The sequence below is a fragment of the Pyrus communis genome, chromosome 15 (genome assembly GCF_963583255.1).
Source record: "Pyrus communis chromosome 15, drPyrComm1.1, whole genome shotgun sequence".
Classification (NCBI taxonomy): Eukaryota; Viridiplantae; Streptophyta; class Magnoliopsida; order Rosales; family Rosaceae; genus Pyrus; species Pyrus communis.
In genome coordinates, this window is record NC_084817.1 from 14,553,183 (window position 1) to 14,625,271 (window position 72,089).

The window sequence follows — 72,089 nt, forward strand, 5'->3', positions numbered from 1 at the left end:
GACAACTTTGAGCCATCAAGTTCATCCATTAGCCGTGAGGAAGAGGAAGGAAATTCACCAAGTTCAACAAGTAAAGAATCTGAGCAATTTAATTGGGAATGAGAAGAAGAGATGGCGGGCAACGAAGATGAACTTCGAGCTTTGGAGGACTTTGCTAATCCCTTGGATTGTTTTAATTTCGTTTGTTTGTATTTTTACAGATTCTTAATTTCATTTTGTTTCTTGTTTTAGGTACTAGTTCATGACTCGGAGTTCTCATCCGATTCGTGAACATATCCTGGAGTGATTGGGTTCTTCGTCCGGCTGCAAGACGTAAAAGAAAGCGCTACTTGGGAGCAACCCAATGCACAAAAAAAAAAAAAAAAAAAAAAAAAAAAAAATTTCATTTATTAAATAAAATACTAAACATGGAGAAAGGTGGTGCTTCACAAAGGTTGTTTACGTGAAGCCCCACTACGAGGCGTCGGAGCGGAAGGCTTCGAAGCAGAAGGCATCGAAGCAGAAGGCATCGAAGCAGAAGGCATCGGAGCGGAAGGCATCGGAGCGGAAGGCATCGGAGTGGAAGGCATCGGAGCGGAAGGCATCGGAGTGGGAGGCATCGGAGCTTGAGCATTCCAGGCCTCAATACTTGGCCAAGCGCTGGATGAGCCAGGAAAAAGGTGCCTCTGGAGGAAAGACGAAAACCTTTGACGGTCACTGTGAATCCGACCTTCAGACTCTTGCAGCTCATCAAGCTTCCTCTTCATGCCCGACGAATAGTTATTTGCAAGCACATGCAAACTTCTATTCTCGTACTTAAGCTGCTGGTTCTCTTGCTTAAGACTTTCCACCTCTGCCATCAATGATTCCACCTGACGGGAGCGGGCTAGCAGGCGTTGGCCCATGTTGGACACAGAACTCGCACACTGAACACTAAGTGCGAGGGACTCTTGAACGACCAACTCATCAGACCGTCCTGACAGCAGCCTACTATCTTTTGGAGTGAGGAGGTTCCTAGCTACTATTGTAGCTGTTGTGGCGTCCTGCATCACGGAGTCTTCACCTGTTAGAAGACCGTTAGAAGATAAGAAAGAAGGGCGCCATACGTTACCTTGACGGGGCGCAACCGGATCGCTGCTGAGACTCAAATCTAAGCTAAGGTTCGATGAGTTTGCCATTTCTTTCAAAAGTGTTCAAAGAGAAGAGGTGGATGGAGTTAATTTTCAAAGAGTCGGAGTCGATTTTCAAGAATGGGAATTCTTCAGAGTGTGTTTGTTGTGATGATAGATAGCTCTATAAAATGCCAAGGCGACGCGTCCACCCATTCAGAAAGCCGGATTTTCCTCCGCAAATTTCGACGACGCGTTCGCGGCTTTTCAGAAAACGCGTTCAACTTTGTCAAAAGATATCTGACAAAGTCGAAGACACGTGGAGGCCATCATCACAACTTCACGTCTTTAGCCGACAAGCGCAAATATCGGCGACGCTTTCTCTGCTTTTCGGAAACCGCGTGCAGCTTTGTCAAAAGGAGCCGCACCCGTGACTACTTTTACCGTTCAGAAATCGAAGAGGCGTTCAAAGATCGAAGAGGCGCCACTATTTCAAAAAGCCGGAGTTGCGGGATCAAAACGTTTGTCGACAAGGGTAAAAGAAGAGTACCACCACTTGATATTATCTCTATATATGTCGACCTTCGTCTTTTATGGCAAGGAAAACCTGAAGAAAATGCCCAACTCTCCCTCACCTCTGAGGGCGCACTCCCAGCAAAGCCTCTTGAAATACTCAATTCTTTCTTCTTCCCCAAAGATGATACCAGATGCCTGGAGTACATATGACCCAGGAGGAAACGGCGGATTGAAGCTTGCGCTGATTCATTCACCGCTTCTTCAAAAGCAAAGGTATCTCATATCATTAAGGTCAAAAGCAAAAATATCTCATATCATGCTCTTTCCCTGTCCTTTTCTTTGTCCTTGTTATTACTCGCATGGCAAAGTGAAAGAAGCAATCAGCCGGCACTTGGAGTCAGTCTTCCAATCTGGTGCCAACTGCCTGGAATCTATTCCTGATTGCTTACCTAGCGTTGCTCTCGAGTAGTCATCTTCAACGGTTGATACACTTCCAGAGAAGGGACCACTACTGCAAAGATTGAACAAAGAAACAGATCAGGGGGGGAAGCTCAGACCTTCGGGGGAGACCAAAAGAACCATCCTGCTGCCCAGTTCAAGAAGTAGCACAAAGGAAAATCAACGATGGGCAGAAACCAGTTCAAGAGTAAACCTGTGGAGTCACTATGATCAAAGCCTCAATGCAATTACCAAGGAGAAGAGGGAATTTACACTCCATAACCAGATTTGCGTCCCTAAACTCTTCTCTTTGTTAATTACATTTTGCCATGTTTAATATGTTTAAGTGCTTTTTGTGTGTTTACTTATGTTTTGTGTGAATCTATGCTTAAAACATTGAGGACAATGGTTGATTTAAGTGTGGGGGGGTAACTAAGATTTTAATGCAAATTCGTGGGATTTTATCACCCATAACTTCAAATGTTGTTCCTTGCTGTTTTAAGGAGTTTCTAAATTGTTTTAGAGTGTTTTAGTGTGTTTTGTTTTATAACTCCGAAAATCACATAAAAATTTGAAAAACTTGTTTTAAAAAAGCCTAAAAAGAGTGTTTTGAGTCGTTTTTGTGTGTTTGTGTTTGTTTGAAGTGTTAGTTTTGGTTAAGAGTGTTTGTTTTTGCATGCTAATACCAATGTATATGAGGACTATGTTTGAAAACAAACGATTGGGTTGCTATGGAAAAGAGTTGCATCTTGTTGTCATTTATAAAGCTATAACTCTTGAAATTATGATGATAGAGGTACCATACTCAAATTCTGGAAGAAGATTTGTGGAGACTACCCTAGTGAGTTATTTTGAGCCTAATTGCTTCTTTGAGAGGGTTTAAAGTGTTTCTACTCCTATCTCTTTCTTTCAATTTCACTTTAAATGATCTCATTACTTCTATTTTGATTGGATACTAAGAATTACTCTCTTTGCAGATACCATGTGTTTAGTATCATTCGTGAATGAACTCAATGAGATGATGTTAGGCTATGCATGTTTAACTACTAAAAGGCTTAAATCCTACCCATTTGTGTGCTCCATTCACCCTTGTTGTAGCCAAACACTTTAGCCTAATTCTTTCATCACCTACACCATAATCTACCCATTCTAGCCCATTACAAGCCATACCTTATAGTTTGGGGAATACCAATGTGACGAAGACTAAGGGCAGATTGGGTTATAAAGCAAGATTGTGGCGTGTACCGAAGGCACCTATGTTGAAAATGTTTCTAAAAAAAAAAAAAAGAGAAAAGAAAAAAAAAAAAGAGTATCAAAGTGGATACAAATTCCAAATCGCCTAATTATAAAGCATAGGGCCTGGGCGCCAAAAACAAAAGAAGACAAATGCCAATGAAGAGCCTCAAAGACACTTTGGTATGCCCCAAACTCTAGCATTTCATATCAAGTCTTTCATAACCTATACCCTAAGCCTTGCATTACAACCTTGAGAAAGACCTAGCTGATCATTGAGGATGTATTCATGGGTGATGGTAAGTTTGTGTGTTATCTATATTCTTAGCATTTGATTCATTTCATGAGATCTACTCAGAAACTGTGCTTCCATTTCAGATTTCATATGTGAGAATTTTGATTTCATTGACATAATTTCACTCATATATGTTGTTGAGAGACTAAACCTTAAGATCTGAGTGAAAACTTGAGTGGATTCTGTGAGGAGTAGAGTTGAGGCGAATTCTATCTTAAGCATTTGGGTATGGTGACCTTGAAGTTGTAAGACATGGAGAAATATCTTTATACGTTACAATTGATACGATTCTTTGAAGTGACAATCTTTTGAGTTGAATGAATGACAAAATCTTCATTGGTTCTTATTAGTTTGTTTAAAGCATGTTTTAACCAAGTTATTTGCAGAATTGGTGAATGTTTGTGGGTGTCATCACTGTAAACCCTCAGGAGACACAACTCCTCCAACTAGGGACACCTAGGGGTTCAAAGGCTTGTTGCACATGCTCAGTGCAATCGTTTGGCCAGCGAAAGTGGTTTAGTTAGATGTTTGTGTTTTGTGTGTTTTAGTTTTAAGTTTGCTCGAGGACTAGCAAAAACCAGGTTTGGGGGTATTTGATAAGTCACATTTTGCATGCATTTATATCTTCCTTATTTGGTGTCTTTGTGATTGTTTTGGATTAAACTAGTGGCGTTTTACATTGTTTTGTGTTAGTGTGCAGCCAAGAGTGTACTAAGATCAAAGGGAAAGCAAATGAAGTAAAAACATTCCAGAAATGATGTGAAGTGTTAAATGGTGCAATTCGGCCATATTGAGTGATTCTAAACAAAGCAAGCATTGAAATCAGATTATGTGGTTTCAACACCAAAACATGCATTCACATGCATGATCACAACCTAACCATGCGTTTCCATGTGATCCCAAGTCAAATTATGCAATTCTAATACCAAAACATGCATTCACATGCATGATTCAGAATCTGCCCGTGCATTCCATCACCTTTCTCCATTCCACATTTCAGAAATCCACATGCTTTTGGATTAAACAAACCACACCTTTGCAGATTATGTCCATTCCTTGCATCTTTTATTCCAGAAATGCACTTCAATTAAACATTCCATACCATTCCATCTCCTTAATGCCCATGCCGTGAGCTTTTTCCCATGCCCAGATTATTATAACCAAGTCAGATTGTCCACTCACTTGTGGCAGCAAGAGCATGTGTTTCTTTGAATACATTAACATTTCCTTGGACATTACACATGCCGTGAGTCTTCCATCTCAGAAACACAATCATTTCCATCACTTAAGCTCTGCCATCTGAGTTAAACAAAGCCAAGATCCAATCTGATTGTCTCCCCATCTTTAGACTCATTCAGAAATTCACCAAGGGCACTCACTCATTCCCTCTCTCGGATCCATTTTTCCATTACAGACCATATTTTGCTCCAGTTTCTGTCGGCAAGTTACTTCTTCATTTTCAGTCCCTTAGACACTCTAAAAACCTCTCCCATTACACACTCCATTTTCACTCCATTTTTCCGTGAACCATTCACTCTAATTCTCCCTCTCCATTCCATTTTCATTCGACACTCTCCCTTACACAGAAACTGTCCACATTCCTTTCCCATCCGCAAGTTTTCTTCTTGAACCATAGCATTACACACGGCTCATTGGGGCTCCATTCTCTGTCCATTTCTGTCCTAAGGGCAGAAACCATCCAAACAAAACCAATCTACTTCATCCGCACCACATTTGGAGAAGTAACACCAAGGAACTCTTCAAGGACTTCAACATCAGTTTTGCTTCAAGGGTTCCTTCTACTTAATTCTATGTTCATTCATGTTGTGTATCTTTATGTTAAACATTCTGTAAACATGAATTGTAACTAATCTTTCTATAAGGATTCGATGTAGCCTTGCAAAGTTTGCCATGTAATCAAGTTAGAATGCTCATTTTGTCAATCTATTTCTTGTTTCATTCTCCGATTTAATTGTGACTTTGTGAGTTGATTTTAATGTTTGATCACCATTTGAATTAACCACAGGTTGTTTAGCCAAGATTAGAGCACACATCATGCATAATCTTGGTGGATATGTGAATGAATGAAGGGAATGTTTTGCAAACATCCTGCCGAGTTATTCCCTTTGGTTTTATGAAAGTTTCTTGTACATTACATAATCTTGATTATGAACCAAAGTTGCACATCACAATTAGGTTCATGATTAGAGACATTTGATCAAATCCACACATCATATGGTTGATCATATCCAAGTGAAACAAACTCAAGAAATAGGTAGATGGATGAGTATAAACTAACTTGACAAACATGGACTTAGTTGAGCAATGGTGAAATCGAATCCCTAGTTTCATTTCCATTGATACTATCCCATTACATTAGTTGTTGATTCATTTATTTGTGTTTATTTCATACTCTTATGCTTTCAAGTTAAAACAACAAATCTGCATAGTTTGATTAGTTTGATTCAAATCTGCCTATTTAGACTAGTTTGATTCATTTCTTAGATTTCTTGCAAACAAGTAGTTACATAGGTCAAATTAGTCCCTGTGGATTCGACACCCTTACTTGTGCCATTATACTAAATATATTCTAGCATTAGGAAGGAAATATACATCAACACCTTGGTGGACAAGACCCCCACGGCTGCAAAGTCCTTGATTGCTAATCGAGCATTGAACGCTCAACAATACGAAGGCGTTGGACAGAGGAGTACCCCACGGCAACACCAAGTCAATGAGGTAAGTGCCATAACCGAACTTCAAAATCAAATGGCTAACCTTACTACGTTGCTTTCTCAGGTGGTGGAAGGTCCAAAAGTCAAAACCGTAGCTTCTTGTGGCGTATGCTCCATGCAAGAACACCCTACAGATAAGTGCCCACAATTAATCGAGAATGGAGGGTGGGAGACACTCAATGCCGTGGGATATGGCAACCAATACCAATCACGTGGTGATCCGTTCTCTAATACTTACAATCCCGATTGGCGTGATCATCCGAATTTCAAATGGCGAGACCCCCAACAAGGTCAACAACAAAGCGGATTTAGGCAACAACCCCCGGGTTTTGTATCAAAAGCCGTTGGCACCACCACAAGCCCAAGCACAACCTACCCAAAGCAATGTAGGTAATTCAAGTGATAGTGATAAGATTTTTCAATTACTTGCTACTTTGACGCAGGAAGTCCAAACTCAAAACAAAGAGAGGCAAATCCAAGACAAGAGGGTGGACAACTTGGAGAAGCAAGTGGGACAAATTGCCGAGTTCATGGGGCAATTTCGTGAGCAAGGAAGGTTGCCTAGCTCAACGGTGGTCAATCCGAAAGGTGGATTCGAATCTGCAAAAGCTATGCATTTGCGAAGTGGAAAGCAAGTCGGATCTGACCTCAAACCATCCAAATCAAGTTCCAATGAGGAGAACGAGTTGAGAATTGAAGAGGAGGAGCAAAGGCCACTCACGGCCAAGGTGGAACCAAATGTGCCGCAAGTTCCAAGTGATCCCAAGTCGTCCAATTCATCCAATAAAGGTAAAAACGTGTCAAGTTCGGTTCCTACTAATGATTTTCCTGCAAATGTTCCTTTTCCTAGTAGGTTTAAGCAAACAAAGAAAGAAGAAGCGGAAAAGGACATTTTGGAGACGTTTCGGAAAGTTCAAGTCAATATCCCGCTCCTAGATGCCATAAAGCAAGTGCCCAAATACGCTAAGTTCTTGAAGGAATTGTGCACTACAAGGAAGAGGGCGTCACATAAAGAGGTAGTACGGGTAAGTGAAAACGTTTCCGCTGTTTTACAAAGGAAGTTACCACCAAAATGCAAAGATCCAGGTAGCTTTACAATTCCTTGTATTATTGGTCAAACTAAGTTTGAAAATGCTATGTTAGACTTAGGGGCTTCAATTAACGTCATGCCCTACTCTATTTATGCTTCAATGAACCTTGGTGAATTGAAAAATGATGGTGTGATTATTCAATTGGCCGATAGATCTAATGCCTATCCAAAGGGAGTTTTGGAAGATGTTTTAGTGCAGGTGAATAACTTGATATTCCCGGCGGATTTTTGATGCGAAAATAGTTAAGCACACAAATTAAACCCTCCTTTCGTCAAATTGTAGTATATGTATAAGTAGGGATCGTTCTAGACCGGGGATTAGGAGGGATTGTTAACCACTTGGATTTGACTTAAAAACGTAAAATAACAATATGAAACACTATACTAGACTCAAAGAATGCAAAACTAAACTTTAAAACACTAAGACAAACCAAAAGACTCAAAACAACACAAACACACTCAAATCTGCCTAAAAACCACTTTCTGGGCAGATTTGAGCACAAACACAAATTTGGACGAAATTAAGTAATAACTTGACTCAAGAACGTAAAAACACAATATAAAACACTAAACTAACTCAAAGAATGTAAAACTAAACACTTAAAACATTAAAACAAACCAAAAGACTCAAACATCACCCAAAACACTCAAAACTGCCTTAAAATCACTTTCTGGGCAGTTTTGAGCACTTTGGTGAATTTGGACGAAATTGGGAAATAAAATTGAATCAAAACACTTTAAAACATAAACTAAACAAATTCTAAACACTAAAGAACAAGAAAGTAAAGGGGGGTTTTAAATTGACGAGAATTGAAATAACAAAACAAGTTAATAAACTAAACAGATTGTAAAACGAATTTGATGGAATGGAATGAATGGATGATAGAATGGCTAAGGGGTTCATCTCCATACATGTTATACTTGCATAATAAAATGATTTTCAATTGCATTTCAATAAACCATGAAACTCAACACCCCGGGTTAACCGTGATGCACTAATTAACCTTCAAATCTTCCTAACGTTATTGAATTGGATGGGTTAGCGCATACAACAATTCAAAACATTCCCCACAAGTCCTCAACATGAATGCATAGAAGAGATACAAGCAAGAATCATTACGCTCTATGAAAATTATAAGTGTTGACGAGGCATTCGTTACTATGGATTGCATGAAACTTATGCCAAGAATTCATTTAACGCGATTGTTTATAAGCAACCTCCACTACTTGTGAATATAAGTTCATAACGATTAGGTGAAACTCACTTATATTCTAGCGTCATATTCATGCATGAAAATTAAGTGTGCACTCTCAATGAACATACATAAATAAGTTATCAATCAAACAGTTAAACGAATTGAATCCACAACTTATGAAACGCAATTAGAAGTATTCAAATCAAAATGCAAGCATAAACATATATTCGAATCACCCCCTAACCAAAGGGGGGTTTAGTTCCTCATGGTACAAAACAAAGAGAATCAAAGAAACACCTAAACATTCCAACAACTCAAACTTGAATTGTATGAACGTTTAGGCACTCTTCTCTTCCATTCCTCATTCGTACAAAACAAAGAGTATTGAATTTAAACATTGAAATCAAATTGAAGGATGGTGTTTGGATTGTAAGGGAGTGGTGCCTCAAGGCCACGGCACCAAGGGCAGTTTGTGATGGTCTACATTCTGAAAATGGAAGGGTTTGTGTTGTGGTATGTACAATGGATGAATTTCTGAAATGGAGGAGTGAATGAGAATGAATGCAATGGATACTTATTTATAGGTGAAATGGGGGGAACATGACAGCTAGGAGGGAATGTGGCTGCATGTTTGAATGATTAAAGGATGCATGTGGGTTGGAATTGCATGTGCAATGAATATGTGGCTGCATGTGCAAGGGGACAATCTGAAAATGCATGTGAAAGCATGTGTTGGCTGCAATGATGAAATGGATGGGAGTGCATGTGGCTTAATTAATTAAAGGGAGTGCATGTGCAATGTTTTAAAGGATGGAATGCATGTGAATATGATGGAAATCTGATATGGTGATGGGAGATGCATGTGGCTGATTTATGCATGTGATTAAAGGGAGTGCATGTTTGAATGATTAAAGGGGGAAGTGCATGTGGGTTGGAAATATAAAAGGGGAATGCATGTGGCTGCAATGGATTAGGAATCCTTCAATTTCGTCCATCCTCTTGGCTCCAAGCATATGATATCCATTCCAATCTCTAATTTGCTCCAAAATGCTCCAAAATGCATCTTTTTGCTTCCTTAGCCATATGAACCTAAAAACACACGAAAATGGCTTAAACTACTAAAACAACTATGAATTAACAATATAAATGCACGAAAACAAGCTAAGTAAGTCGCCTAAATATGCTCCTATCAATTTTTATGTGCTTGAAATGGACGATTCGGTTCATTCTCCACCCTTGCCACTCCTACTTGGAAGACCGTTCATGAAAACAGCCCAAACAAAGATTGATGTTGAGAAGGAGCACTAACAATGGAGTTTGGTGGTGATATAATTAAATTCAATGTTTATGACTCTATTAAGAATCCTAATGATAGTCATTCTTGTTTTGTCATACATGTGCATAAGGATATAGGGCCGAAAGGATCCACACTTATCAAGAAGGATGTATCAAGAACCACCATTGGAGAAGAACTTGGAGTGATTGCCCTACAACCACCCAACATGGCCGAAAGTAGCCATGGTGACATTGTTGATAGGGCTGCCGATTTTGAGCCTTCACCACAATATGTTTGTAAGTCATCAATCCCAATTTCAATTCCCATTTCAACTAATAGGTTGTTACCTTCTTTGGTGCAGGTGACCAATCGATTTAAAGGTGGTGGGAGCGTCTACATGAACTATAGGAACCAAAATACCACCATTAGGAAGGATCACTATCCCCTCCCATTCATAGAGCCATATTACGAAAGTGTTGAAGGGCAAGTCGTGGATGACATACCCTTGGAAGCCGTGGGCCCTAGTAAGGAGTGAATGAGGTATTCGTCCGGCTGTACGACGTTAAAGCAAGCGCTTCTTGGGAGGCAACCCATGCATTCAACAAAGGAAGACCGAGAAAGCACCCCAATTCCAGATTTGCGTTCCTAAACTCTTCTCTTTGTTGTTGATTTTGTTTCTGCCATGTTAGGTTGTTAGATGTTGTTTTGTTTGTTTGTTTGTTATTTGTGTGAGTCTATGCTTGAAACATTGAGGACAATGTTTGATTTAAGTGTGGGGGGGGGGGGGGGGGGGGGGGTAACCAAAGTGTTTTGATGCAAATTCGTAGGGTTTTGTCACCCATAATTTCAAATGTTGTTTCTTGCTGTTTTTAAGTGTTTTTAAGCCGTTTTAGAGTGTTTTAGTATTTGTGTTCTAAAAATCCGAAAATCCTAGAAAACATTGAAAAAAAATGTTTTGAAAACCCTAAAAGAGTTGTTTTTAAGTTGTTTTTGTGTGTTTGTTTGTGTCTTAGGGTACCTTCCAACACAATGATGAGGATTCGGTTTGTAATTGCATGACTGTTAAAGAGAATGAGTAACATGGATGAAAGTTTGATTTACTCTTTGTTTATGCTTGGTTGTGGTTATAACTTATGACTTCACATGTAATCAAAAAGAAAAAAAAAAAAAAAATCAGTTTTTGTAACATGCTTGAAGGAAGGAACTCAAACTAATGCTACAACCTTGTGAGACTTGAGCCTAAACGTTTATTTGGAGAGTTAATAATCTGTGCATTGTTGTTTTCTAAAAGTCGTTGCATGATCTCATTATTCTTTGCTTGGTTACTACTTAGAAGGCGTTTCATCATTTAGTTCCAAATACTAGAACTCATGCCAATTTCATTCAAAACATGTTATTGAATTGCATAACACATATTCAAGATGAAGTTAGTAGTAACCACCATAGCCAAATTGCCATATTTCCCTATTTCATTTGTTTGTAGGATTTAACCCAGTTGAGCCTTGTGTAGCCTACTTTCTTTGTTAACCCACAATTATCCTCACCTAGCCTAGAGTAGGACCACCCATACCTTTGTTCTTGAAGCATAGTCAAAGCATAACTCAAAGATGAATTCCTTTTGATCATTGCATTGCAGAAAACAAGTGTGGGGGAAGGATTCTTGATATATGGGTGTGCCAAAGTCTTGAATGAGGCACGGCAAAGAAAAGAAAAAAAAAAGAGAGAAAGAAAAGAAAAAAAGAAAATTCGTGGAAAATAAGAAGAAAAAAAAGAAAAAGTTGTGAAAAGTATGAAAAGGAGTTGAAAGAGCATAAAATGAGCTCTAAGTTGTTGGTTATTGAAGGAAGGGTCCAAAACGTTGCATTTGACCCTAAGTATGCACGTGTATTCCCCTTTGTGTTTAAAGTTATTTTCTGCACTCTAAAGTGAATTCTAAGTATCAAGTTCATTGCTTTGCTTACTATTGTTTAAAGAACGTTTGTTTTATCCTTTACCTTTCTTTGTTAGCCAATACCCCTAGCCCTGTTACAACTCTTGACTTTAATCTTGAGTGTTATGTGTCTCAATTTGTGGAGTCTAAAATTGGTACGAGCATATGGTGTCACTGGTTCTCGCATCTAAGTAGTAGCGTTCCATTCATGAGATCATATCTAAACATGTTATTAACTCCGGAAAGTGCTTCTTTGTCATACATATATGTGAGCATTCGTTTTCATATTTACATCTATCTTCTCACATATAACTAGTATAGGGTGTGTAGTCAGAAAATCTGTGTGAAAATTGAGTGCATATCTAGTAAGGAATTGAGGAAATTCTCTAAGGCATGTTACTACATTCAAAATCATGTTGTAATTGGTTATTTGTGAACTAATGAGTAGTGACCATGATTAAGTAAATGCTTAAGCGTAAAGATGGCTAAAATCTGTGGGAATGATGATTTTTAACATGTCATGTTGATAGGAGCATATTCATGCGACTTAAATGGCTTGTTCTCGTACATTTACGTTATGTTTCTTTAGTTATTTTAGTTCTTTATGCTTCTTTTGTGTGTTTTCAGGTTCTAAGGGCTTAGGGAGCAAGAAAGTGCATTTTGAGGCCATTTGGAGCATTTTTGGGCATGGATTGGATAGCTTATCCATGGAGCCAAAGTTTGGACGAATTTGAAGGCCTTATTTTCACTTTGGACATAAAACAAAGGGCCTAGCCCATTCTCTCTTATTCTATCCCTTATAGCCATGCAAAGAACCATCCATTCCATCAAAAACAATCCATCAATTCACATGCAAAACCACCATTAACATACATGCACCCAAACAAAGCCAACCTAGCTAACCCTACATGCATTATTTATTAGCATCTTTACAAGACATTATCATTGCATAACATTCCACTTCCACCTCTTTCCAACCTAATTCACATGCATATCAACCCTACATACATTAATTAGTCATTCTTTTCATATTACACTCAAATGCATTCACATGCATTTCAAGAAGCAAAACAACATTGTGCCGTGAGCTTCCCTTGCATTTTCAGCTTTCCTCCTTGCATTCACATGCATAACCAACCTAGTGTCACTCCCATTCATTCCCTTTAATTATTTAGCCATTATCATACATTTATTCTCCCATAAACAACCCAACAATGCCGTGAGTTCCCACTCCCATTTCCAGCTTTCCATAACTTTTCCTAGTTGTTTTATTACATACATTCCCCCTTCATTATTCCAAACACATGCACCCATAATCATTCATCCCCTCCTAGCTGCAATATTCCCTCTTTTGTTCCCCCATTTCACCTATAAATAAGCATCCAACACTCCTCAAAATTCATTCACTCTTCCATACACATTTTCAGTTACAAACACTTCCATTTTCTGTGCAGTTTTTCTCCTTCATTGCAGCCACTATCCAACCACTTCCCATCCCTCCAAAACACTTCACATAATCCCCAAAGCTCACCTTAGACCTTGTGCTACAACAACGAGGAAGAAAAGAGTGCTTAAACGTTCATACAATTCAAGTTTGAGTTGTTGGAATGTTTAAGTGTTTCTTTGATTTCAAAGTTTAAATTTAATTCTCTTTGTTTTGTACGTATGAGAAGGGAAGAGAAGAGTGCCTAAACGTTCATACAATTCACGTTTGAGTTGTTGGAATGTTTAGGTGTTTCTTTGATTTCAAAGTTATGAGGAACTAAACCCCCCTTTAGCTAGGGGGTGATTCGAAACTATGTTTATATTTGCATTTTGAATTGATTACGTTTGGTTGGAATTTCATAAGTTGTGGATTCAATTCGTTTAACTGTTTGATTGATAACTTATTTATGTATGTTCATTGAGATTGCAAGCTTAATTTTCATGCATAAATATGACGCTAGAATATAAGTGAATTTCACCTAATCGTTATGAACTTATATTCACAAGTAGTAGAGGTTGCTTGTAAACAATCTCGTTAAACGAATTCTTGGCATAAGTTTCATGCGTATTCCATAGTAACGAATGCCTCGTCGATGTTTATGATTTCCGTTGAACTTAATGATCTTGGTTAAATGTCTCTATCATGCGTATTCCATAGTTAGGGACTTTGATTAAGAATAATTTGGTTGTAATGCGTATTCCATTCAATCCAACGAATTTAGGGAAATCTGAAAGTTAATCTAAGCGGATCTAATTAACTTGGAGCATTGAGTTTCACAACTTATCGAAAGACCAACTGAGAATCAATTTTGTTTGCAAGTGTAACATGTGTGGAGAAGAACCCCTTGGCTATTCCATCATCCATATTTTCATCACATTCATATTTACATTTTGCCTTTAATTATATTCTGTCTTTTTAATTTAATATCGTCCAAACACAATTCCCCCCCTCTATTTTGTTAAGTTTTAATCATTCGTATGTGTTTTAGTTTTGTATCTTTAAGCTTTTGGAGTCATAAACAATTGCAAATTCGTCTAAATCAAGTTCTAGCTTCTATTTGAGTCAATTTGATTGTTTTAGACAATTTGAGTTTTTCAAAGCCTTTCTGAGTCATAGTAGTCTTGTTAAGAGTATTTTAATTTAGTTTTTATGTTTTTAAGTCAATTTAGAAGGTTTTAGCAAGCCCTCCTAATCCCCGGTCTAGAACGATCCCTCACTTATCCATTCTACTACAATTGTCAAACGAGGGTTTAATTTGAGTGTCAAGTAAATCTCGCATCAAATTTTGGCGCCGTTGCCGGGGATTAGCAACTTTGCTAATCCTTTGTCTTTATTTTTATATTTTTTTTGTTTTTCGTGCATTCTTATTTTAGATTCTTAGTTTGTTTGTTTCCTTGTTTTTTAGGTACTGTGTATGACTCGTCGCTCTCGGCCTATTATAGAGAACATCTCCGACTTTGACGGTGATTTTGAACGCACTTTGAGGAGAACGAGGAGTCAACAAGAGCCACCACAACCTCCACCACAACCTGGGCTTGAAGAAGACGAAGTAGGTGTAGAAGAAAAGCCCACGGATCAGATTTTTGAAGAAGAACAAGCCATGGCAGCAGATAATAGAACCATCAAGGAGCTTTCGGCCTCAGGTTTGGATAATGCATTGCCTCTTTGTATCCAATACCCCACGGCTGCAGAGGGGAAGACTGAGGAATTTGAACTCAAATCCAGTTTGTTACACCATATTCCGAAGTTCCATGGCTTGTCTATGGAAGACCCCAACAAACACTTGAAGGAGTTCGAGGTGGTTTGTTCGAGCATGACCCCCGTCAATGTGGATGGGAGTATATTGAAGATGAAGGCCTTTCCATTTTCACTTATGGACAAGGCCAAAGATTGGCTCTACGAACTAGCCCCGGGAACTGTGACTTCGTGGGAGAGTATGAAGCGTGCTTTCTTGGAGAAATTCTTCCCTACTTCGAGAGTGATTCTCCTACGGAAGAAAATTAGTGGTATTCAACAGAATCATGGTGAGACATTCCCGTCTTATTATGAGCGCTTCAAGGGCCTTGTAGCTTCATGTCCTCAACATCAAATGAAGGAGGAACTTCTCCTTCAATATTTCTATGAGGGCCTCCTTCCTATCGAACGTCAAATGGTTGATGCGTCAGCGGGAGGAGCATTGGTGGACAAAACACCAAGGGATGCCAAGATTCTCATAGCCAACCGAGCGCTCAACGCTCAACAATATGAAGGAGTGGGCCAAAGGGAAGCCCCACGGCAACAAAGTGTAAATGAGGTGAGTGCTATTTCTGAAATTCAATCACAACTTGCTAATCTTACTTCTCTTGTTTCTCAGGTTGTGATTGGTCCAAAAGCACAAGAACACCAAGTTTGTGGCGTATGCTCAATTCAAGGGCATCCATCCGACAAGTGCCCTCAACTAATCGAGAATGGTGGGTGGGAATCTGCCAATGCAATTGGTTTCCAAGGACAAAATCAAAACAACCCATACTCGAACACTTACAATGCCGGATGGAGGGACCATCCAAACTTCAAATGGAGGGAGCCACAACAAGCTGCCCAACAAGGAGGATTTAGGCCAAACCCCCCTGGTTTTTATTCCAAGCCGTATGCACCCCAACAATCCCAACAACCTTTGGCATCATCTCATTCAGGTACGTCTTTGGAAAGTAATCAAGCTATGCAATTACTAACCTCTATTTCGCAGGGGTTGCAAAATCAAAACAACCGAATAGAAAATAACGAGAAGGAGATGATGGATATGAAGAAACAAATAGGGCAGATTTCTGAGTTCCTTGGACAGATTAGAGAGCAAGGAAAGCTTCCTAGCTCAACCACAGTCAATCCAAAGGGAGGATTCGAATCCGCCAAGGCCATCACCCTAAGGGGTGGAAAAGAAGTTGGGACCGAGCCAAACAATCCCAAATCTGCCCAGAAAGTAGATGAAGAGACGACACAACCTGAGGCAGATCACCCTAACTCGGCCAAATCAGGTAATTTAAGTTCAAATTCATGTACTTCACGTCCTAATCTGCCCAATGTACCTTTTCCTCGCAGGTTCATGCAAGAAAAAAAGGAAGAAAGCGAGAAGGACATTCTTGAAACGTTCCGGAAGGTGCAAGTGAACATACCACTTCTCGATGCAATCAAACAGGTTCCAAAGTATGCTAAATTCCTCAAGGACCTATGCAATACAAAGAGAAGAAGGGCAAACAAAGAGGTAGTGAAGGTAAGCGAGAATGTGTCCGCTGTTTTGCAACGTAAACTGCCTACCAAGTGCAAAGACCCCGGTAGTTTCACGATTCCTTGTGTGATTGGACATAATCGTTTTGAACATGCCATGCTTGATTTAGGTGCATCCATAAATGTCATGCCTTATTCTATTTATGCATCTATGAATTTGGGTGAATTAAAACAAGATGGTGTAATTATACAATTGGCTGATCGTTCTAACGCGTATCCAAAAGGAGTTTTGGAGGATGTGCTTGTGCAGGTGAACCATTTAATTTTTCCGGCTGATTTCTACGTCCTAGACATGGAGGATTCAGCCCATTCTACATCTTTGCCGATTCTCCTTGGTAGGCCATTCATGAAGACGGCCCGAACGAAGATTGATGTATACAAAGGCACCTTGACAATGGAATTCGATGGGGAAGTGATTGATTTTAATATTTCTGAAACTATGAGATATCCCGTTGATGACCATTCTTGTTTTTCCATTGATGTTATCGATTCTTTGGCGCAGGTATACCTTGAAGAATTGAACGAGGACGCCCTGGAAACAACCATCACTAAGGCCATAGAGCGCAAAAATGAAGGATTTGGGCCAATGCAAGGCCACGGCAAGGAGGAGGAATTCTTTGCAATGGGTTCTAGTGAAGAAATAATTGAGGTTGTGGCAGACCTTGAGTCATTGCCACAACAATATGGTAAGGTTCCACTCTCACTTTCAAATTCAGTTTCCACTAAGATGCTACCTTCTGTTGTTCAGGCACCATCGCTTGAACTTAAGCCGTTGCCGGACCATTTGAAGTATGTGTTTTTGGGAGAAGGCGAAACATTGCCCGTCATCATTTCATCAAGTCTCACAGCAATGGAGGAGGAGAAGCTTGTGAGGGTGCTGCGAGAGCACAAAATGGCCATAGGGTGGACTTTGGCCGACATTAAAGGAATAAGCCCTACCACATGCATGCACCGTATACTTCTTGAGGAGGGGGCTAAACCAACTCGAGAGGCTCAACGCCGTCTCAACCCTCCAATGATGGAAGTGGTGAAGAAGGAAATAATCAAGCTTTTGGATTGCGGAGTGATCTACCCTATCTCCGATAGCCGTTGGGTCTCTCCAGTTCAAGTCGTTCCCAAGAAGTCCGGAGTAACTGTTATCAAGAATGATGAGAATGAGCTCGTGCCTACACGCATTCAGACTGGATGGCGAGTATGTATCGATTACCGGAAGCTAAATGCCATGACTAGGAAAGATCACTTTCCTTTGCCATTCATCGACCAGATGCTCGAAAGGTTAGCCGGTCATGCTTTTTACTGTTTTCTTGATGGATACTCTGGATATAACCAAATTGTGATAGCCCCGGATGATCAAGAGAAGACCACATTCACATGTCCCTTTGGAACATTTGCCTATCGTCGCATGCCATTTGGCTTATGCAACGCACCGGCCACTTTCCAAAGGTGTATGGTAAGTATATTTTCCGATTTTGTTGAAAAGATCATTGAGGTTTTCATGGATGATTTCAGTGTATTTGGGAGTTCATTTGATAATTGCTTGGATAATTTGACCTTAATTTTGAAACGATGTGTTGAAACTAACCTTGTCTTGAATTGGGAGAAATGTCACTTTATGGTGAAACAAGGTATAGTTTTAGGACATATTGTTTCAGAAAAAGGAATTGAAGTAGATAAATCGAAAATAGACCTTGTACGTCACTTACCCTCTCCTACTTCGGTTAGAGAGGTACGTTCGTTTCTTGGCCATGCAGGGTTCTATAGGCGTTTTATCAAGGACTTCTCCAAGATGTCCAACCCTCTTTGCCGATTGCTTCAAAAAGATGTGCCATTCAAGTTTGATGAAGAGTGTAATTCGGCATTTAACCAACTCAAGGAGAAGCTAGTCTCGGCCCCCATTATTGTACCTCCAGATTGGAGCCTTCCGTTCGAGCTCATGTGCGATGCATCCGACTATGCATTAGGAGCTGTTCTAGGACAAAGAAGAGACAAGCGGCCGCATGTCATATACTATGCCTCTCGGACTCTCAATGATGCCCAATTGAACTACTCCACGACGGAAAAAGAACTTCTAGCTGTGGTTTTTGCTTTAGATAAATTTCGTTCATATTTAATTGGTACTAAAGTAATCGTTTATTCTGATCATGCAGCTTTGAGGTACTTGCTCACGAAAAAGGAAGCAAAGCCGAGGCTTATCCGTTGGATTCTTCTTCTTCAAGAATTTGATATTGAAATCCGGGATAAGAAAGGAAGCGAGAATGTAGTGGCTGACCATTTAAGCCGAATGATCCACGAGGAGCATGAACATGCCGTACCTATCCCTGAAACTTTTCCCGATGAGCAGCTGCTATCCATTGAGGTAAGTGAACCATGGTATGCAGATTTAGTGAATTACTTGGTGACTAAACAAATTCCAAATGAACTAAACAAGCACCAACGTGATAAGCTTAAAAATGATGCACGTTTCTATGTTTGGGATGACCCTTATTTGTGGAAGTATTGCTCAGATCAAATTGTACGTAGATGTGTGCATGATTCTGAATTTCACTCAATTCTAAGCTTTTGTCACACATATGCATGTGGTGGTCATTTTGGCACACAACGCACTGCCCTCAAGGTTCTAGAGTGTGGTTTTTATTGGCCGACTATATTTAGGGATGCTAGAACCTTTTGTATGTCTTGTGATCGTTGCCAACGAATGGGTAACATAGGTACCAAGGACCAAATGCCGCAAACCCCTGTCTTTAATGTTGAAATTTTTGATGTTTGGGGCATTGATTTCATGGGCCCTTTTCCTCCATCTTATGGTTTCACTTATATCTTGCTAGCCGTTGATTATGTTTCTAAATGGGTGGAAGCAAAAGCCACCCGTACTAACGATTCTAAGGTGGTTGCAGATTTTGTGAAAACTAACATTTTTGCTAGGTTTGGAATGCCGAGAGTAATCATAAGTGATGGAGGGTCTCACTTTTGCAATCGGACCATTGAGGCGTTGCTAAGAAAGTACCATGTCAACCATAAGGTCTCCACACCTTACCATCCTCAAACAAATGGCCAAGCCGAGGTGTCTAACCGAGAAATCAAACAAATTTTGGAGAAGACCGTTGGACCAACAAGGAGGGATTGGAGCTTACGTTTAGATGATGCACTGTGGGCATATCGTACGGCATACAAAACACCCATTGGGATGTCACCTTTTCGGCTCGTCTATGGTAAGCCATGTCATTTGCCCGTAGAGTTAGAGCACAAGGCACATTGGGCCGTGAAGATTTTCAACATGGACATAGATGCAGCGGGAGTTCATAGGAAGCTCCAATTGAATGAACTTGAGGAGATTCGGAATGAAGCCTATGAGAATGCCCGGATGTACAAAGCCAAGACCAAAGCATTCCATGATAAAATGATTCGAACCAAGACCTTCACAGTTGGGCAGAAAGTGTTACTTTTCAACTCTCGCCTACGTTTGTTTCCTGGTAAGTTGCGTTCTAAATGGATTGGCCCGTTTGTTGTTACTAATGTTTTCCCTCATGGTGCAGTGCAAATCAAAAGTTTAAGGACGCAGCAAGAATTCAAAGTGAATGGGCATCGATTGAAGCCCTATTACGAGATGTTTGAGGAGCATGTCGTGGAGGAGGTACCCCTCCATGCCGTGGAACCTAGTCAAGCTTAAACGGAGGTACCGTCCGGCTGCAAGACGTAAAAGAAAGCGCTTCGTGGGAGGCAACCCATGCATCCGAATAGAGAAGAACTTGGAAACCCCTTTAAGAGACTTATTTTTATTCCTTTCTTTTTCTTTACTGCCTTTACTTTGCTTTCTTTCTCGTATTTGTTTATTTGCTTGCTCTGTTGTGACTTTCTGCTTAAAACATTGAGGACAAAGTTTGATTTAAGTGTGGGGGGGTAAACAATTTGTATTTGCATGAATTTCGTGGGATTTATTCACCTATCACTTAGAATGTTGTTTCTTGCTGTTTTAAGCGTTTTTAGAGTGTTTTATAGTGTCTTGGTATAAAACTTCGAAAATTTGATAAAAAAAAAAAAAAAAAAAAAAAAAAAAAAAAACTCTTCTCTTTGTTGCTATTTCGTTTCTGCCTTGTTAGGTTGTTTAGTTGTTATTGTTTGTTTGTTTATTAATTGTGTGAGTCTATGATTGTAACATTGAGAAAATGTTTGATTTATTGATAGGCACTGCTAAACAAAGAAAGATGGTGCTTCACAAAGGTTGTTTGCTTGAGGCCCCACTACGTGGCTTTACTCTTGAAGCGGAAGGCGTAGGAACAGAAGGCATCGGAGCGGAAGGCGTAGGAACAGAAGGCATCGGAGCGGAAGGCGTAGGAGCAGAAGGCATCGGAGCAGAAGGCATCGAAGATAGAGCATTCCAGGCCTCAATACTTGGCCAAGCGCTGGATGAGCCAGGAAAAAGGTGCCTCTGGAGGAAAGACGAGAACCTTTGACGGTCACTGTGAATCCGACCTTCAGACTCTTGTAGCTCATCAAGCTTCCTCTTCATGCCCGTCGAATAGTTGTTTGCAAGCACGTGCAAACTTCTATTCTCATACTTCAGCTGCTGGATCTCCTGCTTGAGACTTTCCACCTCTGCCATCAATGATTCCACCTGACGGGAGCGGGCAAGCAGGCGTTGGCCCATGTTGGACACAGAACTCGCACACTGAACACTAAGTGCGAGGGACTCTTGAACGGCCAACTCATCGGACCGTCCTGACAGCAGCCTACTATCTTTCGGAGTGAGGAGGTTCCTAGCTACTATTGTAGCTGTTGTGGCGTCCTGCATCACGGAGTCTTCACCTGTGAGAGGACCGTTAGAAGAAAAGAAAGAAGGGCGCCATACGTTACCTTGACGCGGCACGCCCGTATCACTGCTAAGGCTCAATTCCAAGCTAAGGTTCGATGAGTTTGCCATTTTTCAAAAGTGTTCAGAAAGAAGGGGTGGATGGAGTTAATTCTCAAAGGGCCGGAGTCGATTTTTCAAGAATGGGATTTCTTCAGAGTGTATTTGTTGAGGTGATCGATAGCTCCATAAAAAGCCATGGCGACGCGTCCACCGATTCAGAGATCCGGATTTTCCTCCGCAAATTTCGACGACGCATTCGCGGCTTTTCAGAAAACGCGTTCAGCTTTGTCAAAAGATATCTGACAAAGCTGATAGCACGTGGAGGCCATCATCTCATTTACACGTCTTTAGCCGACAAGCGCAAAGTTCGGCGACGCTTTCTCTGCTTTTCAGAAAACGCGTGCAGCTTTGTCAAAAGAGCCGCACCCGTGACTACTTTTGCCATGCAGAAATCGAAGAGCCGTTCGTTCAGAAATCGAAGAGACGTCTGTCGACAAAGGGTAAAAGAGCAGTACCACCACTTTCTATTCAGAAAATCCCTATATTTGTCGACCTTCATCTCTTATGGCAAGGCAGACTTGAAGAAAATGCCCACCAACTCTCTCTCACCTCTGAGGGCGCACTCCCAGCAAAGCCTTTTGAATTACTCAAAATTTTCTTCTTCCCCAAAGATGATACCAGATACTTGGAGTACATATGACCCAGGAGGAAATACATGCGCTGATTCCTTCACCGCTTCTTCAAAAGCAAAGGTATCTCATATCATCAAGGTCAAAAGCAAATGTATCTCATATCATGCTCTTTCCCTGTCCTTTTCTTTGTCCTTGTTTTTACTCGCATGGCAAAGTGAAATAAGCAATCAGCCGGCACTTGGAGTCAGTCTTCCGATCTGGAGCCAACTGCCTGGACTCTATTCCTGATTGCTTACCTAGCGTTGCTCTCGAGTAGTCATCTTCAACGGTTGATACACTTCCAGAGAAGGGACCACTCCTGCACAGATTGAACAAAGAAACAGATAAAAGGGATAAGCTCAGACCTTTGGGGAAGACCAAAAGAATCCTCCAGCCCAGTAGCACAAAGGAAAATCAATGATGGGCGGAAACCAGTTCGAGAGTAAGCCTGTGGATTCATCAAGATCAAGCCTCAATGCAATCAACAAAGAGAAGAGGGAATTTACACTCCATAACCAGATTTGCGTCCCTAAACTCTTCTCTTTGTTAATTACATTCTGCCATGTTTAGTATGTTTAGTTGTTGTTTGTGTGTGTACTTATGTTTTGTGTGAATCTATGCTTAAAACATTGAGGACAATGTTTGATTTAAGTGTGGGGGGGTAACTAATGTTGTTAATGCAAATTCGTGGGATTTTATCACCCATAACTTCAAATGTTGTTCCTTGCTGTTTTAAGGTGTTTTTAAGTTGTTTTAGAGTGTTTTAGTATGTTTTGTTTTATAACTCCGAAAATCACATAAAAATTTGAAGAAAATGTTTTGAAAAGCCTAAAAAGAGTGTTTTGAGTCGTTTTTGTGTGTTTGTGTCTTAGGGTACCTTCCAACGTTATGACGAGGATTTGGTTTGTAATTGCATGACTGTTAAAAAGAATTATAAACATAGAGAAAAGTTTGATTTACTCTTGGTTTATGCTTAGTTATGGTTATAATGTATGACTTCACATGCAATCATAAAAGAAAAATTCGTTTTTGTAACATGCCTGAAGGAAGGAACTCAAACAAATGCTACAACCCTGAGAGACTTGAGCCTATAACGTTCTTTGGAGAGTATTTTCTGTGATTCTTTGTTTTCTAAAGTTGTTGCATGATCTCATTATTCCTTGCTTGGTTACTACTTAGAATGCAATTGTATCATGATACAACTAAATGCTAGAACTTATATCCGTTTCATTCAAAGCATGACATTGAATTGCATAACATATATCAAGATGAAGTTGTGTAGTTGCCACCATAACCAAATAGCCTTACTTCCCATATTTCGTATTTATTGTAAGTTTTAACCCCGTTGAGCCTCGTTTAGCCTTTATTCTTTGTTAACCCACATCAACCCTTACCTAGCCTAGAGTAGGACTTTCCTATACCTTTGTTCTTAAAGGATAGTGAGCATGACTTAATTGAATTCCTTTTTATTAATATGTTGCAGAAAATAAGTGTGGGGGAAGGGATTTTTGTGTGTATGTATGTGCCTAAGTCTTAAAGGAGGCACGGAAAAAAAAAAAAAAAAAAAAAAAAAAAAAAAAAAAAGAAAAGAAAGAAAAAGAGTGAAAATAAGTGAGAATGAACTCACAAGTGTGATTGTTGATGAAAGGGCCCAAAAAGTTTGAATATGGCCCTAAGTTTTGTGACTTCCCCTTGGGTGTTCAAAGTTAACTTCTGCGTTCTAAAGGGAATTCTAAGTGCCTAATTCAATACTTTGCTCACTATTGCTTTAAGAACGTTTGTGTACTCTACCTTTCTTTGTTAAACCATTACCCTTAGCCCCGTTACATCCCTCAACTTCTATCTTGAGTGTTATGTGTTTCAATTTGCGGAGTTTGAAATTGATATGAGCTTATGGAATCACTGGTTCTCATTCTAAGTAGTAGCATTCCATTCATGAGATCATACCTAAACATGCTTATTAACTCCAGAAATTGCTCTCTTTATGATACATATATGTGAGTGTTCGTTTTCATGTTTACATCAATCTTCTCACATATGACTAGATTAGGGTGTGTAGTTAGAAATTCTGAGTGAAAATCGAGTGCATATCTTGTAAGGAATTGAGCAAATTCTCTAAGGCATGTTACTACATTCAAAACATGGTTTTAAATGCTTAATTGTGAACTAGTATATGGTGACTATGATTAAGAATGTACTTAAGTGTGAAGATGACTAAAAATCTGTGAGAATGATGATTTTTATCATGTCATGTGCATTGGAAATCCCTAAGACGGTTGTTGGAAGGTTTAGGTTGTGTTTTACGTGTTTAGTGTCGTTTTGTTTATTTGTTTTTATTCTGTTTTGCTCGAGGACTAGCAAAAGCTAAGTGTGGGGGTATTTGATAGGAGCATATTCATGCGACTTAAATGGCTTGTTCTCGTACATTTACGTTATGTTTCTTTAGTTATTTTAGTTCTTTATGCTTCTTTTGTGTGTTTTCAGGTTCTAAGGGCTTAGGGAGCAAGAAAGTGCATTTTGAGGCCATTTGGAGCATTTTTGGGCATGGATTGGATAGCTTATCCATGGAGCCAAAGTTTGGACGAATTTGAAGGCCTTATTTTCACTTTGGACATAAAACAAAGGGCCTAGCCCATTCTCTCTTATTCTATCCCTTATAGCCATGCAAAGAACCATCCATTCCATCAAAAACAATCCATCAATTCACATGCAAAACCACCATTAACATACATGCACCCAAACAAAGCCAACCTAGCTAACCCTACATGCATTATTTATTAGCATCTTTACAAGACATTATCATTGCATAACATTCCACTTCCACCTCTTTCCAACCTAATTCACATGCATATCAACCCTACATACATTAATTAGTCATTCTTTTCATATTACACTCAAATGCATTCACATGCATTTCAAGAAGCAAAACAACATTGTGCCGTGAGCTTCCCTTGCATTTTCAGCTTTCCTCCTTGCATTCACATGCATAACCAACCTAGTGTCACTCCCATTCATTCCCTTTAATTATTTAGCCATTATCATACATTTATTCTCCCATAAACAACCCAACAATGCCGTGAGTTCCCACTCCCATTTCCAGCTTTCCATAACTTTTCCTAGTTGTTTTATTACATACATTCCCCCTTCATTATTCCAAACACATGCACCCATAATCATTCATCCCCTCCTAGCTGCAATATTCCCTCTTTTGTTCCCCCATTTCACCTATAAATAAGCATCCAACACTCCTCAAAATTCATTCACTCTTCCATACACATTTTCAGTTACAAACACTTCCATTTTCTGTGCAGTTTTTCTCCTTCATTGCAGCCACTATCCAACCACTTCCCATCCCTCCAAAACACTTCACATAATCCCCAAAGCTCACCTTAGACCTTGTGCTACAACAACGAGGAAGAAAAGAGTGCTTAAACGTTCATACAATTCAAGTTTGAGTTGTTGGAATGTTTAAGTGTTTCTTTGATTTCAAAGTTTAAATTTAATTCTCTTTGTTTTGTACGTATGAGAAGGGAAGAGAAGAGTGCCTAAACGTTCATACAATTCACGTTTGAGTTGTTGGAATGTTTAGGTGTTTCTTTGATTTCAAAGTTATGAGGAACTAAACCCCCCTTTAGCTAGGGGGTGATTCGAAACTATGTTTATATTTGCATTTTGAATTGATTACGTTTGGTTGGAATTTCATAAGTTGTGGATTCAATTCGTTTAACTGTTTGATTGATAACTTATTTATGTATGTTCATTGAGATTGCAAGCTTAATTTTCATGCATAAATATGACGCTAGAATATAAGTGAATTTCACCTAATCGTTATGAACTTATATTCACAAGTAGTAGAGGTTGCTTGTAAACAATCTCGTTAAACGAATTCTTGGCATAAGTTTCATGCGTATTCCATAGTAACGAATGCCTCGTCGATGTTTATGATTTCCGTTGAACTTAATGATCTTGGTTAAATGTCTCTATCATGCGTATTCCATAGTTAGGGACTTTGATTAAGAATAATTTGGTTGTAATGCGTATTCCATTCAATCCAACGAATTTAGGGAAATCTGAAAGTTAATCTAAGCGGATCTAATTAACTTGGAGCATTGAGTTTCACAACTTATCGAAAGACCAACTGAGAATCAATTTTGTTTGCAAGTGTAACATGTGTGGAGAAGAACCCCTTGGCTATTCCATCATCCATATTTTCATCACATTCATATTTACATTTTGCCTTTAATTATATTCTGTCTTTTTAATTTAATATCGTCCAAACACAATTCCCCCCCTCTATTTTGTTAAGTTTTAATCATTCGTATGTGTTTTAGTTTTGTATCTTTAAGCTTTTGGAGTCATAAACAATTGCAAATTCGTCTAAATCAAGTTCTAGCTTCTATTTGAGTCAATTTGATTGTTTTAGACAATTTGAGTTTTTCAAAGCCTTTCTGAGTCATAGTAGTCTTGTTAAGAGTATTTTAATTTAGTTTTTATGTTTTTAAGTCAATTTAGAAGGTTTTAGCAAGCCCTCCTAATCCCCGGTCTAGAACGATCCCTCACTTATCCATTCTACTACAATTGTCAAACGAGGGTTTAATTTGAGTGTCAAGTAAATCTCGCATCAAATTTTGGCGCCGTTGCCGGGGATTAGCAACTTTGCTAATCCTTTGTCTTTATTTTTATATTTTTTTTGTTTTTCGTGCATTCTTATTTTAGATTCTTAGTTTGTTTGTTTCCTTGTTTTTTAGGTACTGTGTATGACTCGTCGCTCTCGGCCTATTATAGAGAACATCTCCGACTTTGACGGTGATTTTGAACGCACTTTGAGGAGAACGAGGAGTCAACAAGAGCCACCACAACCTCCACCACAACCTGGGCTTGAAGAAGACGAAGTAGGTGTAGAAGAAAAGCCCACGGATCAGATTTTTGAAGAAGAACAAGCCATGGCAGCAGATAATAGAACCATCAAGGAGCTTTCGGCCTCAGGTTTGGATAATGCATTGCCTCTTTGTATCCAATACCCCACGGCTGCAGAGGGGAAGACTGAGGAATTTGAACTCAAATCCAGTTTGTTACACCATATTCCGAAGTTCCATGGCTTGTCTATGGAAGACCCCAACAAACACTTGAAGGAGTTCGAGGTGGTTTGTTCGAGCATGACCCCCGTCAATGTGGATGGGAGTATATTGAAGATGAAGGCCTTTCCATTTTCACTTATGGACAAGGCCAAAGATTGGCTCTACGAACTAGCCCCGGGAACTGTGACTTCGTGGGAGAGTATGAAGCGTGCTTTCTTGGAGAAATTCTTCCCTACTTCGAGAGTGATTCTCCTACGGAAGAAAATTAGTGGTATTCAACAGAATCATGGTGAGACATTCCCGTCTTATTATGAGCGCTTCAAGGGCCTTGTAGCTTCATGTCCTCAACATCAAATGAAGGAGGAACTTCTCCTTCAATATTTCTATGAGGGCCTCCTTCCTATCGAACGTCAAATGGTTGATGCGTCAGCGGGAGGAGCATTGGTGGACAAAACACCAAGGGATGCCAAGATTCTCATAGCCAACCGAGCGCTCAACGCTCAACAATATGAAGGAGTGGGCCAAAGGGAAGCCCCACGGCAACAAAGTGTAAATGAGGTGAGTGCTATTTCTGAAATTCAATCACAACTTGCTAATCTTACTTCTCTTGTTTCTCAGGTTGTGATTGGTCCAAAAGCACAAGAACACCAAGTTTGTGGCGTATGCTCAATTCAAGGGCATCCATCCGACAAGTGCCCTCAACTAATCGAGAATGGTGGGTGGGAATCTGCCAATGCAATTGGTTTCCAAGGACAAAATCAAAACAACCCATACTCGAACACTTACAATGCCGGATGGAGGGACCATCCAAACTTCAAATGGAGGGAGCCACAACAAGCTGCCCAACAAGGAGGATTTAGGCCAAACCCCCCTGGTTTTTATTCCAAGCCGTATGCACCCCAACAATCCCAACAACCTTTGGCATCATCTCATTCAGGTACGTCTTTGGAAAGTAATCAAGCTATGCAATTACTAACCTCTATTTCGCAGGGGTTGCAAAATCAAAACAACCGAATAGAAAATAACGAGAAGGAGATGATGGATATGAAGAAACAAATAGGGCAGATTTCTGAGTTCCTTGGACAGATTAGAGAGCAAGGAAAGCTTCCTAGCTCAACCACAGTCAATCCAAAGGGAGGATTCGAATCCGCCAAGGCCATCACCCTAAGGGGTGGAAAAGAAGTTGGGACCGAGCCAAACAATCCCAAATCTGCCCAGAAAGTAGATGAAGAGACGACACAACCTGAGGCAGATCACCCTAACTCGGCCAAATCAGGTAATTTAAGTTCAAATTCATGTACTTCACGTCCTAATCTGCCCAATGTACCTTTTCCTCGCAGGTTCATGCAAGAAAAAAAGGAAGAAAGCGAGAAGGACATTCTTGAAACGTTCCGGAAGGTGCAAGTGAACATACCACTTCTCGATGCAATCAAACAGGTTCCAAAGTATGCTAAATTCCTCAAGGACCTATGCAATACAAAGAGAAGAAGGGCAAACAAAGAGGTAGTGAAGGTAAGCGAGAATGTGTCCGCTGTTTTGCAACGTAAACTGCCTACCAAGTGCAAAGACCCCGGTAGTTTCACGATTCCTTGTGTGATTGGACATAATCGTTTTGAACATGCCATGCTTGATTTAGGTGCATCCATAAATGTCATGCCTTATTCTATTTATGCATCTATGAATTTGGGTGAATTAAAACAAGATGGTGTAATTATACAATTGGCTGATCGTTCTAACGCGTATCCAAAAGGAGTTTTGGAGGATGTGCTTGTGCAGGTGAACCATTTAATTTTTCCGGCTGATTTCTACGTCCTAGACATGGAGGATTCAGCCCATTCTACATCTTTGCCGATTCTCCTTGGTAGGCCATTCATGAAGACGGCCCGAACGAAGATTGATGTATACAAAGGCACCTTGACAATGGAATTCGATGGGGAAGTGATTGATTTTAATATTTCTGAAACTATGAGATATCCCGTTGATGACCATTCTTGTTTTTCCATTGATGTTATCGATTCTTTGGCGCAGGTATACCTTGAAGAATTGAACGAGGACGCCCTGGAAACAACCATCACTAAGGCCATAGAGCGCAAAAATGAAGGATTTGGGCCAATGCAAGGCCACGGCAAGGAGGAGGAATTCTTTGCAATGGGTTCTAGTGAAGAAATAATTGAGGTTGTGGCAGACCTTGAGTCATTGCCACAACAATATGGTAAGGTTCCACTCTCACTTTCAAATTCAGTTTCCACTAAGATGCTACCTTCTGTTGTTCAGGCACCATCGCTTGAACTTAAGCCGTTGCCGGACCATTTGAAGTATGTGTTTTTGGGAGAAGGCGAAACATTGCCCGTCATCATTTCATCAAGTCTCACAGCAATGGAGGAGGAGAAGCTTGTGAGGGTGCTGCGAGAGCACAAAATGGCCATAGGGTGGACTTTGGCCGACATTAAAGGAATAAGCCCTACCACATGCATGCACCGTATACTTCTTGAGGAGGGGGCTAAACCAACTCGAGAGGCTCAACGCCGTCTCAACCCTCCAATGATGGAAGTGGTGAAGAAGGAAATAATCAAGCTTTTGGATTGCGGAGTGATCTACCCTATCTCCGATAGCCGTTGGGTCTCTCCAGTTCAAGTCGTTCCCAAGAAGTCCGGAGTAACTGTTATCAAGAATGATGAGAATGAGCTCGTGCCTACACGCATTCAGACTGGATGGCGAGTATGTATCGATTACCGGAAGCTAAATGCCATGACTAGGAAAGATCACTTTCCTTTGCCATTCATCGACCAGATGCTCGAAAGGTTAGCCGGTCATGCTTTTTACTGTTTTCTTGATGGATACTCTGGATATAACCAAATTGTGATAGCCCCGGATGATCAAGAGAAGACCACATTCACATGTCCCTTTGGAACATTTGCCTATCGTCGCATGCCATTTGGCTTATGCAACGCACCGGCCACTTTCCAAAGGTGTATGGTAAGTATATTTTCCGATTTTGTTGAAAAGATCATTGAGGTTTTCATGGATGATTTCAGTGTATTTGGGAGTTCATTTGATAATTGCTTGGATAATTTGACCTTAATTTTGAAACGATGTGTTGAAACTAACCTTGTCTTGAATTGGGAGAAATGTCACTTTATGGTGAAACAAGGTATAGTTTTAGGACATATTGTTTCAGAAAAAGGAATTGAAGTAGATAAATCGAAAATAGACCTTGTACGTCACTTACCCTCTCCTACTTCGGTTAGAGAGGTACGTTCGTTTCTTGGCCATGCAGGGTTCTATAGGCGTTTTATCAAGGACTTCTCCAAGATGTCCAACCCTCTTTGCCGATTGCTTCAAAAAGATGTGCCATTCAAGTTTGATGAAGAGTGTAATTCGGCATTTAACCAACTCAAGGAGAAGCTAGTCTCGGCCCCCATTATTGTACCTCCAGATTGGAGCCTTCCGTTCGAGCTCATGTGCGATGCATCCGACTATGCATTAGGAGCTGTTCTAGGACAAAGAAGAGACAAGCGGCCGCATGTCATATACTATGCCTCTCGGACTCTCAATGATGCCCAATTGAACTACTCCACGACGGAAAAAGAACTTCTAGCTGTGGTTTTTGCTTTAGATAAATTTCGTTCATATTTAATTGGTACTAAAGTAATCGTTTATTCTGATCATGCAGCTTTGAGGTACTTGCTCACGAAAAAGGAAGCAAAGCCGAGGCTTATCCGTTGGATTCTTCTTCTTCAAGAATTTGATATTGAAATCCGGGATAAGAAAGGAAGCGAGAATGTAGTGGCTGACCATTTAAGCCGAATGATCCACGAGGAGCATGAACATGCCGTACCTATCCCTGAAACTTTTCCCGATGAGCAGCTGCTATCCATTGAGGTAAGTGAACCATGGTATGCAGATTTAGTGAATTACTTGGTGACTAAACAAATTCCAAATGAACTAAACAAGCACCAACGTGATAAGCTTAAAAATGATGCACGTTTCTATGTTTGGGATGACCCTTATTTGTGGAAGTATTGCTCAGATCAAATTGTACGTAGATGTGTGCATGATTCTGAATTTCACTCAATTCTAAGCTTTTGTCACACATATGCATGTGGTGGTCATTTTGGCACACAACGCACTGCCCTCAAGGTTCTAGAGTGTGGTTTTTATTGGCCGACTATATTTAGGGATGCTAGAACCTTTTGTATGTCTTGTGATCGTTGCCAACGAATGGGTAACATAGGTACCAAGGACCAAATGCCGCAAACCCCTGTCTTTAATGTTGAAATTTTTGATGTTTGGGGCATTGATTTCATGGGCCCTTTTCCTCCATCTTATGGTTTCACTTATATCTTGCTAGCCGTTGATTATGTTTCTAAATGGGTGGAAGCAAAAGCCACCCGTACTAACGATTCTAAGGTGGTTGCAGATTTTGTGAAAACTAACATTTTTGCTAGGTTTGGAATGCCGAGAGTAATCATAAGTGATGGAGGGTCTCACTTTTGCAATCGGACCATTGAGGCGTTGCTAAGAAAGTACCATGTCAACCATAAGGTCTCCACACCTTACCATCCTCAAACAAATGGCCAAGCCGAGGTGTCTAACCGAGAAATCAAACAAATTTTGGAGAAGACCGTTGGACCAACAAGGAGGGATTGGAGCTTACGTTTAGATGATGCACTGTGGGCATATCGTACGGCATACAAAACACCCATTGGGATGTCACCTTTTCGGCTCGTCTATGGTAAGCCATGTCATTTGCCCGTAGAGTTAGAGCACAAGGCACATTGGGCCGTGAAGATTTTCAACATGGACATAGATGCAGCGGGAGTTCATAGGAAGCTCCAATTGAATGAACTTGAGGAGATTCGGAATGAAGCCTATGAGAATGCCCGGATGTACAAAGCCAAGACCAAAGCATTCCATGATAAAATGATTCGAACCAAGACCTTCACAGTTGGGCAGAAAGTGTTACTTTTCAACTCTCGCCTACGTTTGTTTCCTGGTAAGTTGCGTTCTAAATGGATTGGCCCGTTTGTTGTTACTAATGTTTTCCCTCATGGTGCAGTGCAAATCAAAAGTTTAAGGACGCAGCAAGAATTCAAAGTGAATGGGCATCGATTGAAGCCCTATTACGAGATGTTTGAGGAGCATGTCGTGGAGGAGGTACCCCTCCATGCCGTGGAACCTAGTCAAGCTTAAACGGAGGTACCGTCCGGCTGCAAGACGTAAAAGAAAGCGCTTCGTGGGAGGCAACCCATGCATCCGAATAGAGAAGAACTTGGAAACCCCTTTAAGAGACTTATTTTTATTCCTTTCTTTTTCTTTACTGCCTTTACTTTGCTTTCTTTCTCGTATTTGTTTATTTGCTTGCTCTGTTGTGACTTTCTGCTTAAAACATTGAGGACAAAGTTTGATTTAAGTGTGGGGGGGTAAACAATTTGTATTTGCATGAATTTCGTGGGATTTATTCACCTATCACTTAGAATGTTGTTTCTTGCTGTTTTAAGCGTTTTTAGAGTGTTTTATAGTGTCTTGGTATAAAACTTCGAAAATTTGATAAAAAAAAAAAAAAAAAAAAAAAAAAAAAAAACTCTTCTCTTTGTTGCTATTTCGTTTCTGCCTTGTTAGGTTGTTTAGTTGTTATTGTTTGTTTGTTTATTAATTGTGTGAGTCTATGATTGTAACATTGAGAAAATGTTTGATTTATTGATAGGCACTGCTAAACAAAGAAAGATGGTGCTTCACAAAGGTTGTTTGCTTGAGGCCCCACTACGTGGCTTTACTCTTGAAGCGGAAGGCGTAGGAACAGAAGGCATCGGAGCGGAAGGCGTAGGAACAGAAGGCATCGGAGCGGAAGGCGTAGGAGCAGAAGGCATCGGAGCAGAAGGCATCGAAGATAGAGCATTCCAGGCCTCAATACTTGGCCAAGCGCTGGATGAGCCAGGAAAAAGGTGCCTCTGGAGGAAAGACGAGAACCTTTGACGGTCACTGTGAATCCGACCTTCAGACTCTTGTAGCTCATCAAGCTTCCTCTTCATGCCCGTCGAATAGTTGTTTGCAAGCACGTGCAAACTTCTATTCTCATACTTCAGCTGCTGGATCTCCTGCTTGAGACTTTCCACCTCTGCCATCAATGATTCCACCTGACGGGAGCGGGCAAGCAGGCGTTGGCCCATGTTGGACACAGAACTCGCACACTGAACACTAAGTGCGAGGGACTCTTGAACGGCCAACAATGGAGGGTGGGAGACACTCAATGCCGTGGGATATGGCAACCAATACCAATCACGTGGTGATCCGTTCTCTAATACTTACAATCCCGATTGGCGTGATCATCCGAATTTCAAATGGCGAGACCCCCAACAAGGTCAACAACAAAGCGGATTTAGGCAACAACCCCCGGGTTTTGTATCAAAAGCCGTTGGCACCACCACAAGCCCAAGCACAACCTACCCAAAGCAATGTAGGTAATTCAAGTGATAGTGATAAGATTTTTCAATTACTTGCTACTTTGACGCAGGAAGTCCAAACTCAAAACAAAGAGAGGCAAATCCAAGACAAGAGGGTGGACAACTTGGAGAAGCAAGTGGGACAAATTGCCGAGTTCATGGGGCAATTTCGTGAGCAAGGAAGGTTGCCTAGCTCAACGGTGGTCAATCCGAAAGGTGGATTCGAATCTGCAAAAGCTATGCATTTGCGAAGTGGAAAGCAAGTCGGATCTGACCTCAAACCATCCAAATCAAGTTCCAATGAGGAGAACGAGTTGAGAATTGAAGAGGAGGAGCAAAGGCCACTCACGGCCAAGGTGGAACCAAATGTGCCGCAAGTTCCAAGTGATCCCAAGTCGTCCAATTCATCCAATAAAGGTAAAAACGTGTCAAGTTCGGTTCCTACTAATGATTTTCCTGCAAATGTTCCTTTTCCTAGTAGGTTTAAGCAAACAAAGAAAGAAGAAGCGGAAAAGGACATTTTGGAGACGTTTCGGAAAGTTCAAGTCAATATCCCGCTCCTAGATGCCATAAAGCAAGTGCCCAAATACGCTAAGTTCTTGAAGGAATTGTGCACTACAAGGAAGAGGGCGTCACATAAAGAGGTAGTACGGGTAAGTGAAAACGTTTCCGCTGTTTTACAAAGGAAGTTACCACCAAAATGCAAAGATCCAGGTAGCTTTACAATTCCTTGTATTATTGGTCAAACTAAGTTTGAAAATGCTATGTTAGACTTAGGGGCTTCAATTAACGTCATGCCCTACTCTATTTATGCTTCAATGAACCTTGGTGAATTGAAAAATGATGGTGTGATTATTCAATTGGCCGATAGATCTAATGCCTATCCAAAGGGAGTTTTGGAAGATGTTTTAGTGCAGGTGAATAACTTGATATTCCCGGCGGATTTTTGATGCGAAAATAGTTAAGCACACAAATTAAACCCTCCTTTCGTCAAATTGTAGTATATGTATAAGTAGGGATCGTTCTAGACCGGGGATTAGGAGGGATTGTTAACCACTTGGATTTGACTTAAAAACGTAAAATAACAATATGAAACACTATACTAGACTCAAAGAATGCAAAACTAAACTTTAAAACACTAAGACAAACCAAAAGACTCAAAACAACACAAACACACTCAAATCTGCCTAAAAACCACTTTCTGGGCAGATTTGAGCACAAACACAAATTTGGACGAAATTAAGTAATAACTTGACTCAAGAACGTAAAAACACAATATAAAACACTAAACTAACTCAAAGAATGTAAAACTAAACACTTAAAACATTAAAACAAACCAAAAGACTCAAACATCACCCAAAACACTCAAAACTGCCTTAAAATCACTTTCTGGGCAGTTTTGAGCACTTTGGTGAATTTGGACGAAATTGGGAAATAAAATTGAATCAAAACACTTTAAAACATAAACTAAACAAATTCTAAACACTAAAGAACAAGAAAGTAAAGGGGGGTTTTAAATTGACGAGAATTGAAATAACAAAACAAGTTAATAAACTAAACAGATTGTAAAACGAATTTGATGGAATGGAATGAATGGATGATAGAATGGCTAAGGGGTTCATCTCCATACATGTTATACTTGCATAATAAAATGATTTTCAATTGCATTTCAATAAACCATGAAACTCAACACCCCGGGTTAACCGTGATGCACTAATTAACCTTCAAATCTTCCTAACGTTATTGAATTGGATGGGTTAGCGCATACAACAATTCAAAACATTCCCCACAAGTCCTCAACATGAATGCATAGAAGAGATACAAGCAAGAATCATTACGCTCTATGAAAATTATAAGTGTTGACGAGGCATTCGTTACTATGGATTGCATGAAACTTATGCCAAGAATTCATTTAACGCGATTGTTTATAAGCAACCTCCACTACTTGTGAATATAAGTTCATAACGATTAGGTGAAACTCACTTATATTCTAGCGTCATATTCATGCATGAAAATTAAGTGTGCACTCTCAATGAACATACATAAATAAGTTATCAATCAAACAGTTAAACGAATTGAATCCACAACTTATGAAACGCAATTAGAAGTATTCAAATCAAAATGCAAGCATAAACATATATTCGAATCACCCCCTAACCAAAGGGGGGTTTAGTTCCTCATGGTACAAAACAAAGAGAATCAAAGAAACACCTAAACATTCCAACAACTCAAACTTGAATTGTATGAACGTTTAGGCACTCTTCTCTTCCATTCCTCATTCGTACAAAACAAAGAGTATTGAATTTAAACATTGAAATCAAATTGAAGGATGGTGTTTGGATTGTAAGGGAGTGGTGCCTCAAGGCCACGGCACCAAGGGCAGTTTGTGATGGTCTACATTCTGAAAATGGAAGGGTTTGTGTTGTGGTATGTACAATGGATGAATTTCTGAAATGGAGGAGTGAATGAGAATGAATGCAATGGATACTTATTTATAGGTGAAATGGGGGGAACATGACAGCTAGGAGGGAATGTGGCTGCATGTTTGAATGATTAAAGGATGCATGTGGGTTGGAATTGCATGTGCAATGAATATGTGGCTGCATGTGCAAGGGGACAATCTGAAAATGCATGTGAAAGCATGTGTTGGCTGCAATGATGAAATGGATGGGAGTGCATGTGGCTTAATTAATTAAAGGGAGTGCATGTGCAATGTTTTAAAGGATGGAATGCATGTGAATATGATGGAAATCTGATATGGTGATGGGAGATGCATGTGGCTGATTTATGCATGTGATTAAAGGGAGTGCATGTTTGAATGATTAAAGGGGGAAGTGCATGTGGGTTGGAAATATAAAAGGGGAATGCATGTGGCTGCAATGGATTAGGAATCCTTCAATTTCGTCCATCCTCTTGGCTCCAAGCATATGATATCCATTCCAATCTCTAATTTGCTCCAAAATGCTCCAAAATGCATCTTTTTGCTTCCTTAGCCATATGAACCTAAAAACACACGAAAATGGCTTAAACTACTAAAACAACTATGAATTAACAATATAAATGCACGAAAACAAGCTAAGTAAGTCGCCTAAATATGCTCCTATCAATTTTTATGTGCTTGAAATGGACGATTCGGTTCATTCTCCACCCTTGCCACTCCTACTTGGAAGACCGTTCATGAAAACAGCCCAAACAAAGATTGATGTTGAGAAGGAGCACTAACAATGGAGTTTGGTGGTGATATAATTAAATTCAATGTTTATGACTCTATTAAGAATCCTAATGATAGTCATTCTTGTTTTGTCATACATGTGCATAAGGATATAGGGCCGAAAGGATCCACACTTATCAAGAAGGATGTATCAAGAACCACCATTGGAGAAGAACTTGGAGTGATTGCCCTACAACCACCCAACATGGCCGAAAGTAGCCATGGTGACATTGTTGATAGGGCTGCCGATTTTGAGCCTTCACCACAATATGTTTGTAAGTCATCAATCCCAATTTCAATTCCCATTTCAACTAATAGGTTGTTACCTTCTTTGGTGCAGGTGACCAATCGATTTAAAGGTGGTGGGAGCGTCTACATGAACTATAGGAACCAAAATACCACCATTAGGAAGGATCACTATCCCCTCCCATTCATAGAGCCATATTACGAAAGTGTTGAAGGGCAAGTCGTGGATGACATACCCTTGGAAGCCGTGGGCCCTAGTAAGGAGTGAATGAGGTATTCGTCCGGCTGTACGACGTTAAAGCAAGCGCTTCTTGGGAGGCAACCCATGCATTCAACAAAGGAAGACCGAGAAAGCACCCCAATTCCAGATTTGCGTTCCTAAACTCTTCTCTTTGTTGTTGATTTTGTTTCTGCCATGTTAGGTTGTTAGATGTTGTTTTGTTTGTTTGTTTGTTATTTGTGTGAGTCTATGCTTGAAACATTGAGGACAATGTTTGATTTAAGTGTGGGGGGGGGGGGGGGGGGGGGGTAACCAAAGTGTTTTGATGCAAATTCGTAGGGTTTTGTCACCCATAATTTCAAATGTTGTTTCTTGCTGTTTTTAAGTGTTTTTAAGCCGTTTTAGAGTGTTTTAGTATTTGTGTTCTAAAAATCCGAAAATCCTAGAAAACATTGAAAAAAAATGTTTTGAAAACCCTAAAAGAGTTGTTTTTAAGTTGTTTTTGTGTGTTTGTTTGTGTCTTAGGGTACCTTCCAACACAATGATGAGGATTCGGTTTGTAATTGCATGACTGTTAAAGAGAATGAGTAACATGGATGAAAGTTTGATTTACTCTTTGTTTATGCTTGGTTGTGGTTATAACTTATGACTTCACATGTAATCAAAAAGAAAAAAAAAAAAAAAATCAGTTTTTGTAACATGCTTGAAGGAAGGAACTCAAACTAATGCTACAACCTTGTGAGACTTGAGCCTAAACGTTTATTTGGAGAGTTAATAATCTGTGCATTGTTGTTTTCTAAAAGTCGTTGCATGATCTCATTATTCTTTGCTTGGTTACTACTTAGAAGGCGTTTCATCATTTAGTTCCAAATACTAGAACTCATGCCAATTTCATTCAAAACATGTTATTGAATTGCATAACACATATTCAAGATGAAGTTAGTAGTAACCACCATAGCCAAATTGCCATATTTCCCTATTTCATTTGTTTGTAGGATTTAACCCAGTTGAGCCTTGTGTAGCCTACTTTCTTTGTTAACCCACAATTATCCTCACCTAGCCTAGAGTAGGACCACCCATACCTTTGTTCTTGAAGCATAGTCAAAGCATAACTCAAAGATGAATTCCTTTTGATCATTGCATTGCAGAAAACAAGTGTGGGGGAAGGATTCTTGATATATGGGTGTGCCAAAGTCTTGAATGAGGCACGGCAAAGAAAAGAAAAAAAAAAGAGAGAAAGAAAAGAAAAAAAGAAAATTCGTGGAAAATAAGAAGAAAAAAAAGAAAAAGTTGTGAAAAGTATGAAAAGGAGTTGAAAGAGCATAAAATGAGCTCTAAGTTGTTGGTTATTGAAGGAAGGGTCCAAAACGTTGCATTTGACCCTAAGTATGCACGTGTATTCCCCTTTGTGTTTAAAGTTATTTTCTGCACTCTAAAGTGAATTCTAAGTATCAAGTTCATTGCTTTGCTTACTATTGTTTAAAGAACGTTTGTTTTATCCTTTACCTTTCTTTGTTAGCCAATACCCCTAGCCCTGTTACAACTCTTGACTTTAATCTTGAGTGTTATGTGTCTCAATTTGTGGAGTCTAAAATTGGTACGAGCATATGGTGTCACTGGTTCTCGCATCTAAGTAGTAGCGTTCCATTCATGAGATCATATCTAAACATGTTATTAACTCCGGAAAGTGCTTCTTTGTCATACATATATGTGAGCATTCGTTTTCATATTTACATCTATCTTCTCACATATAACTAGTATAGGGTGTGTAGTCAGAAAATCTGTGTGAAAATTGAGTGCATATCTAGTAAGGAATTGAGGAAATTCTCTAAGGCATGTTACTACATTCAAAATCATGTTGTAATTGGTTATTTGTGAACTAATGAGTAGTGACCATGATTAAGTAAATGCTTAAGCGTAAAGATGGCTAAAATCTGTGGGAATGATGATTTTTAACATGTCATGTGCATTGGAAATCCCTGAGGCGATTGTTGGAAGGTGTAGGTTGCGTTTTACTCGTTTTACTTCGTTATTTACTTTGTTTCATTTTGTTTTGCTCGAGGACTAGCAAAAGCTAAGTGTGGGGGAATTTGATAGGAGCATATTTACGCACCTTAGTTTAGCTTGTTTTTGTGCATTTATAGTGTTTTTCCTTAGTAAAGTAGTCTTTTAAGCTAGTTCTATGTGTTTTCAGGTTTTAAGGGCAAAGTATGCAAAAGGATGCATTTTGGAGCCTTTTGGAGCAAATTAGAGCTTGGAATGGACATCATATGCTTGGAGCCAAGAGGATGGACGAAATTGAAGACTTGAAGATGATGATTCCTACTTGAGCAAGGTTTCCTAGTTGAAGTAGGAAAGTCCCTGATGGAAAATGGGTTTCCTAGTTGAATTAGGATTCCTAGTTAAAATGGGTTTCCTAGTTGAATTAGGATTCCTAGAAGAATGAAGATTCCTACTCAAATAAGGTTTCCTACTTGATGAAGGAAAGTCAAAATCCAAATGGTCTCAAGTGAAGCAACAAAGAAGCTTTCCAAGTCCAAGAAGGAGAAGAATTCCAAGATGAAGAAGGATTAGCTTTCCTAATCCTAATGCACAAGGTTTTCAGCCACAAAGAGGAGTCCTAAACACTTTAGGACACCTTATCCTAATCCTATAGGGATGCCATGCACTTTACCTTATCTTGGAGGGTTTCTAGAAGCCTTAGATGCCCTATCCTATCTTTGCCGTGGGTTTTATCCAAATCCCCTTAGTTTTTAGGCTTTCTAGAAGCCCTAACATTATCCCTACAAAGGTGCTGCACCCTTATCTCTTTTTCCCTACAAATTTGGCCCTTAAAACATGATTCTAGGAACCTTATCTTATCTCCTACAAAAGTGGCGCCCCAAATCCTTCTAGAAAGCTGATTTCCTTGCCTTGCAAGGCATTCTAGAAGCCTTATCACCTTATCTCCTTACCTGCCGCACCTAGGAAGCATTATCCCTTTCTATTTCTGATTTCTAAGCCTATTTCCTTGTGGATTTGGGTTATTCAAGTCCATATCTGATTACCCTAGGGTTTTAAGTGCCTATATATACTCATATTAACCCCTAGATCAGATCACCACCTCTCATACACATTCATTAATTCCAGAAATTCGTCCAAACCTCTCCACACCCTTGCCGCAGCCACCAAACACCTTTCTCCTTAGTTTTAAGCTTTGCCGCACCATCCCCTTCCCCTAAACACTACTACATCCCTCCATAACCATGCATCCATGCACCTAAGGCCCTAAACCTGCCCTTAGACCTTGTGCCGCAACAAAGAGGAGGAGAAGAGGGCTTGGAAGTTCATGCAATTCAAGTTCGAGTGGCTGGAATATTTAGGTGTTTCCTCTCCTTTGATTTCAATGTTTAAATTTATTTCTCTTTGTCTTGTGCGTATGAGGAACTAAACCCCCCCTTGGCTAGGGGGGGATTCGAAACCATGAACATACTTGCTATATGAATTGATTACTTCTAATTGCGTTTCATAAGTTGTGAATTCAATTTACTTATCTATGTGAATTACAATGATTTGTGTGTGTTGGTTGAGAGTGCACGCTTAATTATCATGCATAAATTGGATGCTAGGATATAAGGAAATTTCACCTAATCGTTATGGAATTATATTCACAAGTAGTAAAGGTTGATGATCTCAATCGCGTTAAGTAAATTCTTGGCATAAGTTTCATGCAATCATAGTAACAAGTGCTTCGTCAATGCTTATGGTTTTCATAGAACTTAATGATTCTTGCTTGTATCTCTATTATACAATCATGTAGGGGACTTGTGGGGAATGTTTTGGGTTGTCGTATGCAATCATCCAATTCAATAACGTTAGGAAAATCTGAAGGTTAATTTAAGCGAACCTAATTAACTTGGGGCGTTGAGAGAATTCATGGGTTATTGAAAAGCAATTGGAAATCGTTTTATATGCAAGTATAACATGTGTGGAGATGAACCCCTTAGCTAGCTTCCCATCCATTCAATTCCATCAAATTCGTTTTTACAATCTGTTCTAATTTAAAAAGTTTGTTTTGTTTTTAAATTCGTCCAAAACCAATCCCCCTTTACTTTGTTGAGTTATAGTAGTTAGAATTCACTTTAGTTTGTGTTTTTAAGTGTCTTAGGTCAAAGTAAAACCAATTTTCGTCCAAAGTTGTGTCTAGTGTTCAAAACTGCCCAGATTGTGTTTTTAAGGCAGTTTTGACTGTTTTGGTGCTGTTTTGAGTCTTTTGGTTTGTTTTGGTGTTTTAAAGTTTAGTTTTGCATTCTTTGAGTCTAGTATAGTGTTTTAAACTTGTTTTTACATATTTGAGTCAGTTTCCAAGTGATTAACAATCCCTCCTAATCCCCGGTCCAGAACGATCCCTACTTACATTCTTCACTACAATTGATAAAAAGAGGGTTTAATTTGTGTGCGTATAAATCTCGCATCAGGAATGTGGCTGCATGTTTGAATGATTAAAGGATGCATGTGGGTTGGAATTGCATGTGCAATGAATATGTGGCTGCATGTGCAAGGGGACAATCTGAAAATGCATGTGAAAGCATGTGTTGGCTGCAATGATGAAATGGATGGGAGTGCATGTGGCTTAATTAATTAAAGGGAGTGCATGTGATTGCAAAATGTGAATGATTATGAGTGTATGTGAGTGAATTAAAGGATGGAATGCATGTTAAATGAATGAAATGCAATCTGAAATGGGATAGCATGTGGGTGGAAATGCATGTGGGTGAATGTGTGGCTGCATGGATTAAAGAATGGGAGTGCATGTGTTGAATGATTAAAGTGCATGTGCAATGTTTTAAAGGATGGAATGATGGAGGAACAAGTGCATGTGAATGCATGGTGATAGCATGTGCACGGTTTTGATTGGAATGATGGCAGATTGTGTGGGTGAGTGATTAGGTTGGAAATGCATGTGCAATGGATAAAGGAAAGGTTTAAATGTCCTAGAACTAAAGGGAACAAAGTTTCAACACTTTGGTCTTCAATTTCGTCCAACATTTTGGCGCCAAGCATAAGCTATCCATCCTTAGCCCAAAAGTGCTCCAAAAGTCTCCAAAATGCATCTTTTTGCTCCTTTAGCCCTTTGGACCTACAAACACACGAAAATAGCTTAAAGGACTAAAATAACTAAAGAAACATAACGTAAATGCACGAGAACAAGCCATTTAAGTCGCATGAATATGCTCCTATCACCTCGTAGTGGGGCTTCACGTAAACAACCTTTGTGAAGCTCCATCTTTCTCCATGTTTAGTATTTTTTTTTTTTTTTTTTTTTTTTGTGTAATCAAATCGGAGATCAATGGACAACTTTATTTTATTCAGTGTATTGGGTTGCCTCCCAAGTAGCGCTTTCTTTTACGTCTTGCAGCCAGACGAAACCTTCATTTCTTACTTAGAGCCCACAGCATGCAATGGGATCTCCTCCATAACATGATCCTTCATTTCTATGCCATTTGTAATGACCGTTTCAAGTGCATCGCCATGTATTTGATCAATGTGTGCCTGCGCCAAAGAATCAAGAATATCAATAGAGAAACATGAGTGATCATCATTAGGAAATCTCATAGTTTCAGAAATATTAAAATCAATCACTTCCCCATCGAATTCCATTGTTAAAGTGCCTTTAAACACGTCTATCTTAGTTCGGGCCGTCTTCATGAATGGCCTCCCAAGAAGAATCGGCAAGGATGGAGCATGGGTGGTTTCCTCCATTTCAAGGACATAGAAATCCGCCGGGAATATCAAATTATTTACCTGCACTAAGACATCTTCCAATACGCCCTTTGGATAGGCATTAGATCTATCGGCCAACTGAATAATCACACCATCATTTTTCAATTCACCAAGGTTCATTGAGGCATAAATAGAGTATGGCATGACGTTAATTGAAGCTCCTAAGTCTAACATAGCATGTTCGAACTTAGTTTGGCCAATAATACAAGGGATTGTAAAGCTACCTGGATCTTTGCACTTTGGTGGTAACTTTCTTTGTAAAATAGCGGAAACGTTCTCACTTACCCTTACCACCTCCTTGTTTGAAATCCTCTTCCTCGTTGTGCAAAGCTCTTTTAAGAACTTGGCATACTTAGGGACTTGCTTGATTGCATCAAGGAGCGGAATGTTGACTTGAACTTTCCTAAAGGTTTCCAGAATGTCCTTTTCACTCTCCTCCTTCTTTGATTGCCTAAACCTGCTAGGAAAGGGCACGTTTAGTGGAATAGAACTTGACAAAGTCGAATTTGGACTTACCTTAGGCGTGTTGGACAGTTTTGGCACAATAGGGGGCTACGGCAAAGTTTCTTTCACCCTTGCCGTGGCCTTCTTTGCTTGTTCCTCCTCTTCTTGTAGCAACATGTCCTCTTCTTGACTTGTTTTGGACGGCCTTGGGGTGGTTCCGACCTCCTTACCACTTCTCAACATGATTGCATTGGCAGATTCGAACCCTCCCTTTGGATTGACAATTGTTGAGCTAGGGAGCTTGCCTTGGTCTCGGAATTGTCCTACAAACTCTGCAATTTGCCCAATTTGTTTCTCCAAGTGATCCACCCTTTTGTCTTGGTTTTGCATGGCTTTGGTTTGATTCTCTTGCCCCTGAGACAAATTGGTAAGTGATAGGAGCATATTCATGCGACTTAAATGGCTTGTTCTCGTGCATTTACGTTATGTTTCTTTAGTTATTTTAGTCCTTTATGCTTCTTTTGTGTGTTTTCAGGTTCTAAGGGCAAAGTATGCAAAATGATGCCTTTTGGAGCCTTTTGGAGCAAATTAGAGATTGGAATGGATATCATATGCTTGGAGCCAAGAGGATGGACGAAATTGAAGGATTCCTCCTCCATTGCAGCCACATGCACATTCAATCATTCACACCAAAACCTTGCACATGCTTTCCCATTTCATTATTCATTCACCTTGCAGCCACTCCACATGCATTTCTAGCTTTTCCTTTGCATTCCCCCTTTAATCAACACATGCATCCACTCACCAAGAAATCATTCACTCCACATGCATTTCTAGCTTTTCCTTTGCATTCCCCCTTTAATCAACACATGCATCCACTCACCAAGAAATCATTCATTCCACATGCACCCAAAACACCACCAGAAATCATCATTGCCATTGTTCTTCCATCATTGCACCACAATGCAGCCACATGCACTTGTTCCTCTAACATTTCAGCCACTTGCACTCCCATTCTCTCCCAAAACCGTTCACATGCCTTCTCCTTGCATTTCCAGCCATTCCACATGCTATTTCAGCCACATGCACTCAGAATCATTCAACCAACATGTGCACATGCAACCTAGCTGTCATGTTCCCCCCATTTCACCTATAAATACTCATTCATTCACACTCATTCATACACAATTCATTTCACAACAGAAATTGGTCCCTTGGGGCCGTGCCCTTCACAAAGTCCATCGATTCCATTCATAAATCCTTCCACAATTCAGAATGTAGACATCAAAACTCTTTTGTGCCGTGCCCTCCCTTAGAATCCAAACACCATCCTTCCATATTCCACCACTCCTCTTCCATTCCTCCACCACTCCCCAAACCATTCACACCATCAAACTATCCCTAGATCTTGTGCTACAACGAAGAGGAAGAGAAGAGTGCCTAAACGTTCATACAATTCAAGTTTGAGTTGTTGGAATGTTTAGGTGTTTCTTTGATTTCAATGTTTAATTTCAAATGCTCTTTGTTTTGTACGAATGAGGAAAGGAAGATAAGAGGGCCTAAACGTTCATACAATTCAAGTTTGAGTTGTTGGAATGTTTAGGTGTTTCTTTGATTCTCTTTGTTTTGTACCATGAGGAACTAAACCCCCCTTGGTTAGGGGGTGATTCGAATATATGTTTATGCTTGCATTTTGATTTGAATACTTCTAATTGCGTTTCATAAGTTGTGGATTCAATTTGTTTAACCGTTTGATTGATAACTTATTTATGTATGTTTATTGAGAATGCGCGCTTAATTTTCATGCATGAATATGACGCTAGAATATAAGTGAGTTTCACCTAATAGTTACGAACTTATATTCGCAAGTAGTGGAGGTTGCTTATAAACAATCGCGTTAAACAAATTCTTGGCATAAGTTTCATGCAATCCATAGTAACGAATGCCTCGTCAACACTTATAATTTTCATAGAGCGTAATGATTCTTGCTTGTATCTCTTCTATGCATTCATGTTGAGGACTTGTGGGGAATGTTTTGAATTGTTGTATGCGCTAACCCATCCAATTCAATAACGTTAGGAAGATTTGAAGGTTAATTAGTGCATCACGGTTAACCCGGGGTGTTGAGTTTCATGGTTTATTGATATGCAATTGGAAATCATTTTATTATGCAAGTATAACATGTATGGAGATGAACCCCTTAGCCATTCTATCATCCATTCATTCCATTCCATTTTCTTGTTCTTTAGTGTTTAGAATTTGTTTAGTTTATGTTTTAAAGTGTTCTGATTCAATTTTATTTCCCAATTTCGTCCAAATTCACCAAAGTGCTCAAAACTGCCCAGAAAGTGATTTTAAGGCAGTTTTGAGTGTTTTGGGTGATGTTTGAGTCTTTTGGTTTGTTTTAATGTTTTAAGTGTTTAGTTTTACATTCTTTGAGTTAGTTTAGTGTTTTATATTGTGTTTTTACGTTCTTGAGTCAAGTTATTACTTAATTTCGTCCAAATTTGTGTTTGTGCTCAAATCTGCCCAGAAAGTGGTTTTTAGGCAGATTTGAGTGTGTTTGTGTTGTTTTGAGTCTTTTGGTTTGTCTTAGGTGTTTAAAGTTTAGTTTTGCATTCTTTGAGTCTAGTATAGTGTTTCATATTGTTATTTTACGTTTTTGAGTCAAATCCAAGTGGTTAACAATCCCTCCTAATCCCCGGTTAAGAACGATCCCTACTTATACTTATACTACAATTGACAAAAAGAGGGTTTAATTTGTGTGCGTATAAATCTTGCATCAGTAAGTAACTTAAGAAGTGTTTCATTGTCCAACGACGTACCTTGATTGTTTTGGGCAGGTTGTGCTTGGTTTGAATTGGGGCCGAATGGCTTGGTGTAGAACCCAGGGGGTTGCTGCCAAAAGCCTCCTTGTTGGTAAGGTTGTTGAGGCTCCCTCCACTTGAAGTTTGGATGGTCTCTCCAACCCGGATTGTATGTATTAGAATATGGATCATTCCTCGGTTGATTTTGGCTTGGAAATCCAATGGCGTTTGCTCTCTCCCACCCACCATTCTCAATCAATTGAGGGCATTTTTCTGAAGGATGACCTTGAATAGAACATACGCCACATACAATTGGACTTTGGAGCTTCATTCCTTCGGCCATCTGAGACACAAGAGAAGTAAGATTAGTTACTTGAGTTTGAAGGTCGGATTGAGAACTTACCTCATTCACTTGTTGCCGTGGGGGGTCCCTTTGCCCAAGTCCTTCATATTGTTGTGCATTTAGAGCACGGTTTGCAATTAGGGTCTTGGCTGCCATAGGTGTTTTGTCCACCAATGCACCTCCCGCCGAAGCATCGAGCATTTGCCTTTCAATGGGAAGAAGGCCCTCATAGAAGTATTGAAGGAGAAGCTCCTCCTTCATTTGATGTTGAGGACATGATGCAACAAGGGCTTTAAAACGCTCGTAGTATGCCGGAAAAGATTTTCCTTGACTTTGTTGGATTCCGCTAATTTTCTTCCTCAAGAGAATGACTTTTGAAGTAGGGAAGAACTTCTCCAAGAACGCTCTCTTCATGCTCTCCCAAGAAGTAACGGTCCCGGGTGCCAATTCATAAAGCCAATCCTTAGCCTTTTCCACAAGAGAGAATGGAAAAGCCTTTATCATCAGAATGTTCCCATCAACATTTATGGGTGTCATGCTCGAACAAACAACCTCGAACTCCTTGAGATGCTTGTTGGGATCTTCCATGGAAAGCCCATGGTATTTCGGAATATGGTGCAACAAGCTTGACTTCAACTCGAATTCATCGGTTTTGCCTTGGGCAGCCGCGGGGTATTGAATGTAAGGAGGGGCTGCATTGGCTAAACCCGAGGCAGAAAGCTCTTTAATGGTTCGATTGTCCACGGCCATGGTTGGTACTTCCTCTTTAACCCAATCCGTGGCTTCCTCTTCTACTTCAGGTTCGGGACTAGGAGGATTAGACTCTTGCAATTTCTTGTTCCTTCTCAAAGTCCTCTGAAATCACCGTCAAAGTCGGAGATATGCTCACGAACAGGTTGTGAGCTACGGGTCATAAACTAGTACCTACACACAAAAGTAAACAAGATAAGTAACCAACTTAATAGACTTGGCACAAGTAAGAAAACAAGTTGCCACACACGGCACAAAAACAAAACACATACACACGGTGCAAAAAAGAATTAAAACAAAACAGAAACTAAACAATTTAAATAAAACTCAAGACAAGGGATTAGCAACTTTGCCAATCCCCGACAACGGCGCCAGGTGTATGGAGGTTGGGATGGAGGTATGGAAGTAGGGGAATGATGGATGAGTGGTTGCAAGGTCACGGCAAAGGGTGGATGAATGAGTGTATGAATGTTGTGTGAAGGGGTGGTGGTGGTTAAATGGCACGGCAAAGGAGTTTATGTAGGCTAGTTTGGTACACTTAGTGAAGGAAAAGGATTGCCTAATCCCATTGGAAAAAGGTTAACTCAAGGCAGAAATCAAGTGGGATTTGGAATAGGAATTTCGGCTAGGATTTAGGGATTCTAGAAGGGAAGGTGCGGCACACATGTAGGGATAGGATTAGGTGTTCTAGAAACTGTGTTTAAGGCAGATTTTCTAATCCTAAAGGGCCTAGGACATGTGATATAAGAGTAGGAGAGGGATTGTGATTCCTAAACCTACAAGGAATGGTGATTTGCGGCATTGGTATGGATAAGTCTTCTAGAAACTGAAATAGGTGTTTAAATGTGTAATTGATTCTCCCTAAGTAGCTAGGTTTAGGTCCCAATTTGATTTGGATAGGATAGAATAGGATAATGTTAGAGATAGGATAGGATAAGGTTTCTAGGATAGGATAAGATAAGGTTGGATAAGGTTCCTTGTTTCTTGCTTCTTCCTTATCTTCATTGTATTAGGACTTCTTCCACCAGATTTGTAGCCTTTCCTAGCTCTTCTAGTCTTCAATTTTGTCCATCCTCTTTGCGCCATTGTTAAGCTATCCAATCCATGCCCAAAAATGCTCCAAATAGCCTCAAAATGCACTTTCTTGCTCCTTTTGCCATTAGGACCTAAAAACACACGAAAATAGCTTAAACTACTAAAACAACTATGAATTAACAACATAAATGCACGAAAACAAGCTAAGTAAGTTGCCTAAATATGCTCCTATCAGTACACCTAAGAACGCCCCAATCTGCAAGCATGAAACGTTCAAGGCCTCCTTCCTCTCCTAATTGCTGCGGCACAAGGGGTTATTGTGAGTTTTAGGGGTTATGGATGATGTAGAATGATGGATTTAGGGTTGGGATGGATGTAGGGGACGGCAAGGGTTGGTTTTGGGCAGAAAATATGGAGAATGGTGAAGTATGGATGTCTTAAAAGGATGGGATGAATTTCTGGCGTGAATGGTGAATGAATGCCTTCCTCGTGGCTGCAACAAGGAGGTTTATTAATAGGATTTCAGGAATTAAAACCCTAGGTTATTTAGGTAATCAGAATTTAAGTCAAAAGCTTTTAGAAATAGGAAAGAACCATCTCCCTTGCACGGCAAGGAAGAGGAAAGGTCAAGGGAGGTGCACGGCAAGGCTTGCATAGGAAATAAGTAAGTGTTTAATTCCCCAAATCAATTCTAAGAATCAGGAATTAAGTTAAATCCCTTTAGAATAGGTAATTGAAATCAGGAATTAGGGGAAAAGGGCTAAGTCTTGAGGCAAAGGGAGGAAAAGAAGGGGAAAGTGCAAAACTTGCAGATTTTGAGTGAAAGGGAATGTATAGGTGCGGCTAAGACTTTTAAGAAAGGGATTGTGACATAATCTTGCAGATTTTGGGAGAGAAAAGGAAGGTAAGGTGCGGCATAATTTAGGACATGTCTAGGGCTTCTAGACCATGTGATTTAGGCAACCAACATTATTTGGAAACTTCAAAAATGGACACCTTCACAAATGGAAACTCCCAATAATGGAAACTGGTTTCCAATTCTTGATTCCTCCTTCTTCCTTCGATTCTAGGCTCACTTGGTCTTCAATTTCGTCCAACACTTTGGCTCCAAGCATAAGCTATCCATCTTTAGCCCAAAAGTGCTCCAAAAGACTCCAAAATGCACTTCTTTGCTCCTTTAGCCCTTAGAACCTGAAAACATACGAAAATGGCTTAAAAAACTTAAAGAACTAAGAAATAACAACGTAAATGCACAAGAACAAGCCAACTAAGTCGCCTAAATATGCTCCTATCAGCACACTCTCCAACCGGTTTGAATGCGTGTGGGCACAAGTTCATTCTCTTCATTCTTCACCATCGTGACTCCGGACTTCTTAGGAACTACTTGGACCGGTGAAACCCAACAACTATCCGAGATAGGATAGATGACGCCACAATCAAGTAGTTTGATGATTTCCTTCTTCACGACTTCCATCATTGGTGGGTTGAGTCGGCGTTGTGCTTCCCTTGATCGTTTGGCTCCTTCTTCCATAAGAATTCGGTGCATGCATATGGTTGGGCTTATGCCCTTGATATCGGCCAAAGTCCACCCAATGGCCGTCTTGTGCTCTTTGAGAACCCTCACCAATTTCTCCTCTTCTTGTGCCGTGAGTGATGATGCCACAATGACGGGCAATGTGTCTTGCTCGCCCAAGAACACATACTTCAAGTGATTTGGCAAGGGTTTAAGCTCAAGGGTAGGTGGTTGTTCTATAGAAGGAAGCAACTTGTTAGTGGAAATTGGAATGGACATTGGACCAGGGGACTTACCATTGAGCCGTGGCAAGGACTCTAGGGCAGCCACGGTCTCAATCACTTTATCATCAAAGGCCACGGCATGGTAGTGCAAGTGTGTGTCGTGGGGTGCTTTGGTGGCAGCCACTTGATCCATCACTTCTATGCCATTCGTAAGGACCGTTTCAAGTGCATGTTCATGTAATTGATCAAGGTGTGCCTGCGCCAAAGAATCAAGAATATCAATCAAGAAACATGAGTGATCATCATTAGGAAATCTCATGGTTTCAGAAATATTAAAATCAATCACTTGCCCATCAAATTCCATTGTTAGAGTGCCTTTAAGTACGTCGATCTTAGTTCGGGCCGTCTTCATGAATGGCCTCCCAAGAAGAAGCGGCAAGGATGGAGCATGGGTGGTTTCTTCCATCTCAAGAACGTAGAAATCTGCCGGGAAGATCAAATTATTCACCTACACTAAGACATCTTCCAATACGCCATTTGGATAGGCATTAGATCTATCGGCCAACTGAATAATCATACCATCATTTTTCAATTCACCAAGGTTCATGGATGCATAAGTAGAGTATGGCATGACGTTAATTGAAGCTCCTAAGTCTAACAATTCATGTTCGAATTTAGTTTGGCCAATAATACAAGGAATTGTAAAGCTACCTAGATCTTTGCACTTTGGTGGTAACTTTCTTTGTAAAACAGCAGAAACGTTTTCACTTACCCTCACTACCTCTTTATTTGAAGCCCTCTTCCTTGTAGTGCATAATTCCTTCAAGAACTTGGCGTATTTGGGCACTTGCTTTATGGCATCTAAGAGCGGGATATTAACTTGAACTTTCCTAAACGTCTCAAGAATGTCTTTCTCATGCTCCTCCTTCTTTGTTTGCAAAAATCTGTAAGGAAAAGGAACATTGGGTGGAATGAGGTTAGAATTAATCGAATTTGAACCCAACTTACCTTTGGTGGCCGAATGGGATGCATTGGATGCATTAGGGTCCTTAAGTGCCTGCGGCAAGGGTGTATCTACCCTTGTCGTGGGCTTGCTTGCCTCCTCCTCTTCATGTTGCAGCTTCTCCTCTTCATTAGGACTTGTTTTGGGTGGTATGGATGTAGTGCCAACTTCTTTTCCACTCCTCAAGGTGATTGCTTTGGCTGATTCGAACCCTCCCTTTAGATCGACAATGGTTAAGCTTGGGAGCTTGCCTTGGTCTCGGAATTACCCTACAAACTCCGCAATCTGCCCAATTTGCTTCTCCAAGTGGTCCACCCTTTTGTCTTGGTTTTGCAATGCTTTGCTTTGATTTTCTTGCCCCTGAGACAAATTGGTAAGTAACTTAAGAAGTGTAGCATTATCTAAAGACGTACCTTGATTGTTTTGGTTAGATTGGGGTTGGATTGGATCAGTGTCGTAGGGTTTGGTGTAAAACCCCAGGGGTTGTTGCCTAAAGCCTCCTTGTTGTTGAGGTTGTTGAGGCTCCCTCCACTTGAAGTTTGGATGGCCTCTCCAACCTGGATTGTATGTGTTGGAATATGGATCATTCCTTGGCTGATTTTGGCTTGGAAATCCAATGGCATTTGCACTCTCCCATCCTCCATTCTCAATCAATTGAGGGCACTTTTCCGAAGGGTGTCCTTGGATAGAACATACGCCACATACAATTTGTCCTTGTATCTTCATTCCTTCGGCCATCTGAGACACAATAGAAGTAAGATTAGCTAATTGAGTTTGAATGTCGGATTGAGAACTTACCTCATGCACTTGTTGCCGTTGGGGGTCCCTTTGCCCAATTCCTTCATATTGTTGTGCATTGAAAGCCCGGTTCGTGATAGGAGCATATTCATGCGACTTAAATGGCTTGTTCTCGTACATTTACGTTATGTTTCTTTAGTTAGTTTAGTCCTTTATGCTTCTTTTGTGTGTTTTCAGGATAATAAGACGTGTTTGACGAAAGGATGCATTGTGGAGTGTTTTGGAGCACTATTGGGCTAAGGATTGATAGCTTATGCTTGGAGCCCAAGTGTTGGATGAAATTGAAGGCCTTGTAAGCACTTGAGGACATAAAACAATGGCCCTAACCCAATTACATTCACCTTGCCTTGGGCTTAACACAAACACCATTCCTTGCCATGCAAGGGGGAGCAATTTGGGTCCATTTCATGTACTTAAACCCTAGCCCAATCCACAATCACTTCAAAGCCATGCAAAACCTTTCAACACCCTTTAATCATTCCCCTTTAAGTTATGATTTTATTTCCTAACCCTACATGCATTATTTATTAGCATCTTCACATGCATTCACACACACTTCACACCTCTTTAATCCACATGCATTCATCATCATTCACTCTAGTTTTAATTCACATGCAAACACATGCATTTCCAACACCAAACACACCTTGCCATGTATCCCATTCCATTTTCCAGCTTTTCTCCTTCTCTTTGCAACCTAATTCACATGCATTCCATCCTTTAATTCACCCACATGCCCCTTTAAATCATTCAATCACACCATCACACATTCATCCTCCAACATTGCACATGCACTTTGCCTTTCATCATTGCACAACAATCATAAGAGCCACATGCACTCTTAAACAATCAACAACATATTCTCCCATTCCCCCTATAAAAACCCATGCATTCATTGAGAAATTCATTCACTCCCCACTCCATCTCTCCATTTCTCACACCACAACTAACACAAACACTTCCCCTTAGAATCCAAACACCACTCCTCTTCCATTTCCACCACTCCTCTACCATTTCCATAATCCCCCAAACCTCACCTTAGACCTTGTGCTACAACAACGAGGAAGATAAGAGGGCCTAAACATTCATACAATTCAAGTTTGAGTTGTTGGAATGTTTAGGTGTTTCTTTGATTTCAAAGTTTAAATTCAATTCTTTTTGTTTTGTACGTATGAGGAATGGAAGAGAAGAGTGCCTAAACGTTCATACAATTCAAGTTTGAGTTGTTGGAATGTTTAGGTGTTTCTTTGATTTCAAAGTTATGAGGAACTAAACCCCCTTTAGCTAGGGGGTAATTCGAAATAAATGTTTATGCTTGCATTTTGATTTGATTACTTCTAATTGCGTTTCATAAGTTGTGAATTCAATTTGTTTAACCGTTTGATTGATAACTTATTTATGTATGTTTATTGAGAGTGCACGCTTAATTTTCATGCATGAATATGACGCTAGAATATAAGTGAGTTTCACCTAATCGTTATGAACTTATATTCACAAGTAGTGGAGGTTGCTTATAAACAATCGCGTTAAATGAATTCTTGGCACGAGTTTCATGCAATCATAGTAACGAATGCCTCGTCAACACTTATAATCTTCATAGAGCGTAATGATTCTTGCTTGTATCTCTATTATGCAATCATGTAGGGGACTTGTGGGGAATGTTTTGGGTTGTCGTATGCAATCATCCAATTCAATAACGTTAGGAAGATTTGAAGGTTAATTTAAGCGGACCTAATTAACCCGGGGTGATGAGTTTCATAATTTATTGAAATGTAATTGGAAATCTTTTTATTATGCAAGTGTAACATATGTGGAGATGACCCCCTTAGCTAGCATTCATCCATTCTATTTCATCAATTTCATATTTACATTCTATTTTAATTTGTTCATTTAATTTAATTTCGTATAAACTTAAATCCCCCTTTTACTTTAATGTCACTTTAGTTAGAAATCATTTTAGTTTGTGTTTTTAAAAGCATTTTGAGTCTTTGGTTTGTCTTAGTGTTTTAAAGATTAGTTTTGCATTCTTTGAGTCTAGTATAGTGTTTTATATTGTGTTTTTACGTTTTTGAGTCAAATCCAAGTGATTAACAATCCCTCCTAATCCCCGGTCCAGAACGATCCCTACTTATACTTATACTACAATTGACAAAAAGAGGGTTAATTTGTGTGCGTATAAATCACGCATCAAATTTTGGCGCCGTTGCCGGGGATTAGAAAATTTGCTAATCCCTTGGATTGTTTGTTTCTGTTATGTATTTTAGATTTAGTTTTTTTTATTTGTGTTTTGTTTGTTGAATTCAAGTACTAGATGGCACTTGATAACGCTTATCTTTTGTCACAGCTCATGGAAAGGTCCCAAATGCAAAGAGTTGATATATTTGATCTTCAATCAAGGAATAACGTGTTTTCCAATACTTACAGTTCAGATTGGAGTGATCATTCAAACTCTACGTGGTGGGAACCTCAACATGTTCAACAAGAAGGATATTGGCAGCCATACGAGGAGTTCTATTCAAGACCTATGCACCCACCACAAACTCATATTCAATATGCCCAACCAAATTTAAGTTCGTCAATAGATTATAATCAAAAGATTGATGAATTAATTTGTTTGGTGCAGGGCTTACAAAATCAAGACAATGAGGCTCAACAAGAAGGATATTGGCAGCCGTATGAGGAGTTCTATTCAACGCCTATGCAACCTCCACAACCTGCCCAAAGTAATGTAGGTAATTCAAATGATAATGATACGATTTTTCAATTACTTACTACTCTGGAAAAGCAAATTGGGCAGATAGCGGAGTTCGAAGGACAATTTTGCGACCAAGGCGAACTCCCTAGCTCAACCATTGCAAATCAGAAGGGAGAATTTGAAACTGCCAAGGATATCATGTTGAGAAGTGACAAGGAGGTTGGAACGGACTCTCAACCATTAAAATCAAATCACAAGGAGGAGGAATACACCCAACCCACGGAAAGGGTGGAAACACCTTTACCGGAGGCACCTATTGCTCCTATGCCATCTAATACAGGTATGGTTGTTCCAAATTTCATTAATTTTAACCCCGTTCCAACAAGTATCCCTATTCCTTGTAGATTCATGACTTCCAAGGAAGAAGAAGGTGAAAAAGACATCTTGGAAGCCCTTCCAAAGGTGACAAGTAGGGAATGTCATGAATTCATCAAAGAGGATATACTTGAGACAACAATGCCCAAAGAAGTTGAATTTGATGACGTTGGACAAGTCATAACCATCACATGCAATCTGGCCAAGTCCAATATCCCTGAAACTTTCAAAGGAGTGGTGTTTGTCATTGAGTTCTTATCGGACAAAACAAGTAAGTTTTTAATTCCAAATTCCATTAGATTTTATACTAACTTGCTATTTTTTTTGAATCAGGCACCTACACTAGAATTCAAACCAATGCCGGTTCACTTCAAGTATCACCTTCCATTCAAGGACCAATTCCATGCCGTTTGATTTTATTTATGTTAATAAAAAAAAAAAAAAAAAAGATACTAAACATGGAGAAAGGTGGAGCTTCACAAAGGTTGTTTGCGTGAAGCCCCACTACGAGGCGCAGAAGCGGAAGGCGCAGAAGCGGGAGGCATAGAAGCGGGAGGCATCGGAGCGGAAGCCATCGGAGCGGGAGGCATCGGAGCTAGAGCATTCCAGGCCTCAATACTTGGCCAAGCGCTGGATGACCCAGGAAAAAGGTGCCTCTGGAGATAAGACGCAAGCCTTTGACGGTCATTGTGAATTCGACCCTCAGATTCTTGCAGCTCATCAAGCTTCCTCTTCATGCCCGCCGAATAGTTATTTGCAAGCACATGCAAACTTCTATTCTCGTACTTAAGCTGTTTGATTTCCTGCTTAAGACTTTCCACCTCTGCCATCAACGATTCCACTTGGCGGGACCGAGCAAGCAGGCGTAGGCCCATGTTGGACACAGAGCTCGCACACTGAACACTAAGTGCGAGGGACTCTTGAACGGCCAACTCATCGGACCGTCCTGACAGCAGCCTACTATCTTTTGGAGTTAGGAGGTTCCTAGCTACTATTGTAGCTGTTGTGGCGTCCTGCATCACAGAGTCTTCACCTGAAAGAGGACCGTTAGAAGATAAAAAAGAAGGGCGCCATACATTACCTTGACGGGGCGCAACCGGATCGCTGCTGAGACTCAAATCTAAGCTAAGGTTCGATGAGTTTGCCATTTTCTTTCAAAAGTGTTCAAAGAGAAGGGGTGGATGGAGTTAAATTTCGAAGGGCCGGAGACGATTATCAAGAATGGGAGATCTTCAGAGTGTGGTTGTGGCGGTGATCGATACCTCAATAAGAAGCCAAGGCGACGCGTCCACCGATTCAAAAAGCCGGAATTTCCGGCGTAATTTAGGCGACGTTTTCTCGGCTTTTCAGAAGACGCACGTGGAGGCCATCATCGCAACTACACCTCTTTAGCCGACAAGCGCAAAGTTCGGCGACGCTTTCTCTGCTTTTCGGAAGACGCGTGCAGCTTTGTCAAAAGGAGCCGCATCTGCACTACCACGTGTCGTTCAGAAAGCGAAGGGGCGTCGTTCAGAAATCGAAGGGATGCCTGCTCAGAAATCGAAGAGGCGTATTCAAAGATCGAAGAGGCGCCACTATTTCAAAAAGTCGGAATTGCGGGATCAAAACGTTTGTCGACAAGGGTAAAAAGTACCACCACTTGATATTATCTCTATATATGTCGACCTTCGTCTTTTATGGCAGGGCAAACCTGAAGAAAATGCCCAACTCTCCCTCACCTCTGAGGGCGCACTCCCAGCAAAGCCTTTCGAAATACTAAATTCTTTCTTCTTCCCCAAAGATGATACCAGATGCCTGGAGTACAGATGACCCAGGAGGAAACAGCACAACAAATACATGTGCTGATTCATTCACCGCTTCTTCAAAAGCAAAGGTATCTCATATCATCAAGGTCAAAAGCAAAAGTATCTCATATCATGCTCTTTCCCTGTCTTTTTCTTTGTCCTTGTTCTTACTCGCATGGCAAAGTAAAAGAAGCAATCAGCCGGCACTTGGAGTCAGTCTTCCGATCTGGAGCCAACTGCCTGGAATCTATTCCTGATTGCTTACCTAGCGTTGCTCTCGAGTAGTCATCTTCAACGGTTGATACACTTCCAGAGAAGGGACCACTTCTGCAAAGGGGAGCGAGTAAGGCAAGTGAAAATGATACATTGAAGCATGTGGAGACAAACTTAGGCTGAGTTATCCTCCAACCCTTTTCAATATGAATTGGAAAGATTGAACAAAGAAACAGACCAAAGGAGTAAGCTCAGACCTTCGGAGGAGACCAAAAGAACCATCCTGCTGCCCAGTTCAAGAAGTAGCACAAAGGAAAATCAACGATGGGCGGAAACCAGTTCAAGAGTAAGCCTGTGGAATCACAAAGATCAAAGCCTCAATGCAATTACCAAGGAGAAGATGGAATTTACACTCTATAACCAGATTTGCGTCTCTAAACTCTTCTCTTTGTTAATTACATTATGCCATGTTTAGTATGTTTAAGTGCTTTTTGTGTGTTTACTTATGTTTTGTGTGAATCTATGCTTAAAACATTGAGGACAATGTTTGATTTAAGTGTGGGGGGGGTAACTAATGCTGTTAATGCAAATTCGTGGGATTTTATCACCCATAACTTCAAATGTTGTTCCTTGCTGTTTTAAGGTGTTTTTAAATTATTTTAGAGTGTTTTAGTGTGTTTTGTTTTATAACTCCGAAAATCACATAAAAATTTGAAAAAAATGTTTTGAAAAGCCTAAAAAGAGTGTTTTGAGTCATTTTTGTGTGTTTGTGTCTTAGGGTACCTTCCAACACAATGATAAGGATTTGGTTTGTAATTGCATGACGGTTAAAAAGAGTTATAAACATAGAGAAAAGTTTGATTTACTCTTGGTATATGCTTGGTTATGGTTATAATGTATAACTTCACATGCAATCATAAAAGAAAAATTCGTTTTTGTAACATGCTTGAAGGAAGGAACTCGAACAAATGCTACAACCCTGTGAGACTCGAGCCATTACGTTCTTTGGAGAGTTATATCTGTGATTCTTTGTTTTCTAAAGTTGTTGCATGATCTCATTATCCTTGCTTGGTTGCTACTTAGAATGCAATTGTATCATGATAGAACTAAATGCTAGAACTTATATCCGTTTCATTCAAAGCATGACATTGAATTGCATAACATATATCAAGATGAAGTTGTGTAGTTGCCACCATAGCCAAATAGCCTTACTTCCCATTTTTCGTACTTGTTGTAAGTCTGAACCCCGTTGAGCCTCGTTTAACCTATTTTCTTTGCTAACCACATCAACCCTTACCTAGCCTAGAGTAGGACTTTCCTATACCCTTGTTCTTAAAGTATAGTGAGCATGACTTAAATGAATTCCTTTTGAGTTACATTATGCAAGGAAATAAGTGTGGGGGAGTAAAAGTTTGTTCTTACGTTTATATGTATGTTTTGAGATTCAAAAGAAAAAGAAGAAGAAAAGAAAAAGAAAAAAAAAAGAGGAGTGAAAATAAGTAAGAATGAACTCACGAGCGTTGATGGTTGAAGAAAGGGTCCAAAAAAGTTGAATATGGCCCTAAGTTTTGTGTAATTCCCCCTTGGGTGATCAAAGTTGACTTCTGCATTCTAAAGGGAATTCTAAGTGCCTAATTCAATACTTTGCTCACTATTGCTTAAAGAACGTTTGTTATCCTTACCTTTCATTTTTAGCCAATTACCCCAAGCCCCATTACAACCCGTGACTTCAATCTTGAGTGTTATGTGTTTCAATTTGTGGAGTTTGAACTTGGTATGAGCATATGGTGTCACTGGTTCTCGCATCTAAGTAGGAGCATTCCATTCATGAGATCATATCTAAACATGCTTATTAACTCCAGAAATTGCTCTCTTTATGATACATATATGTGAGTGTTCGTTTTCATATTTACATCAATCTTCTCACATGTAACTAGATTAGGGTGTGTAGTCAGAAAATCTGAGTGAAAATTGAGTACATATCTTGTAAGGAATTGAGCAAATTCTCTAAAGGCATGTTACTACATTCAAAATATAGTTTTAAATGCTTAATTGTGAATTAGTATGTGGTGACTATGATTAAGTATGTACTTAAGTGTAAAGATAACCAAAATCTGTGGGAATAATGATTTTTAACATGTCATGTGCATTGGAAATCCCTGAGGCAACGTTGGAAGGTTTAAGATTGTGTTTGGTTTGTTTCGTTTCGTTTTATTTTGTTTTTCTGTTTTGCTCGAGGACTAGCAAAAGCTAAGTGTGGGGGTATTTGATAGGAGCATATTCATGCGACTTAAATGGCTTGTTCTCGTACATTTACGTTATGTTTCTTTAGTTAGTTTAGTCCTTTATGCTTCTTTTGTGTGTTTTCAGGATAATAAGACGTGTTTGACGAAAGGATGCATTGTGGAGTGTTTTGGAGCACTATTGGGCTAAGGATTGATAGCTTATGCTTGGAGCCCAAGTGTTGGATGAAATTGAAGGCCTTGTAAGCACTTGAGGACATAAAACAATGGCCCTAACCCAATTACATTCACCTTGCCTTGGGCTTAACACAAACACCATTCCTTGCCATGCAAGGGGGAGCAATTTGGGTCCATTTCATGTACTTAAACCCTAGCCCAATCCACAATCACTTCAAAGCCATGCAAAACCTTTCAACACCCTTTAATCATTCCCCTTTAAGTTATGATTTTATTTCCTAACCCTACATGCATTATTTATTAGCATCTTCACATGCATTCACACACACTTCACACCTCTTTAATCCACATGCATTCATCATCATTCACTCTAGTTTTAATTCACATGCAAACACATGCATTTCCAACACCAAACACACCTTGCCATGTATCCCATTCCATTTTCCAGCTTTTCTCCTTCTCTTTGCAACCTAATTCACATGCATTCCATCCTTTAATTCACCCACATGCCCCTTTAAATCATTCAATCACACCATCACACATTCATCCTCCAACATTGCACATGCACTTTGCCTTTCATCATTGCACAACAATCATAAGAGCCACATGCACTCTTAAACAATCAACAACATATTCTCCCATTCCCCCTATAAAAACCCATGCATTCATTGAGAAATTCATTCACTCCCCACTCCATCTCTCCATTTCTCACACCACAACTAACACAAACACTTCCCCTTAGAATCCAAACACCACTCCTCTTCCATTTCCACCACTCCTCTACCATTTCCATAATCCCCCAAACCTCACCTTAGACCTTGTGCTACAACAACGAGGAAGATAAGAGGGCCTAAACATTCATACAATTCAAGTTTGAGTTGTTGGAATGTTTAGGTGTTTCTTTGATTTCAAAGTTTAAATTCAATTCTTTTTGTTTTGTACGTATGAGGAATGGAAGAGAAGAGTGCCTAAACGTTCATACAATTCAAGTTTGAGTTGTTGGAATGTTTAGGTGTTTCTTTGATTTCAAAGTTATGAGGAACTAAACCCCCTTTAGCTAGGGGGTAATTCGAAATAAATGTTTATGCTTGCATTTTGATTTGATTACTTCTAATTGCGTTTCATAAGTTGTGAATTCAATTTGTTTAACCGTTTGATTGATAACTTATTTATGTATGTTTATTGAGAGTGCACGCTTAATTTTCATGCATGAATATGACGCTAGAATATAAGTGAGTTTCACCTAATCGTTATGAACTTATATTCACAAGTAGTGGAGGTTGCTTATAAACAATCGCGTTAAATGAATTCTTGGCACGAGTTTCATGCAATCATAGTAACGAATGCCTCGTCAACACTTATAATCTTCATAGAGCGTAATGATTCTTGCTTGTATCTCTATTATGCAATCATGTAGGGGACTTGTGGGGAATGTTTTGGGTTGTCGTATGCAATCATCCAATTCAATAACGTTAGGAAGATTTGAAGGTTAATTTAAGCGGACCTAATTAACCCGGGGTGATGAGTTTCATAATTTATTGAAATGTAATTGGAAATCTTTTTATTATGCAAGTGTAACATATGTGGAGATGACCCCCTTAGCTAGCATTCATCCATTCTATTTCATCAATTTCATATTTACATTCTATTTTAATTTGTTCATTTAATTTAATTTCGTATAAACTTAAATCCCCCTTTTACTTTAATGTCAATTTAGTTAGAAATCATTTTAGTTTGTGTTTTTAAAAGCATTTTGAGTCTTTGGTTTGTCTTAGTGTTTTAAAGATTAGTTTTGCATTCTTTGAGTCTAGTATAGTGTTTTATATTGTGTTTTTACGTTTTTGAGTCAAATCCAAGTGATTAACAATCCCTCCTAATCCCCGGTCCAGAACGATCCCTACTTATACTTATACTACAATTGACAAAAAGAGGGTTAATTTGTGTGCGTATAAATCACGCATCAGTTCGCAATTAGGTTCTTGGCTGCCACGGGAGTTTTGTCCACCAACGCACATCCCGTCGAGGCATCGAGCATTTGCCTTTCAATGGGAAGAAGACCTTCATAGAAGTATTGAAGTAGAAGCTCCTCCTTCATTTGATGTTGAGGACATGATGCAACAAGGGCTTTAAAACGCTCATAGTACATCGGAAAAGACTCCCCTTGACTTTGTTGGATTCCGCTAATTTTCTTCCTCAAGAGAATGACTCTTGAAGTAGGAAAGAACTTCTCAAGAAACGCCCTCTTCATGCTCTCCCAAGAAGTGACCGTTCCGGGTGCTAGTTCGCATAACCAATCATTGTCCTTCTCCAATAATGAGAATGGAAATTCCTTCATCTTCAAAATACTACTATCAACATTAATTGGAGTCATGTGATATGAAAATTAACTTGACACACAAATTAAACCCTATGGATGACAATTGTAGTATATGAGCAAATAGGGATCGTTCTAGACCGGGGATTAACTAGGGATGCTAACCAATGTGAAATTGACTTAAAAACGTAAAAACAATATTTAGAACACTAAACTAGACTTAATGAATGCAAACCTAAAATTTAAAATACTCAAACAAACTAAAAGACTCAAACATCACCCAAAACACTCAAAACTGCCTTAAAAACACTTTCTGGGCAGTTTTGAACACTTTGGTGAATTTGGACGAATTTGTGTAACAAATTGAATCAAAACACTTATAAACACAAACTAAGACACTTTCTAACTAAGTTGGACACTAAAGTAAAGGGGGATTAAGGTTTTGACGAAATTAAATTAAATGCACAGATTCTAATTAAGGGCAGATTGTAAAAACGAAATTGATGAAATAGAATGATGAGAAACTAGTTAGAGGGTTCCTTATCCACACATGAACATATGCATATAATTTGATTCCCAGTTATGACTTCAACAAACGATGAATGACAATGCTCCAAGTTAATTAGGTCCGCTTAAATTAACTTTCAGATTTCCCTAGATTCATTGGATTGAATGGAATACGCATTACAACCAAATTATTCCTAATCAAAGTCCCTAACTATGGAATACGCATGATAGAGACATTCAACAAGGATCATTAAGTTCAACGGAAATCATAAACATCTACTAGGCATTCATAACTATGGAATACGCATGTTAATCCAGCCTAGGGTTACTAAACACAATCGTGACTAGCGATTTTTACTACTCATGAATATAAGTTCATAACGATTAGGTGAAATTCCCTTATATCCTAGCATCAAGTTTAGGCATGCAAATTAAGTGTCGACCCTCAACCCACATACATAAACAAGTTCTTAATCAAAACAGAAAAGTAAACCACATCTAAAGTTCATGAATTCATAACTGGAGTAAATCAAATCATAACCAACATATGTCCATGGCTTCAAACTTTCCCCTAACTAATTAGGGGTTTAGCCACTCATGATTACAACAAACTTAGAGAGTAATAACAAAGTAAACATTGAAAACAAGAACGAAGAACACCTAAAAATCCCAACAACTCAATCTTGAATTGTATGAACGTTTAGGCCTCTTCTCCTCTAGTTGCTGCAACACAAGGGGTTTTGGTGAGTTTTGGGGGTTATGGATGATGTAGAATGATGTGTTTAGGGTAGGGATGGATGTAGGGGAAGGCAAGGAGTGTTTTTGGGCAGAAAATATGAAGAATGGTGAAGTATGGCAGTGTTAGAGAGAGGGAATGAATTTCTGGCGTGAATGAATGTGTATGAGAGATGATTTTCTGAATATGGAAGTGTGTGTGAATTGTGGCTGCAATGGATGCTTATTTATAGGTGAAGAAGAGGGAATATGACAGCTAGGAACTTGGTGGAAAGCTGAAAATGCATGTGCAATGTTTTGGGAGAAAATGGGAGTGCATGTGGCTGCAATGGATTAAAGGGTGAATGCAATCTGAAATGGGAGAGCATGTGGGTGAAATAATGAAGGAATAAGTGCATGTGGCTGAATTGGTGGTGCAAAGTGAATGAATAATGAAATGGGAAAGCATGTGCAAGGTTGTGGTGTGAATGATTGAATGTGCATGTGGCTGATTTATGAAGAGTGAATGCATGTGGCTGCAAGGTGTGAATGATTATGGGTGCATGTGGCTGCAATGGATTAGGAATCCTTCAATTTCGTCCATTCCATTTGCTCCAAACATAAGCTATCCATTCCAAGTCCAATTTTGCTCCAAAATGCTCCAAAATGCATCTTTTTGCTTCCTTAGCCATATGAACCTAAAAACACACGAAAATGGCTTAAACTACTAAAACAACTATGAATTAACAATATAAATGCACGAAAACAAGCTAAGTAAGTCGCCTAAATATGCTCCTATCAAATTCCCCCACACTTAGCTTTTGCTAGTCCTCGAGCAAAACAAAACAAAAGAAACCAAAAACAAAACAAAACACAATCTAAACCTTCCAACATGTATCTCAGGGATTTCAAACGAACATGACACAATATAGAACATCATTCCCACAACATTTAGCTTTCTTTACACAAACACTTAATCATAGTTACCATTCACTAGTTCACATTTAATCAATTAAAACATCATTTTGAATGTAGTAACATGCCTTAGAGAATTCCCTCAATTCCTTACTAGAATGCACTCAATTTTCACACAGATTTTCTAACTCCACACCCTACACTAGGTATATGTGAGGAGATTGATGTAAATATGAATTCTAACACTCACATATGTTATATCAAAGAAAGCATTTTCTGGATTTACGACAATGACATGAATATGATCTCATGAATGGAATGCTACTACTTAGAACGAGAACCAGTGATTCCATATGCTCATACCAAATTCAAACTCCACATATTGAATACATAACATCAAGATAGAAGTTGAGGGTTGTAACGGGGCTAAGGGTAATGGCTAACAAGGAAAAGCAAAGGACAAACAAAGGTTCTTAAAGCAATAGGAAGCAAAGTAATGAAATTGACACTTAAACTCACTTTTAATGGCAGAAATCAACTTTTAAACACAAGGGAAGATTCATGCACAATTAGGGTCAAATCCACTCTTTTGGACCCTTCCTTCAATAACCAATACTTGTGAGATCATTCTCACTTATTTTTCAACTCTCTTTTTTTTTCTTTTCAACACTTTTCTAATTTCTTTTTATTTTTCAACTCTTTTTTTTTTTTTTTTTTTTTTTTTTTTTTTTCTTTATTTCATTCTTTGGCCGTGCCCTATTATCTTCCCCCACACTTATTTTCTGCAATATATTGATCAAAAGGAGTTCATTCTAAGTCATGCTTCACTATCCTTTAAGAACAAGGGTATGGAAAGTTCTAATCTAAGCTAGGTGAGGATAATGTGGTTAACAAAGAAAATAAGCTTGAAAATGCTCAAAAGGGGTAATCCTACAATACATGTGAAAAGGGATAGGCTTTTTGGCTTTGGCTTGACGTAAACTTCATCTTATTGTATGTTATGCAATCAATATCATGCTTTGAATGAATTGGGCATGAGTTCTAGTATTTGGAACTATAATGAAATGCATTCCAAGTAGCAACCAAGCAAAGAATGATGAGATCATGCAACGACTTTAGAAAACAAGAAATCACAGATTTATACTCTCCAAAGAACGTTATAGGCTCAAGTCTCACAAGGATGTAGCTTTAGTTTAAGTTCCTTCGTTCAAGCATGTTACAAAAACAGATTTTCTCTTTGTAATTACATGTGAATTCATAAGCTATAACCATAACCAAGCATAAACCAAAGCATAAATCAACTTCCAGCCATGTTTACAACATTCTATAATAGTCATGTAATTTAAAACCAAATCCTCATCATTGTGTTGGAAGGTACCCTAAAACACAAAAATGACTCAAAAACGACTCTTTTTGGTATTTTTCAAACTTTTTCGAATTTTTCTAAGGTTTTCTGTTATATGACACTAAAACACATCAAAACACACTAAAAACACTTTAAAACGGTGAGAAACAACATGTGAAGTGATAGGTGATAAAATCCCACGAATTTCATGCAAAAACAGCTTGTTTACCCCCCCACACTTAAACCAAACATTGTCCTCAATGTTTCAAACTTAGATTAACACAAAAACAATCAACTAACACAACTAGCAAACATAACACAAATGGCAAAGTAATAGCAATAAAGAGATAGGTTAGGGACGCAAATCTGGGTTTGGAGTGAAAGTTCGTTCTTCTCGTGTTTCAACACATGGGTTGCCTCCCAAGAAGCGCTTGCTTTAACGTCTTCCAGCCGGACGGTACCTCCGTTTAAGCTTGACTAGGTTCCACGGCATGGAGGGGTACCTCCTCCACGACATGCTCCTCAAACGTCTCGTAATAGGGCTTCAATCGATGCCCATTCACTTTGAATTCTTGCTGCGTCCTTGAACTTTTGATTTGCACTGCACCATGAGGGAAAACATTAGTGACAATAAAAGGACCAACCCATTTGGAACGCAACTTACCCGGAAACAACCGAAGGCGAGAATTGAACAACAACACTTTCTGCCCAATAGAGAACGTCTTGGCACGAATCATCTTGTCATGGAATGCCTTCGTTTTCTCCTTGTAAATCCGGGCATTCTCATATGCTTCATTTCGGATTTCATCAAGCTCACACAATTGAAGCTTCCTATGTAAACCTGCGGCATCAAGGTCCATATTGAACGTTTTGACGGCCCAATGTGCACGATGCTCTAGTTCGACGGGAAGATGGCATGGCTTCCCATAGATGAGCCGAAAAGGTGACATCCCAATGGGAGTTTTGTAGGCAGTGCGATACGCCCACAATGCATCGTTTAAGCGCAAACTCCAATCCTTCCTTGTAGGCCCCACGGTCTTCTCAAGAATTTGCTTGATTTCCCTATTCGAAACCTCAGCTTGCCCACTCGTTTGAGGATGATAAGGTGTGGCCACCTTATGCGTGACATTGTATTTCTTGAGCAACGCCTCGATGGTTCGATTACAAAAATGGGAACCTCCATCACTGATTAGCACTCGTGGCATTCCAAACCTTGCAAAAATGTTAGTTTTCACAAAATCTGCAACCACTTGAGAATCATTAGTTCGGGTGGCTTTTGCTTCCACCCATTTCGACACATAGTCCACAGCAAGCAATATATAAAGAAACCCATGTGACGAAGGAAAGGGACCCATAAAATCAATACCCCAAACATCAAAGATTTCAACACTAAAAATGGGGGTTTGCGGCATTTGTTGTTTAGGACCAATATTGCCCGTTCTTTGGCATCTATCACAAGACAAGCAAAATGTTCTAGCATCCCTAAAGATGGTAGGCCAATAGAAACCACATTCTAACACCTTAAGTGCTGTTCTTTGAGTGCCAAAGTGTCCCCCACAAGCATAAGTGTGACAAAAGGTTAGAATAGCATTAAACTCAGAATCGTGCACACACCTACGTATAACTTGGTCAGGGCAATATTTCCATAAATACGGGTCATCCCACACATAAAATCGTGCCTCTTTCTTTAATTTATCACATTGGTGTTTAAGTAATTCACTAGGAACATGTTTAGACACCAAATAATTCACCAAATCAGCATACCACGGTTCACTTACCTTGACGGACATCAGTTGCTCATCTGGGAATGTCTCTATGATAGGCACGGCATCCTCCTCATGCACCATACGGCTCAAGTGGTCAGCCACCACGTTTTCACTTCCCTTCTTGTCCCGGATTTCGATATCGAACTCTTGGAGAAGAAGCATCCAACGAATGAGTCGTGGTTTGGCCTCCTTCTTGGTGAACAAATACTTCAATGCTGCATGGTCAGTATAAATAATAACTTTAGTACCAAGCAAATAAGAACGGAATTTATCTAAAGCAAACACAATAGCAAGAAGTTCTTTTTCAGTGGTAGAATAATTCAATTGTGCATCATTTAAAGTCCGAGAGGCATAATAGATAACATGCGGCCTCTTTTCCTTCCTTTGCCCCAAAACAGCTCCTAATGCATAATCGGAAGCATCGCACATAAGCTCGAAAGGTAGGCTCCAATCCGGTGGAACAATGATGGGTGCCGTGGTCAACAACTCCTTAAGTAGGTTGAATGATGCCGTGCACTCCTTGGTGAATTCAAACGTCACGTCTTTTTGTAGGAGACGGCAAAGAGGTTGTGCAACCTTCGAGAAATCCTTGATAAACCTACGATAGAATCCTGCATGGCCAAGAAAAGAACGAACCTCTCTAACCGAAGTAGGAGAGGGTAAGTGACGTACAAGATCTATTTTAGACTTATCAACTTCAATTCCTTTTTCAGAGATGATATGACCCAAAACTATACCTTGTTTAACCATAAAATGACATTTTTCCCAATTCAAAACAAGGTTAGTTTCCATGCATCTTTTCAAGATTAAAGTGAGATTATGCAAACAAGCATCAAATGAGTCTCCAAACACACTAAAATCGTCCATAAATACTTCAATTATCTTTTCAACATAATCAGAGAAGATACTTACCATGCATCGTTGGAAAGTGGCCGGTGCATTGCATAAACCAAATGGCATACGACGATATGCAAAAGTACCAAATGGACAAGTAAAGGTGGTCTTTTCTTGATCATCCGGCGCTATGACAATTTGATTATATCCCGAATAACCATCAAGAAAGCAATAAAAAGAATGACCGGCTAACCTTTCAAGCATTTGATCGATGAATGGCAAAGGGAAGTGATCTTTCCTTGTTGCCGCATTTAGCTTCCTATAGTCAATGCACACCCTCCAACCGGTTTGAATGCGTGTAGGCACAAGTTCATCTTCTTCATTTTTCACCACCGTGACTCCGGACTTCTTGGGAACCACTTGGACCGGTGAAACCCAACAACTATCCGAGATGGGATAGATGACGCCACAATCAAGCAATTTGATGATTTCCTTCTTCACTACTTCCATCATTGGTGGGTTGAGTCGACGTTGGGCTTCCCTTGATGGTTTGGCGCCTTCTTCCATGAGAATTCGATGCATGCACGTGGTAGGACTAATACCCTTGATGTCGGCCAAAGTCCACCCTATGGCCGTCTTGTGCTCTTTGAGAACCCTCACCAACTTCTCCTCCTCTTGTGCCGTGAGTGATGAAGCTATAATGACGGGCAATGTGTCTTGCTCGCCCAAAAACACATACTTCAAGTGATTTGGCAACGGTTTGAGCTCAAGTGTAGGTGGTTGTTCTATAGAAGGAAGCAACTTATTAGTTGAAATTGGAATTGAAATTGGACTAGGGAACTTACCTTGGAGCCGTGGCAATGACTCTAGGGCTGCCACGGTCTCAATTACATCTTCATCAAAGGCCTCGGCATGGGTGTTCAATTGTGTGCCGTGGTTTGTTATGGTGACATCCATGTGATCCTTCATTTCTATGCCATTTGTAATGACCGTTTCAAGTGTATCGCCATGTAATTGATCAAAGTGTGCCTGCGCCAAAGAATCAAGAATATCAATAGAGAAACATGAGTGATCATCATTAGGAAATCTCATAGTTTCAGAAATATTAAAATCAATCACTTCCCCATCGAATTCCATTGTTAAAGTGCCTTTAAACACGTCTATCTTAGTTCGGGCCGTCTTCATGAATGGCCTCCCAAGAAGAATCGGCAAGGATGGAGCATGGGTGGTTTCCTCCATTTCAAGGACATAGAAATCCGCCGGGAAGATCAAATCATTCACCTGCACTAAGACATCTTCCAATACGCCCTTTGGATAGGCATTAGATCTATCGGCCAACTGAATAATCACACCATCATTTTTCAATTCACCAAGGTTCATTGAAGCATAAATAGAGTATGGCATGACGTTAATTGAAGCTCCTAAGTCTAACATAGCATGTTCGAACTTAGTTTGACCAATAATACAAGGGATTGTAAAGCTACCTGGATCTTTGCACTTTGGTGGTAACTTTCTTTGTAAAACAGCGGAAACGTTCTCACTTACCCTTACTACCTCTTTATGTGACGCCCTCTTCCTTGTAGTGCACAATTCCTTCAAGAACTTAGCGTATTTGGGCACTTGCTTTATGGCATCTAGGAGCGGGATATTGACTTGAACTTTCCGAAAGGTCTCTAGAATGTCCTTCTCGGCTTCTTCCTTCTTTGATTGCCTAAACCTGCCAGGAAAGGGCACGTTTAGTGGAATAGAACTTGTCAAAGTCGAGTTTGGACTTACCTTAGGTGTGTTGGACGGTTTTGGCACAATAGGGGGCTGCGGCAAAGTTTCTTTCACCCTTGCCGTGGCCTTTATTCCTTGTTCCTCCTCTTCTTGCAGCAACATGTCCTCTTCTTGACTTGTTTTGGACGGCCTTGAGGTGGTTCCGACCTCCTTACCACTTCTCAACATGATTGCCTTGGCAGATTCGAACCCTCCCTTTGGATTGACAATGGTTGAGCTAGGGAGCTTGCCTTTGTCTCGGAATTGTCCTACAAACTCCGCAATCTGCCCAATTTGTTTCTCCAAGTGATCCACCCTTTTGTCTTGGTTTTGCATGGCTTTGGTTTGATTCTCTTGCCCCTGAGACAAACTAGTAAGCAACTTAAGAATAGTAGCATTATCTAAAGACGTACCTTGATGGTTTTGGGCGGATTGGGGTTGGGTTTGGTCTTGGCCGAATGGCTTGGTGTAGAACCCCGGGGGTTGTTGTCTAAAACCTCCTTGTTGGTGAGGTTGTTGAGGCTCCCTCCACTTGAAGTTTGGATGGTCTTTCCAACCTGGATTGTATGTGTTGGAATATGGATCATTCCTCGGTTGATTGTGGCTCGGAAATCCAATGGCATTTGCACTCTCCCATCCCCCATTCTCAATCAATTGAGGGCATCTTTCCGAAGGGTGTCCTTGGATAGAACATACACCACATACAATCGGTCCTTGTATCTTCATTCCTTCGGCCATCTGAGACATAATAGAAGTAAGATTAGCTAACTGAGATTGAATATCGGATTGAGAACTTACCTCATTCAAGTGTTGTCGTGGGGGGTCCCTTTGCCCAAGTCCTTCATATTGTTGTGCATTTAGAGCACGGTTTGCAATTAGGGTCTTGGCTGCCATAGGAGTTTTGTCCACCAATGCACCTCCCGCCGAAGCATCGAGCATTTGCCTTTCAATGGGAAGAAGGCCCTCATAGAAATATTGAAGGAGAAGCTCCTCCTTCATTTGATGTTGAGGACATGATGCAACAAGGGCTTTAAAACGCTCGTAGTATGCCGGAAAAGATTCTCCTTGACTTTGTTGGATTCCGCTAATTTTCTTCCTCAAGAGAATGACTCTTGAAGTAGGGAAGAACTTCTCCAAGAATGCTCGCTTCATGCTCTCCCAAGAAGTAACGGTCCCGGGTGCCAATTCATAAAGCCAATCCTTAGCCTTTTCCACAAGAGAGAATGGAAAAGCTTTCATCTTCATAATATTCCCATCAACATTAATGGGTGTCATGCTTGAGCATACAACTTCAAACTCCTTCAAATGCTTGTTTGGATCTTCCATGGACAGCCCATGGTACTTTGGAATATGGTGCAACAAGCTTGACTTCAACTCGAATTCATCGGTCTTGCCTTGGGCTGCCGCGGGGTATTGAATGCATAATGGTGCGGCATTGGCCAACCCCGAGGCCGAAAGCTCTTTAATGGTCCGATTGTCCGCTGCCATAACTTCTTCTTCCACACTTTCAAACTCAGATTCGGCCTCTGAACTTGAACTAGGTTCACTAGGTTCGGGATGCCTCCTCTTTCTTCTCAAATCACGTTCAAAATCGTCGTTAAAGTCCAAGATATGTGCATGCACAGTTTGAGAACTCCGCGTCATGCACTAGTACCTAAACCAAGAAAACAAAACAAAATAAGAAAACTAGGTAAATTACACTAAAAACATACGGCAAAAACACAAGGGATTAGCAATTTTGCTAATCCCCGGCAACGGCGCCAAAATTTGATATGAAAATTAACTTGACACACAAATTAAACCCTATGGATGACAATTGTAGTATATGAGCAAATAGGGATCGTTCTAGACCGGGGATTAACTAGGGATGCTAACCAATGTGAAATTGACTTAAAAACGTAAAAACAATATTTAGAACACTAAACTAGACTTAATGAATGCAAACCTAAAATTTAAAATACTCAAACAAACTAAAAGACTCAAACATCACCCAAAACACTCAAAACTGCCTTAAAAACACTTTCTGGGCAGTTTTGAACACTTTGGTGAATTTGGACGAATTTGTGTAACAAATTGAATCAAAACACTTATAAACACAAACTAAGACACTTTCTAACTAAGTTGGACACTAAAGTAAAGGGGGATTAAGGTTTTGACGAAATTAAATTAAATGCACAGATTCTAATTAAGGGCAGATTGTAAAAACGAAATTGATGAAATAGAATGATGAGAAACTAGTTAGAGGGTTCCTTATCCACACATGAACATATGCATATAATTTGATTCCCAGTTATGACTTCAACAAACGATGAATGACAATGCTCCAAGTTAATTAGGTCCGCTTAAATTAACTTTCAGATTTCCCTAGATTCATTGGATTGAATGGAATACGCATTACAACCAAATTATTCCTAATCAAAGTCCCTAACTATGGAATACGCATGATAGAGACATTCAACAAGGATCATTAAGTTCAACGGAAATCATAAACATCTACTAGGCATTCA